At 48.1% G+C, this 71,698-nt stretch overlaps 1 long non-coding RNA gene across 6 annotated transcripts; it reads right to left on the bottom strand.

Moving 5' to 3' along the window:
* Positions 1-38,953: 38,953 nt before the first annotated feature.
* On the bottom strand, positions 38,954-64,554 carry LOC149121225 (uncharacterized). 6 transcript variants are annotated; one of them, XR_016223488.1, is made up of 3 exons: positions 64,442-64,554; positions 45,555-45,708; positions 38,954-41,140 (listed from the first exon to the last, which is right to left on the bottom strand). It is a non-coding gene; the product is annotated as an uncharacterized LOC149121225 (long non-coding RNA). The 6 variants fall into 6 exon arrangements; XR_016223486.1 differs by having other exon boundaries at positions 38,957-41,126; XR_016223485.1 differs by lacking the exon at positions 38,954-41,140 and adding an exon at positions 42,345-43,708.
* Between the last annotated feature and the right edge of the window lie 7,144 nt (positions 64,555-71,698).

The following is a 71,698-nucleotide window of genomic DNA, read 5'->3' as shown; positions in this document are numbered from 1 at the left end:
CCTCTCCAAGGCGGATTGAGTTGGGTTTATAACTCCACAAAGAGGCCTTTCTTTGGCCCTTGTGCTGGGGAGCACCGTGTGGGCAGCATCTCCAGGGCCTTCTTGCTGGAGCACAGGTCCCCGCTGTGGCCGGCAGTCAGGTGGAAGGTGAGTGCGCTTCAGGGGCCACATGTGCTTCCATGAGTGCGCCGAGGAATGGGAGCAATCCAAGCGGGGTGTTGTGGCCGAATGGAGACAAGCGGCTAACCATGAAGGCTGCAGATGAGATGCTAACTGATGCATTTTCTAGTGTTCCTCGACCCGGGGCACATGAGGAGTGAATGTGATACCCAGGGGCGGGACTCGCCTTTTCTGCTTCTGCACCTGGTATGTTTTCTGCTTTAAATGCAGGTACTTCTCTGCCTGTGTAGTGCCTGTAACAGGCAGACGCCAGCAGTCCTCCCAGGGGCCACCAGCCCTCGGAGCATCCTCTCTGTCGCAAGCCCTATAAGCTTTTTAATGCATTCTCATTCAATCCTATAAATGCATGTGTAATAGAACAAACTTTTTAGGAAGGGCAGGTTATTATCTGGAGGGGTGGAGGGATGGCTGGCGGAGTGGCTGGAGCGGTATCTATGAGTGTGGGGCATATATATAAATACATGCACACAGGCATGCATATATATATGCAGAACTGTATACATGAATGACAGCGTCTGTCTATCGGGGAGGGTGGTGTGGCACGGCAGGCAAACTACTGCTTGTGTCAGCCACACCCTATACCGGAGTGCCTCGGTTCAAGTCCCTGCTTTACTTCTAATCCAGCTTCCACTTCCTGCACACCTTGGGAAGCAGCAAGGGATGGCTCAAGTGCTTGGGTCTGTGCCATCCGCGTGGTGACCCAGACGGAGTGACAGGCTCCTGGCTTCAGCCTGGCTCACTCACAACTGTTGCAGGAATTTGAGGAGGGAACTAGCAGATGGAAGATTCTCTCTCTCTCTCCCTCTCTCCCCTTGCTTGCCTTCAAATAAATGAAAACAAATACATTAAAAAAAATTGCACAAAACCTTATATTGGCCGGTGCCATGGCTCACTAGGCTAATCCTCCACCTGTGGCTCTGGCACCCCCGGTTCTAGTCCCGGTTGGGGCGCCAGTTCTGTCCCGGTTGCTCCTCTTCCAGTCTAGCTCTCTGCTGTGGCCCAGAAAGGCAGTGGAGGATGGCCCAAGTGCTTGGGCCCTGCACCTGCATGGGAGACCAGGAGGAAGCACCTGGCTCCTGGCTTTGGATCAGCACAGCGCACCGGCCGTAGCGGCCATTTGGGGGGTGAACCAATGGAAGGAAGACCTTTCTCTCATCTCTCTCTCACTGTCTATAACTCTCTCTCTGTCTCTCTGTCTAACTTGCCTGGCAAAAAAAAAAAAAAAAAAAAAAAAGCCCTTATATTTGCTTATTAGGTTGTAACTCCTTGACCTGTTGGTTTCACATATAAAGAGCTCCATGTTGATTATAGATGCATCCACTTTTCCTTGATTTTCCACCCGTCAGTCTTACTGGCTCTGTTTCCAACCTTAGGCTATGGAAGGTGATCACTACATCTTACCCAGCTGATTCACCTTCTGTGGAAAGGAACCACCTCTTTCTACCTTTGAAGACTTTTTACATTATCAATTATACATTATCAGGAATCAACAGAAACGGCTGCTTTTTTGTTATTTTTAGCGAACATATTTCTTGACACATCTTTATTTTCCGCATTTCCAGGTCATGCTTATTCTGGATACGTCTCTTTGAAATAACGCTCAGCTGAACTTGTAAACCTAACCTGAGATTTCCGCTTGCATATTTAAGCCATTCACGAGTCACGGGCTGATGCCTGCCATTTCCTTCTGTATTCTGGATTTCTTTTTTCTTCTTGAATCTCCGCTGACGTGCACATTCCACTTCCTACCTATTTTTAGACAGACCAGGTATTTTTATCCCGTTTTCCCTCTCTAATATTTAATACTTTTCTCTCTAAAATTTATTCAGTTCTTCCAGAGATTGCCCTTACATATTTCATGTTCTGATTTGGACTTACGCGATGTGACAGTGTCTAGCAGTGATCTTTCTCCCTCTTTTCCCTGCACACAGCATCCCGAGCATCTTTCGCTTCGGTCCTCCCCCTTCCCACCGCTTCCCTGTATCTTCTCCCACATCCACATCTCTGAGATTTTAATTCCAGGTTGTTATCATTTCTAACAATTGAACGTTCTCTTTAAGGATAATGTTGCACCTGATATCCCAATGTCTCTAGTAATTTTGTCAGGTAGATTCTGAGGGGTGAGTGTCTAGATCCTTGCCTCTCTGAAAACATCTTCACTTCACCTCCAGGGCGTGCAGTTCTAGCTTTAAGTGATGCCCCTTCAAGCTTAGGACGCTGGCTCTGTGTGTCCGGGTTGGGAACGCAGGGCTCTGAGTACCCAGGGACGCCCACACCAGGTGTCTTACCATGTATTTTTTCTCTTCTGCTCTTTCTGAAAGCTTTCAGGAACTTTGCCTTTACTTCCGGTGTTCCAGGAGTTCTCTCTGATCCGTCTGTGCTAACGTGCAGGCCCCTTCGTACCTGTCAATGACAGCTCCTGTGAGTTCACTCTTAGTAGCTGACATTGAGCTTCAACCCTTAGAGGGCTGTTCTGCTTGCTTGACTCAAGCAATACTTCTCACAGTGCTGTGCTACATGCACTCATTATGCCCATTTTACAAAAGAGAAAACTAAGTCACACAAAATCCCATCTTTTTCACCCTGGAAATTTTTTATTATTACTATTGCTTTTAGAATTTCATACATTTCTTTCTCCCTGCAAATTCCTGTTTGTTGGATATTTGGAACTGGAGTCTTTTTTAAAAAGATTTTATTTATTTATTTGAGATATAGAGTTACAGGCAGAGAGAAGGAGAGACAGAGAGAAAGGTCTTCCATCCGCTCGTTCACTCCCCAAATGGCCGCAACAGCCGGAGCTGGGCCAATCCGAAGCCAGGAGCCAGGATCTTCTTCTGGGTCTCCCATGCAGGTGCAGGGGCCCAAGGTCTTGGGCCATCTTCTACTGCTTTCCCAGGGGCATTAGTAGGGATCAGAAGTGGAGCAGCCAGGACTCGAACTGGCAACAAGGATGTCTTCCTGCAGTCTCATCACTCCTCTCCGCAATCCACAGTGGGGTGAACTTTCAGATCAAGCACCACCACATCCCTGCTGCTCTCGACTCATCCACGGCTTCCCACGGCCCTCCAGACAAAGCCCAGGCTCCCGAGGACCTGGCCTGCAGCCCCCCGTGGGACGTGGCACGTCCATGCTGGCCATCTCTGCTCACGTTTTCAGGGGCCTCCACTGAGCCTTGCCGTGGGGGAGACGGTGGCTTTATTCCTTTGGAGCTATCGTTTCACACCGTGGAGAGTAGGGGGAGTGAGCCTGACACCTTGCAGACTGAAGCTGTTATTAATCAAAGCATCTCTGGAAATATCAGAAACACAATGTGACATCTCAGGACGCCTCCCCTGCTGGCTCCACAGCAGATCTCAAAGGAAGCTGACCTTTTCCATAGCCGAATTATAAATGTCAGAATTGCGAGCCGCCATCCTTCAATTACCATCACCTTGAAAGGGGAGAGCGCCAGCGGCCTCACACTTAAGGATGTTCAATCACAGATGTATCTCAAACACGCCACCTCCTCGGGAGACGAGGATGAGCCTCTGAGAGCAGGTGCAGCCCCGCTGTGGTTTCTGTACCAGGTACAATGACCCAGCAACTTAAATGATGACTTGGGGCTTGATCAGAACTACCCATGTGATCTATCCCAACAAACTCAACGATTTAATTTCTCTGCAATTGCTATTTCCGGAAGCACCACAGGACAAAGACGCCTCTGTGGCATATCTCATAAATACAGATAATTACAGATCACTCTTTCCTTTACAAAATCATGTTTTTATTGTCCAGCTTTAAATAAGAAAACACAAATGCTTTCCTTCTGGTCATGTTTCTATTCTTCGTTCAAAGTATCATTTAACAAGGAGGCGGAGAGAGGATGGGTCCAGCCCGTGGGGAAGCCGTGCAGCCTGCCAGGCTGGCCTGATGTTACAGTAGTTACAATGCACACGACAGGGCTGGGCTAGTATTGTCCTGGGCTGTAATTTCTGCATCTCCCATAACTTAATATTTCCAGTGGGAATCCCCCCGCCCCCCACACTCTATTAACCAGGTGTATTATCAGATCTTGGTTACAACAGAACATGGGCAGTCAATGCCACCTTCTGTTCCCCATTGTTAACAGAACAGCTTGGGTCTGATTGGAGCTGCAAAGTCTGGCCCCATCGCTACGAGGAGAATTAGGAGTCCAAAGGACCTCACTAGGGAGCTTTGCTTCCCTGTGTCCACTGTCTTCAGACAAATGCATTCTTTCTGCCTCCAAGCTCAAGGACACCAGACTCTGGGGTCATGAGGGTAGTGCAAGCTAATGGACAGCGTGACCCTTATGCCTCACCAGCTGGTGACTGGCCTGTGTACCCACCCATTGCACTCAAATGCATGGCAGACTGTGGCCCTGCCTTGGGAGCCCCGTGACTCCAAATCCTCACTCCCAGCCACAAAAGGCAAATCACAGGTGTAGCCGGCCGGGAGGGTGTTTTGTAGGGGAGAAGTCTCATCATCAAACCCATTCTCCAAAGGGGGCATCTTGGCCACATTTCAAAAGTTGAGGGGACGACTGTGCAGAGTGCAGTGAAAAGACCTCAGAGGAGAGAGTCAAGAGCAAGACAGCAAGCCGTGCCCAGGAGGGAAGCAGAGGTAGGCTGAGCGACTGTGCCAGGCTGGGCAGGAGCAAGGGCTTCCCTAGCCCATGGGATCCTCAGGCAGTCTCTGCCCCCGGCATGGCTGCCACACTGATGGTCGACAACGCCTTTGTGATGTGCTCCAACCTGGGCCCTCTTCCAGGACAGAAAACCTGGCCATACCTTCCCATGGGGCAGTCAGGGAATGCCTGAGATGCCCTGGGGAGAAGAGAGCAACACCTCGGCCAGGTAAGCTGTGGAGCGCCGCCCCCCCCCCCCGGCCCGGGAGGGGACCCCTGCACAAGCTTTGCTGAGAGAGCTTCCACTACAGCCCCTGCACAACCCAGCTCCAGCACCAGCCAAGGTCAGTCCTCAGCCAGCAGTAAAGCCAGGATCTGGGGGCGTGGCTGGTCCTCAGGGCTGCTGCGGGATCTGGCCCCAGCTTGGGGCCCTGACTTGGAACCAGAGGCTACTTTGAGGCCCTGTGCCACTCTGTGGGGCTCTGGGTCCCAATGCTTGCTCCCCTCCCCTCCATGACCCCTGCTCCGCTGCACTGCAGGACTCCAGTCACCCAGATGCAAACTTTGGAGTCCCCTGAGCTCCTCTTTCTCTCCCTCTTCGATGCTGCGAAAAAACCCTAGCAGTGCTGCCTTCAAAACAGACTCAGAGCCCCCCCTGCCCCGACATCTCAGCACCCCCACGGCTGCCACCGGGGCCCTTGGCAGTGGCCGTGGGATTCTCCCACCTCAGCTCTTGCCTGCCACTCTCTGTCCTCTGCAGAGCGGCTGGATTGAGGCCCCTGAACTTCTGCTCAGAAGCCCGTCAGCGATGCCCCGTCTCTCTCACGGCAGAAGCCGGGGTTCCCACAGGAGTGAGAAATCCCCTTGCATCTCCCCATTTACCTCCCCACCTTCATCTCAGCACGGGGCCTCCTGGTTGTTCCTCCAACAGCTGCACACCTGGTCTCAGAGTCAGCGCGGTGCCATGCTCGCTGCCTGGGGGCTCCCGACAATCCCGCCCTGCACACGCCTCTTGCCCCAGCCGGCCCTCAAGGCACTGATCCCCCTAATTCACTCAGTATCACCTCTCCCCCAACCAGCACGTAAGCACAGCTGGGGGCAGGGACAGCTTTAACCTGTTGTGTTAATGCCTGTTGCATGTCTGTCCACATTTCATCAGGACTTTTTCAAATGCAAAGAGGACAGACGCTGTCCAAGGAACACTCAGGGGCCTGCCCCCCAGCTCCGGTTACTGTCTGCGGCATCCGCAGTAGGCCCATGTCCATCAAGCCGCCTCTGGGTGGAGCTGGGACACACCCCAGCACAGGCTCCTCCCCGGCGCATGGCGGCGCGTGCGTCATCCACCAGAGCTCCTTTTCAGTTTGCAGGTGAGCTTCCCATCGAGGGGAAGGCGCACACGCACAGAGACCAGACAACACATTCCGACAGACGCACCCACCATGGGACCCTGGCTGCACCGGGACACGGAGAGTCCCCCGGGGCCTCTCGATGCAGGGATTCGGCCTGCTCCGGTCCCAGCGCACGGAGGGCCTCCTGCCCACTCCAGAGGCTGCGTGCAGCTCTGCGGAGGAGACGGGCAGGATCTCTGCAGGGCTGGGATTCAGGGGCGTTGAGTGCGGTGCCCCTAAGATCAGATGCGTGGGCAACAGCTGGCATCACAAGGCTGTCAAGATTCCCGAGACCTGGCCAGCCCTGAACACGCAAGCGCACAAGATGGCCTGCAGCCTGCACAGCTGCCGAGTGGGATGCAGCCCAGGGCTCGCCCTGCCTCCCATCTGCCCAGCAGTGCTCAGCTCCCTGAGGCTGGGCCCATTCCCCGGAGCCCGTGGCAGCTGGGCGGGCACAGCCTCCCGGGGAGACAGTGGAGGAGCCAAGAAGGACCTTGGGAGGGGGTTTAGCCACTCCCCACAATGGCCATCCACCCTCTGTCCACCGCAAACACACACAATCTCAGTTTGCATGGAAGTCAACAGCAGACCAGCGGGAGCCAGGGGTGGGTAGAGAGGACAGGTCAGCAGATGCCACGTTACCCATAGACAGGGGAGGGGGAGTGGGTTCCAGCGCTTCCTGATGCAGCAGGGTCACCACTGTCAATGAAGGTGCAATGGGGCTGGCGCTGTGACATAGCTGGTAAACCGCTGCCTGGGGTCCGGCTTCCCCTGTGGGCTCCAGCTCTAGTTCTGGCTGCTCCACTTTCGATCCAGCTCTCTGCTAAGATCTGGGAAAGCAGAAGATATCCCAAGTGCTTGGGTCCCTGTTTCGTGTAGGAGACCCAAAAGAAGCTCCTGGCTTCAGATTGGCCCAGCTCTGGCCATTGTGGCCATTTGGGGAGTGAACCAGTGGATGGAAGATCTCTCTCTCTCTCTCTCTCTCTCTCTCTCCCTCTCTCTCTCTGTAACTCTACCTTTCAAATGAATAAATCTTAAAACCAGAGCTAGCTTTAAAAAAGTAATAATGTATGTTTCTTTTAAAATTTCTTTCTTTTTTTTTTTATTTTCGAGAGACAGAGCTAGACCAACAGAGAGCCCTCACTTCTCAAACACCCACAAAAGCCCCCCGGGCCTGAAGCCAGGAACCGGGAGCTCAGTCCAGGTCTCCCACGGGGCTGGCAAGGACCCAGAGACTGGAGCCATCCCCTGCTGTCTCCCAGAGTGTGCATTAGCAGGAAGCTGGGATAGGGGACGAAGTCAGCACTCAGACCTCGGCACTCCAGCATGGGACGTGGGTGTCCCAAATAGCAGATTACCTGCTGGTCCCCACCCCTGCCCCTGCGATGTGTATTTCATAGTGGCCAGAAGAGGGTGTTCTGAATGGTCTCATCCCAAAGAAACGAGGAGTGTTAGAGGTCACAGACGTGCACATGGCCTTGATTCCATCACTGCACAGCACAGCCACGTGTTGAAATGCCACATCAATATGTACAATAGTTATGTCAATTAAAAATATAAATATTAATGACATTCATATTTTAGATGGATGGTTGGTATTTTTCATCTTATGCAAAGTAGGAACAAAATTACATTTGTATAATTGTTTGTATTTATCTCCATTATGTACTATGCAAAATCCTCATGTGAGCTCTCTCGGCAAATAGAGCATTAATCCGCGTCCCAGCACCACTGCCCACTGGACGGCCGCACTCAGTCCTTACTGCCCAGAGTCAGGTGCAGCTCGGATCACAGCGGGGGGAGCAAGGTTCCATCGCACACGTCACCTACACGCGTGAGCTGTCCACTGAGCGTGCTCAGTCGGGTGAGCCACCCACTGTGCATGTTCAGTTCTTTCAGGTGAGCTCCCACTCAACCCGCTCAGGGGGGTCACCTGAGGCATGAGCGCGCAAAGTCAGCAGTTGAGCTCACCTGCGTCTCAGGACACTCAGTAAGGGTCCCACCTGGGGACTGAGCATGCTCAGTGGGTAGGGAAAGTGAGGCCTGAGCATGCGCAGGTTCCCACCTGGAGACTGAGCATGCTCAGTGGGTAGGGCAATCGAGGCCTGAGCATGCGCAGGTGCACACCTGGGGACTGAGCATGCTCAGTGAGTGGCTCACCCAGGGACTGGGCACAAGCGGGCTCTAGTTGCTCCTGCTGTGTGAGGTTGTGGGTGGGTCTTAAAGTGCAGAACAGCAGAATTTAAAGTTTATCAAACCAGACCGTTCAGAGGTCTCAAAGGGGAACCTGACACACAGATAAAGTTAAGGACTCGCTCAAGTTCAGGGTCAGAATGCGGACTAAGTCTTTGTGTCTTCTCCATGGCTGGACCCGCAAACAACCCACAGTGGCGGCTTTTCCACGGGGATCAGTTAAGGGTGGTTGGTCCATGCAGACAGACGGGCCTCTGGCTTCTCCTTTCGGGGTCCTGGCCGGGCGGGCAGGCGGGAGGAGGGCAGCGGGGCACGGGCTGCCTTCCTTGTCCAGGTGGTGCTTGGTCCCGGAGTTCTCCAGGATTTGCTTTTCGTTCGGCCCAAGCACTTGGGAAGGCACGGAGGATCGGAGCATCCCTCGGGGTGGGGGCAGCGGGCAGCAGTGTACAGAAATCATCACGCTTGTTGCAGAACGTTGGCCAAGTGTCGAGTCCCGGTGGGTGAGCTCGTGTGCGCGCCTGTGTTAGTTACGGCGATTTATTCGGCCTATCTCTCAATCTGTCGGAGAGTGCTGTTGCCACGAGGACCTGGCGGTTTGTTTTTTCTGCTTAAGCAAAACGTAAATTATCTGGCCCATTAATATCTGGGCGCTCTAATCCTTTATTAGAGGAGAAAAGTAAAAACTCCGGCACCAAGATGAATGTTTGCTTTTAAGGTGATTAATAATGCGCGGCGCCTGGTGCATCCATCACTCTGCCGCCGGCCTCAGCGGGGACAGGAGGAAGGAAGCAGACTGGGGGGGCTGGAGACGGCTGCTAGGTGCTCACCACGTGACCACGGCCGGCTCTGGTTCCCTGTTGCTTTTGTCGGTGAACTGGCCCATCCTGCCTGCCTGCTGAGTATCTGCAAGGTGCCTGCCCCACCCTGGGTGGCAAGTGGGGGAGGCAGGAGGACAGTAGGTGCTTTCTGCTCTTGGAGAGCTTTCTTTGCCCTGGGTCGGGGGGAACAAGGGCAGCTCGGTGGGCAGGGCGACCGAGTGCAGGTCAGCTGTTGGACTGATGGGCAGATCGCAAGGGCTGTCAGAGCTGAGAGCACATGCATGCTGGGAGCTTTCTGTTATCACTGCTCCAGCTCACAGCCCTGCAGGGGGCTCTTGTCTTCTTCCTGTGAAAGGGAAGAAGGGCTCAGAGGGGAAGGCGACGGCCTGGTCCCACACAGCGGGTGGGGAGCTGAGCCAGGTGGCGCACTCGTACTGGGCGCAGGTGAAGACTGAAGCCAGTGCTTTCAGTTGGCTGGCTGTCTGAGCAGAGGAAGTGCTCCCGAGAGGCAGACCCTGGGGGAGCGTGGTTCAGGGGTATGTGGGGGCAGAAGCCAGCCCTGCCTGGCAACAGGAAGCCTGAAACGGTGCAGGGGCTCCAAGGGTGCAGGGGCTCCAAGGGGCCGTAGGGCCATGTCTTGGGGCGGCCTCACCGCTGGCAGAGGGTGGTTCCAGGGAGCCATGCAGCATGGGCTGGCCTCCCACTTGGGACCTGTGTCCCCTGGGCACCGCGGCTGTCTCCTTTCGTCGTCGGGGAGGAAGCATGGTATGGTGTCTTCTCCCCTGCCCAGTTCCTGGCTCAGGCCACGTCGTGTCACGGCCAGGCCCCACAGCACCCCCAGGCTCCATGGGGACACATATCCAGAAGCCACCATGATGGTCTCTGCAAACACGAGCTGGCTGGGGCTCTCAGCAGCTCCCCCTGCCACAGGAGATATCCAGGGTCCCGACTGGGGTACTTCGGCCTTGCCCAACCCTGCTGCCCTTGAACTTCCTGCTTCCTCTGTGTGAGACATGGCGCACACACAACACCCCCACCACCCGCCCCACCCTGATCTGAGAACACTTCAATTCAGGAGGTGGAGCCACTCTCCAAGCTCTCCGAGGGCTTCCTCCATCCCGGCGTCTAGAACCCCAGCCCATTCATCCAACGTCTCGGTTGTCACCCTCTCTCCTGATCCCAGGGGACCTGGACCGAGACAGGAGATGGTCTGATTGCCATGGATGACAGTGAGGCGTGGCCAGTCCTGCAGGCAGCGTCTTGTCCAAATATCCAGCGTGCATTCACTGAGCGCCTATGTGGTGCTGCGCTCCAGGCTGGGTGTCGGGGCACTGAGCTAAGCAAGGCAGACACGGGTGTGCTTACAGACCTTCAGCAAATCGTGGCTGCCCTGCTGAGCATGAAGACTGGCAGGAGCAAGCGGGGGCCTGCCCAGGTCCGTCTCGGAGGCCCCATGATGCCAAGAGTGAGAGGAGCACACCAGTGCCTGCTGCCCACTTGCTGACCCCTGAGAAGCTGTGGCCAGGCCCGTCTTGGTTGGAGGCTGCAGAGTCAGTTCCTTGTTCGTCCCGAGCAGGGTGGAGCTGTTCCTGCCGGAGTCTGCTGTGCCGCTTCTGCCAACCTCAGAAAGCTCCCCCGAGTTGCTCCCAAGAGCCCTGCACCAACCAAAGGGAAGAGGTCTTGGAGCCATTGCCTAAACAAAGGGCACGAAAGGGTTTCTGCTTCAAGAGGCATGCACTGTTTATTAAGGGTAGGCCTGCCAGTTGCATGTTTTCATAATTTCCTGGGGAGTTTGTCTTACGTTCTGCTACATTCTCAATGACCCAAATCAAATGCTCCGACTTCCTCTGCCTCGTGCAGGGAATGTGCACCTGTGTCTGAGCAGGGCTCCACTCTGGATGGCACCGCGGCAAAGCTGGGCCTCGGCCACGGACAGCCACTTCCCCCCTGCCAGGCCCCTGCCGGAACGTTGCTGCCAGCCACGCCCCCTCTCTTTAGGCATCAGCTGTGGGGGCCTTCGAGCAGCGAGACGGCTGATGAGACCTCTGATGGGACTTGTGGAAGGCTTTGGCGGGGAGGCACGACCTCACTGGAAGATCAGAACCCACCCCCGTCACCGAAGGGAGATTCCATCCAGAGTCGTGGGGGAGAGAGAGAGCTTAAGGAGTTGGCTCACATGATTGTCATGAGCGTGAGGTTTGGAAATGGCACGTGGTGCAACAGTGGGCAGGCGAGGACCAGGGGATGCTGCAGACCAGGATGCAAGCATAAGCTGGGGCTCCATCATAGATGTCTCAAATGTAGCCTCAGGGGTGTGTCACCCCCTGCCCCCCAATTATTTCAAAGGCAGAGATCTGGTGAGATCTTCCATCTCTGGTTCACTCCACAACAGCCAGAGCTGGGCCAGGCTGAAGCCAGGAGCCCAAAGCTCCAGCAGGGTCACCCATGAGGGTGGCAGGGGCCCAAGTACTTGGGCCACCACCTGCTGCCTCCCAGGGTGTGCATTAGCAGGAAGCTGGATGAGAAGCAGAGGAATTGGGATGCAAACTGTGCACTTGAATACTGCACGTGGCTGTCCAGAACGGCCGCTTAACCACTGAGCCACACACCCGTCCCATAATAGTCTTGGAATAATAAAATGAATACACATTAATCATAGACAGTTTTGAAATTTCAGAAACACGTGACAACATAAAAAACTTTTCTATCATTCAGAATCACCTTTGTTAGCATGTTGGTGTTTCTGTGGTCTTTTCCACTATACATCATTTACATTCTGGAGGTCACATTATGAAAGTTTTCATGCCTCTTGGGCCGGCGCCGCGGCTCACTAGGCTAATCCTCCGCCTAGCGGCGCCGGCACACCGGGTTCTAGTCCCGGTCGGGGCGCCGGATTCTGTCCCGGTTGCCCCTCTTCCAGGCCAGCCCTCTGCTGTGGCCCGGGAGTGCAGTGGAGGATGGCCCAGGTGCTTGGGCCCTGCACCCCATGGGAGACCAGGAAAAAGCACCTGGCTCCTGGTTCCTGCCATCGGATCAGCGCGGTGCGCCGGCCACATCGCGCTGGCCGCGGCGGCCATTGGAGGGTGAACCAATGGCAAAGGAAGACCTTTCTCTCTGTCTCTCTCTCTCTCACTGTCCACTCCGCCTGTCAAAAAAAAAAAAAAAAAAAAAAAGAAAGTTTTCATGCCTCTTAAAACACCTTCCCAAGCGGTCTGTGCTTCCTGCACATTATTGCCAGTTCAAACCCCTTGTTCATCAACCCCATGCCCTCAGGAGTTGATCCCATGCCTGATATTCCTCCATGGTGGCATCATCCCCTTGGAGGAATAGGAGACTCATTTGTGAGACTTGAAAGCTGCCTGGTGCTTAGATGTTCCCAGACTAAACCAGAAACTCAGGAGTGGGACTTTCAAGAGTCCCCAGGAGATCCTCATATGCCACGAGGCTGGGGAGCACGGGGCGGGACTGAAACCCTCTGGCCGTGTCGGCCCCGGGCATTGCTCACCTGTTGGGAGGGCAAGGTCATTATACTTCATGTGACTCCATGGTTCAGAGCATGGCCAGGGACGCCAGAAGTCTGGGAGAAGAGAGAAAGGCAAAGAAAGAGACAGATACAGGCATGGTAAGTAAGCAGCACCCCAGCCACCACTGCCACCATCCTGTAGGAGGCTCCCATATGGTGGAGGGCTGTTGTCTTTATCTGCGAAAGCCTTTGATCTCCACTGGGGAACTGCTTCTCCACCCCATGCAATTCAGATGGGCCTGCCAGCCTCCATGCTCCCGTACAACCTGGCCTCAGAGGTATCGCAACTATCCCCCCCACCAGGATTGGTCCAAAAGGTGGGTCTGTGAATCAAAGAGGAACAATTGCATTTCTCCCATACTCGGTTACCAGTCAAAATAGAGGTCACCCAGTTAACTTTGCATTTCAGATGAACCACGATATTAAGTGAAGCTATGTACGGCCTCCTTGGTAGAAGTGCCTTCTCCACGTCCAGCTGGAGGGGAGGAGGACGAGGCACAGAGATGCTGAGCTGTGACCAGGGGGAGGGTTGGGGCCTGGGAACATTGTCCGTGTCTCTGACCTTGGCAAAGCTTGAAGCCAGCTCTGGGTCTGGACCACTCAGTGCTGCAAGGCAATAAGTCTCCTTTCTTGACTAAAGTCAGAGTTAGTGCTTCTGTGACCTGCAAACAAGAGTCCTCAAAGAGGCAGAGGTGGGCCCTTTTAGTGATAGTCTCTGAAACTTGGCATTACAGAGCAAAGAGGAATGGGCCGTGGGGGCATCGTCCTGGACAGCACTTCAAGGGGCCGGGAGACAACTTGGCAGGGGTGAGAGTGTGTTGGTGCGGCTGGCGTCCTGGTGCTGTGTGGGTCAGGCTGCCACCCGTGATGCTGACATCCCACATGAGCACTGGTTCCGGTCCCAGCTGCTCCTCTGCCCATCCATTTCCCTGCTGATTCACCTGGAAGGCAGTGGAAGGTGGCCCAAATGTTTGGGCCCCTGCCACCCATGGGACACCTAGGTGGAGTTCCAGGCTCCTGGCTTCAGCCTGGCCCAATCCTGGCTGTGTGGCCTTTTGGGGAGTGAACTAGTGGATGGAGGATCTCTGTGTCTGTCTCTAGCTTTCAAATAAATAAATCACTTTTTTTTTTGACAGGCAGAGTGGATAGTGAGAGAGAGAGAGACAGAGAATAAATCACCTTTTTTAAAGAAAGTGTCTGGACTACTGCTTATTTTTCCCTTTTTACAATTTTTTTTATTAATGGAAAGAAAACAGATTGCATTCCATAGGTACAGATTCTAGAGGACAACCACACTTCCTTTCTTGCCCTGCACCCCCACCCTGTAACACTCTTCATCAGTTTTTGCAAAGATATAATTTTAATCCACTCTGTACTCACAGGCTTAATTCACCACTAATCATAATGTTCAACAAGTAAAAAGTAGGAAAACCACAGTTGCACAGGAGTGCAAACAAGGACTACAAATGACAGTCATATCCCAAAGTGACCATTTCATTCCTATATGTTTTTTTTGTATTCTGTTAGCTGCCACATGAAAACATAGGATATCTGACCTTTTGAGACTGGCGTATTTCACTAAGCATAATGATTCCCAGTTGCACCCATTTTGTTTCGAAAGACAGGGTTTCATTCCTTTTTATGGCTGAGTAGTATTCCATAGTATATGTATACCACATTTTCTTTATCCAGTCATCAGATGATGGACATCTGGGTTGATTGCATATTTTATCTATTGTGAATTGAGTTGCAATAAACATAAGGGTACTAATAACTCCTTCATATGCTGATTTCATTTCATTTAGGTAAGTTCTCAGGAGTGGGATGGCTGGGTCATAGCGTAGATCTATTTTCAATTTTCTGAGGACTCTCCATACTGTCTTCAATAATGGCTGTACTAGTTTACATTCCCTCCAATAGTGGATTAGGGCACCTTTTTCATTCTCACAAACATTACTAATTTTTTGGATGACAGACATTCTAACTGAGGTGAGGTGAAACCTCATTGTGGTTTTTATTTGCATTTCCAGGATAGCTAGTGATCCTGGGCATTTTTTCATGTGTCTGTTGGCCATTTGAATTTCATTCTTTGAAAATTGTTCATGTCCTTTGCCCATTTCTTAATGCAATTATTTTGTTATTGGATTTCTTGAGCTCTTTAGATCCTGGATATTAATCCATTATCAGTTACATAATTTGAAAATGTTTTCTCCCATTCTGTTGGTTGCCTTTTCACTTTGCTGAGTGTTTCCTTTGGAGTGCAGAGGCTTCTTAGCTTGATATAATTCCATTTGTCTACTTTTGCTTTGATTGCCTGTGCTTCTGAGGTCTTTTCCAAGAAGTCTTTGCCTATGTCAGTGTCTTGCAGAGTTTCCCCAATGTTCTCCTCCAGTAATGATAGTATCAGCTAGCAGATTAAGATCCTTGATCCTCTTAGAATTGATTTTTGTATAAGGTGTAAGGTAGGGGTCTTGTTTCATACTCCTATATGTGGAGATCAGTTTTCCCAACACCATTTGTTGAAGAGACTGTCCTTCCTCCAGGGATTGATTTCAACTCAATTTTCAAAGATTAGTTGGTTGTAGGTGTGTGAATTGATTTCTGGGGATTCTATTCTATTCCATTGATCTACGTGTCTATTTCTGTGCTAGTATAACTACCTGTAGTATGTCTTGAAGTCTGATAGTGTGATGCCTCCAGCTTTGTTTTTGTCATTTAAAATCGCTTTAGTAATTCGGGGTCTCATGTTTCCATATTAATTTTAGCATTGTTTTTATTAACTCTGAAAAAATGTTGTTGGTATTTTGATTGGGATCACATTGGATCTGTAATGGGCATTTTGATTATATTAATTATAATCCATGAACATGGAAGATTTTTTTCAATTTATTTTTGTTTCTTCTGTTTCTTCCTTTATTTTCATTGTAGTGATCTTTCACCTCCTTGATTAAATTTATTCCAATATATTTGAATTTCTTGTAGTTATTGTGATGGGACTTATCTTAAAAGTTCTTTATCGGCCATGGTGTTGTCTGTGTATACAAAGGCTATTGATTTTTGCGTGGTGATTTTATATCCTGCAACTTTACCAAACTCTTGTGAGTTTCGATAGTCTCAAAGTGGAGTCTTTTGGTTCCCCTATGTATAAGATCCTGCCATCTGCAAACAAGGATAATTTGACTTACTCCTTTCCAATTTTATCCCTTTGATATCTTTATCTTGCCTAATAGCTCTGGCAAAAACTTCCAGGACTGTATGAGTAGCAGTGGTGAAAGTGGGCATCCTTGTCTGGTTCTGGATCTTAGTGGAAATGCTTCCAGCTTTTCCCCATTCAATATGATGCTAGCTGTGAGTTTGTTGTATATTGCCTTGATTATACTAATGTTCCTTCATCTATGGCTATACCACCCTGAACATGCCCGATCTCATCTGATCTTGGAGGCTAAGCAGGGTAGGGCCTGGTTAATACTTGGATGGGAGAAATGTTTCTTCTATACCAATTTTGCCTAAGGTTTTCATCATGAAAGGATGTTGTATTTTATCAGATGCTTTCTCTGCACCTATTGAGAGAATCATGAGATTTTTATTCGTTAGTACATTGATGTGATGTATCACATTTATTGATTTGTGTGCATTGAACCATCCCTGCATACCAGCGATAAATCGCAGTTGGTCCGGGTGAATGATCTTTCTGATGTGTTGTTGGATTTGATTGGCTAGAATTTTTTGAGGATTTTTGCATCTATATTCATCAGAGAAACTGATCTGTAGTTCTCTTTCTCTGGTATCTTTTCTGGTTTTGCAATTAAGTTAATGCTGGGCTCATAGAAGGAGTTTGGGAAGGTTCCCTTTATTTCAATTGTTTTGAATAGCTTGAGAAGAATTGGAGTTAGTTCTTTAAATATCAGTAAAATTCAGCAGTGAAGCCATCTGGTCCTGGGCTTTTCTTTGTTTTGAGGGCCTTTATTACAGACTCAATCTCTATCTTGGTTATTGGTCGGTTTAGGTGTTCTATGTCTTTATGACTCAAAATTGGTAGATTGATTGTATCCAGGACTCTATCCATTTCTTCTAGATTTTCCAATTTGTTGACATTGTGGATGATTCTTTTTATTTCTGTGATATCCATTGTTAGATCTCCTTTTTCATCTCTGATTTTGCTGATTTGGGTCTTCTCCCTCTTTGGTTAGTTGGGCCAGTGGTGTATCAATTTCATTTATTTTTTCAACAAACCAGCTCTTCATTTCACTTTTATGTTTTTTATTTCAATTGTTTATTCTCTAATTATTTCTTTCCTCCTACTAATTTGGGGTTTGGTTTGTTGTTTTTCTAGATATTTAAGGTACGTTAATAGATCATTTGACACCTTTTCAATTTCTTGATTTAGGCACTAATTGCTATATACTAACTTCTTAACACTGCATTTTCTGTATCCCAGAAGTTTTAATAAGTTGTATTGTCATTTTTATTCATTTCCAGAATTTTTTTCCCTTTTGATTCCTTCTTTGACATATTGTTTATTCAGGAGCATGGTGTTCAGTCTCCATGAGTTTGCATATTCTCTAGAGTTTAAGTTGTTTGTTTCCAGCTTCATTCTACTGTGGTCAGAAAAGATATATTTCAGTTCTTTTTTTTTTAATTTGCTGAGGCTTGCTTTATGGCCTAACATATGGTCTATCTAGAGAAAGATCCATGCACTGATGAAAAGAATGTATATTCTGCAATTGTAGGATGAAAAGTTCTATACATATCAGTTAGGTCCATTCAGTCCATAGTGTAGATTAGCTTTATTGTTCTTTGCTGATTTTCTGTATAGTTGATCTGTCCATTGATGGAAGTGGGTGTTGAAGTCCCCCATTACTATTGTATTGGAGTCTGTGTCTCCCTTTAGGTGCATTAACATTTGTTTTAAATAGCCTGATGCCCTGGCATTGGGTGCATATACATTTACTATTGCCACATCTTTCTTATTGAATGGATCCCTTAATGATTACATAATGCTCTTCTTTGTCTCTTTTAACAGTTTTTGTGATAAAATCTATTTTGTCTGATAATAGAATGGCTATATCTGCTTGTTTTTGCTTTACATTAGCATGGAATATCTTTTTCCATCCTTTCACTTTCAGTCTGCATATATCTTTGTTGATGAGGTAGATGGTTCTTTGTTTTTAATCCATTCAGCCAGTCTGTATATTTTAATTGAAGTATTTAAGCCATTTACACTCAAGGTTATTATTGATAAGTAATGACTTGGCCCTGCCATTTTTCCAAGAAGTATTCCTATTAATTGCTTTGGATTTCCTTTGTACCTTTACTAGGATAGTTTCTGCCTTCACCATCTTTCATCATGTTGACTGTGTGTGTGTGTATGTAGCATATCCTTAAGCACACATCCTTAAGTACAATTTGTGTGGCTGAATGAGTAGTGACAAATTCTTTCCATTTTTATTTGTTTTGGAAGGTCTTATTTCACCTTCATTTATAAATGAGAGCTTTACAGGGTATAGTGTTCCGAGTTGACAGTTTATCTCTTTTAGGACTTGAACTATGGGTTTCCATTCTCTCATAGCCGGTAGGGTGTCTGATGAGAAGTCAACTGTGAGTCCAATTGGGAATCCTCTATAGGTAATCTGGCGTTTCTCTCATGCACATTTTAGAATCTTTAATTTATGTTTTACTCTTGGAAGTTTGACTATAATGTGTCATGGTGAAGATCTTCTCCAGTCATGTCAATTAGGAGTTCTATGTACTTCCTGTACTTGAACATCCCTTTATTTATCCAAATTGGGAAAATTTTCTGCTGTTATTTCACTGAATAGGCCTTCTAATCCATTCTCTTTCCACACCTCAGGAACTCCTACAACATGTATGTTTGGTTGTTTGATAATATCCCATAAATTTCGAACACTATTTTCGGTTTTTCTAATTTTTTTCTTTTTCTGTCTATGTTTAAGGATTTGTCTCCTAGCTTAGAAATTCTTTCTTTTATATTATATAAAGCTTTTATTTAGTAAATATAAATTTCATAAGTACAACTTTTGGATTATAGCAGTTCTTCCCCCCCTTTACCCGCCCTCCCACCCCCAAACCATCTCACCTCCTACTCTCTCTCCCATCCCATTCGTCATTAAGATTCATTTTTAATTATCTTTATATACAAAAGATCAGCTCTATACTAAGTAAAGATTTCAACAGTTTGCACCCACACAGACACACAAAGTATAAAGTACTGTTTGAAGACTAGTTTTACCATTAATCCTTTTTTTAAAAAAGAATTATTTTATTTATTTGAAGGAGTTACAGAGAGAGGTAGAGCCAGAGAGAGTGAGGTCTTCCATTCCACTGGTTCATGCCCCAAATGACCACAATGACCAGAGCTGAGCTGATCCAAAGCCAGGAGCCAGGAGCTTCTTCCAAGTCTCCCACGTAGGTGCTGGGGCCCAAGGACTTGGGCCAACTTCTACTGATTTCCCAGGCCATAACATAGAGCTGGATTGGAAGTGGAGCATCCATGACTCAAACCAGCACCCATGTGGGTTGCCAGCACTGCAGGCTGGGGCTTTAACCCACTGTGCCACAGTGCAGGCCCACCATTAATTCTCATAGTACAACACATGAAGGACAGAAGTCCTACATGGGGAGGAAGTGCACAGTGATTCCCGTTGTTGGTTTAATAATTGACACTCTTATTTATGACTTCAGTGATCACCCGAGGCCCTTGTCATGAGCTGCCAAGGCTATGGAAGCCTCTTGAATCTACAAACTCCGAAATTATTTAGACAAGGCTATAATCATAGTGGAAGTTCTCTCCTCCCTTCAGAAAAAGGTACCTCCTTCTTTGATGGCCCTTTCTCTCCACTGGGATCTCACTCACAGAGATCTTTCATGTAGGTCATTTTTTGCCACAGTGTCTTGGCTTTCCATGCCTGAAATATTCTCATGGGCTTTTTAGCCAGATCCAAATGCCTTAAGGACTGGTTCTGAGGCCAGAGTGCTGTTTAGGGCACTTGTCATTCTATGAGTCTGCTATGTGTCCTGCTTCCCATGTTGGATCATTCTCTCTTTTTTAATTCTATCTATTGTTATTAGCAGACACTTGGTCTTATTTATGTGATCCCTTTGATACTTAATCCTATCTTTATGATCAGTTATGAACTTAAACTGATCACTTTAACTAGTAAGATGGCATTGGTACCTGCCAACTTAATAGGATTTGGAGTCCCATGGCAAGTTTTTAGGTTTACCCTTAGGAGTAAGTCCGAGGGAATGTGTGCCGGAACTGTACATCTCCTCCCTCTCTTATTCCCACTCTTATTTTTAACAGGGATCAATTTTCAATTGGATTTAAACATCTAAGAATAATTCTGTGTTAAGTAAAGAGTTCAACAAATGGTATTAAGTAGAAAAATAAAATACTAAAAAGAATAAGATAGTAAGCTGTTCCTCAACAATCAGAACAAGGGCTGGTCAACTCATTGCTTCTCATAGTGTCAGTTTCACTTCTACAGGTTTCCTTAGGTGCTCAGTTAGTTGTCACAGATCAGGGAGAACATATGATATTTGCCCCTTTGGGACTGGCTTATTTCACTCAGCATGTTTTCCAGATTCCTCCATTTTGTTGCAATGACCGGATTTCATTTTTTTTAACCACTATGTAGTAGTCCATAGAGTACATTCCATAATTTCTCTATCCAGTCTTCCGTTGATGGGCACTGAGGTTGATTCCACATCTTAGCTATTGTGAATTGAGCTGCAATAAACATTGATAGCTCTTTATTTTGCCAATTTAATTTCCCTCAGGTAAATTTTTTTAACTTTTATTAAATGAATATTGATTTCCAAAGTACAGTTTATGGACTACATTGGCTTCCCCCAACCCCCCATGACTTCCCTCCCACCCGCAACCCTCCCCTTTCCCGCTCTCTCTCCCCTTCCATTCATATCAAGATTCATTTTCAATTTTCTATATATACAGAAGATCAGTTTAGTATACATTAAGTAAAGAATTCAACAGTTTGAACCCATATAGAAACACAAAGTGAAATATACTGTTTGAGTACTCGTTATAGCATTAAATCTCAATGTACAGCACATTAAGGACAGAGATCCTACATGAGGAGTAAGTACACAGTGACTCCTGTTGTTGACTTTACAAATTGACACACCTGTTTATGGCATCAGTAATCTCCCTATGCTCCAGTCATGAGTTTCCAAGGCTATGGAAGCCCCTTGAGTTCTCCGACTCTTATCTTATTTAGACAAGGTCATAGTCAAAGTGGAGGTTCTCTCCTCCCTTCAGAGAAAGGTACCTCCTTCTTTGAAGACCTGTTCTTTCCACTGGGATCTCACTCACAGAGATCTTTCATTTAGGTGTTTTGTTTTGTTTTGTTTTGTTTTGTTTTGCCAGAGTGTCTTGGCTTTCCATGCCTGAAATACTCTCATGGGCTTTTCAGCCGGATCTGAGTGCCTTTAGGGCTGATTCTCCCCTCAGGTAAATTTTGAGAAGTGGGATGGCTGGGTCATATGGTAGGGCTATATTCAGATTTCTGAGATATCTCCAAACTATCTTCCATAGTGGCTTTAACAGTTTGCATTCCCACCAGCAGTGGATTAGTGTTCCTTTTTCCCCGCATCCTTGCCAGCATCTGTTGTTTGTTGATTTCTGTATGTGAGCCATTCTAACTGAGGTGAGGTGAAACCTCATTGTGGTTTTGATTTGCACTTCCCTGATGGCTAGCAATCCTGAATATTTTTTCATGTGTTGGTTGGCCGTTTGGATTTCCTCTTTTGAAAAATGTTTGTTTAGGTCCTTGGCCCATCTCTCTCTCTCTCTTTTTTTTTATAAGATTTATTTATTTGGGCCGGCGCCGTGGCTCAACAGGCTAATCCTCCGCCTAGCAGCGCTGGCACACCAGGTTCTAGTCCCGGTCAGGGCGCCGGATTCTGTCCCGGTCGCCCCTCTTCCAGGCCAGCTCTCTGATATGGCCTGGGAGGGCAGTGGAGGATGGCCCAAGTGCTTGGGCCCTGCACCCCATGGGAGACCAGGATAAGTACCTGGCTCCTGCCATTGGATCAGCGTGGTGCGCCGGCCGCGGCGGCCATTGGAGGGTGAACCAACAGCAAAGGAAGACCTGTCTCTCTGTCTCTCTCTCTCTCTCTCTCTCTCACTGTCCACTCTGCCTGTCAAAAAAAAAAAAAGATTTATTTATTTGGGGCTGGCGCTGTGGCACAGCGGGTTAACACCCTGGCCTAAAGCACCAGCATCCCATATGAGCGCTGGTTTTAGACCTGGCTGCTCGACTTCTGATCCAGCTCTCTGCTCTGACCTGGGAAAGCAGTAGAAGATGGCCCAAGTCCTTGGGCCCCTGCACCCGCGTGGGAGACCCAGAAGAGGCTCCTGGCTTCAGATGGGTGCAGCTCCAGCCGTTGCAGCCAATTGGGGAGTGAACCATCAGATGGAAGACCTCTCTCTCTCTCTCTCTCTCTCTCTCCTCTCTCTCTCTCTCCTCTCTCTTCTCTCTCCTCTCTCTCTTTTCTCTCTCCTCTCTGTCCTCTCTCTCCTATGTATAACTGACTTTCAAATAAAAAATCTTTAAAAAAAATATTTGTTTATTTACTTGAAAGAGTTATACAGAGAGAGCAGGAGAGGCAGAGAGAGAGAGAGAAAGGTCTTCCATCCACTGGTTCACTCCCCAGTTGATGCAATGGATAGAACTGTGCCAATCTGAAACCAAGGGCCCAAGGACTTGAGCCATCTTCTACTGCTTTCCCAGGCCATAGTAGAAGCTGGATTGAAAGTGGAGCAGCCAGGACTCAAATTGGTGCCCATATGGGATGCCGGCACTGTGGTGGAAGATTTACTTGCTGTGCCACAATGCTGGCCCCATTGTCCCATTCTGAAGGTTGCCTCTTCACCTTTCTAACTGTTCTGTTTCTTTTGCAGTACAGAAACTTCTCAATTTGATGTAAAACCAGCTGTTAATTTTAGCTTTGGGTGCCTGTGCCTCTGCGTCTTTTCCAAGAAGTCCTTGCCTGTGCCAATTCTAAGTAGGGTTTCTCCAGTTTTCTCTAATAATTTGATGGTGTCAGGTAGTAGATTTAGATCTTTAATCCATGTTGAGTGGATTTTTGTGTAAGGTGTAAGGTAAGGGTCTTGCTTCATACTTATGCATGTGGAAATCCAGTTTTCCCAGCACCATTTGTTGGATAGACTCCTTGCTCCAGGATTGATTTCAGCTCCTTGAACAAAGATAAGTTGGCTGTAGATGGTTGGATTGATTTCTAGTGTTCCTATTCTGTTCCATTGGTCTATCCCTCTGTTTCTGTACCAGTACCATGCTGTTTTGATTATAACTGCCCTGTAGTATGCCCTGAAATCTGGTATTATGATGCCTCCAGCTTGTTTTGTTTTACAAGATTGCTTTAGCTATTTGAGGTCTCCTGTGCCTCCATATGAATTTCAGCATCATTTTTTCCAGATCTGAGAAGAATATCTTTGGTATTTTGATTGGTATCGCATTGAATCTGTAAATTGCTTTTGGGAGAATGGACATTTTGATGATACTGATTCTTCCAGTCCGTGAACATGGAATATTGTTCCATTTTTTTCATCATCTTCTATCTTTCTTTAATGTTTTGTAATTCTCATTGTAGAGATCTTTGACATCCTTGGTTAAGTTTATTCCAGGGTATTTGATTTTTTTGTAGCTATTGTGAATAGGATTGATCTTAGAAGCTATTTCTAAGCTGTGGCATTGTCTGTGTATATAAAGGCTGTTGATTTTTGTGTATTGATTTTATATCCTTCTACTTTGCCAAACTCTTCTATGAGTTCCAATAATCTCTTAGTGGAGTTCTTTGGGTCCCCTAAATAAAGAATCATATCATCTGCAAATAGGGATAGTTTGACTTCCTCCTTCCCAATTTGTATCCCTTTGATTTCTTTTTCTTGCCTAATGGCTCTGGCTAAAACTTCCAGAACTATGTTAAATAGCAGTGGTGAGAGTGGGGATCCCTGTCTGATACCAGATCTCAGTGGGAATGCTTCCAACTTTTCCCCATTTGATATGATACTGGCTGTGGGTTTGTCATGAATTGCCTTGATTTTGTTGAGAAATATTCCTTCTATACTAAATTTGCTTAGAGTTTTCATCATGAAAGGGTATTGTATTTTATAAAATGCTTTCTCTGCATCTATTGAGATAATAATATGGTTTTTCTTCTGCAGTTTGTTAATGTGGTCTATCAGATAGATTTGCAAATGTTGAACCATCCCTGCATACCAGGGATAAATCCCACTTTGGATGGTTGGATGATCTTTCTGATGTGTTGTTGGATTCTGTTGGCTAGAACTTTATTGAGGATTTTTGTGTCTGTGTTCATCAGGGAAATTGGTCTGTAATTCTCTTTCTCTGCTGCATCTTTTTCAGGTTTAGGAATTATGGTGATGCTAGCTTTGTAGAAAGAATTTGGGAGAATTCCCTCTCTTTCAGTTGTTTTGAATAGCTTGAAATGGAGTTAGTTCTTTAAATGTCTGGTAGAATTCAGCAGTGAATCCATCTGGTCCTGGGCTTTTCTTTGTTGGGAGGGCCTTTATTATTGATTTAGTTTCTGTCTTGATTATGGGTCTGTTTAGGTTTTCTATGTCTTCATGCTTCAATTTAGGTAGGTTGTATGTGTCCAGGAATTTATCCATCTCTGCTACATTTCCCAGTTTGTTGGCATACAACTCTTTGTAGTAATTTCTGATGACTCTTTATTTCTGTGGTGTCTGTTGTTAGATTCCCTTTTTCATCTCTAATTTTATTGATTTGGGTCTTCTCTCTCATTTTTTAGTTAGTTGCACCAATGGTGTGTCAATTTTATTTTTTCAAAAAATCAGCTCTTCATTTTACTGATCTTTTGTAATTTTTTTATTCAGTTTTGTTGACTTTTTCCTCTAATTTAATTATTTCTTTGCTGCTGCTAGTTTTGGGTTTGGTTTGCTGTAGTTTTTCTAGATCCTTGAGATGCATTGATAGCTCATTTATTTGGTGCCTTTCCAATTTCTTGATGTAGGCCCCTATTGGTATAAACTTTCCTGTTAACACTGCTTTTGCTGTATCCTGTAAGTTTTAATGTGTTGCTATCTTCATTTGCTTCCCAAAAGTTTCTGATTTCTCTTTTGATTTCTTCTATGACCCACTGTTCGTGCAGGAGCATGTTGTTCAGTGTCCATGTGTTTGCATGTGTTCTAGAGAGTCCTGAGTTGATTTCCAGCTTCATTCCATTGTGGTCCAAGAAGTTGCATGATATGATTTTGATTTATTTGAATTTGCTGAGACTTGCTTTATGGCCTAGTATGAGGTGAGGTCAATCCTAGAGAAAGTTCCATGCACTGCTGAGAAGAATGTGTATTCTGCAACTGTAGGATGAAAAGTTCTGTAGATATCTGCTAGGTCCACTTGGTCTGTAGTGTCAATTAAATATGCTGTTTCCTTGTTGATTTTCTGTCTGGTTGATCTGTTCATTGCTGAAAGTAGAGTATTGAAGTCCCCCAATACTATTGTATTGGAGTCTAAGTCTCCCTTTAAATCCCTTATCATATCTTTTAAATAGCCAGCTGCCCAGTAATTAGGTACTTGTACGTTTATGATAGTTATATCTTCCTGTTGAATTGATCCCTTAATCATTATATAGTGCTCTTCTTTGTCTTTTAACAGTTTTTGTGTTAAAGTGTATTTTGTCTGATATTAAGATAGCTACACTAGCTCTTTTTTGGTTTCTGTTGGCATGGAATATCTTTTTCCAACCTTTCACTTTCAGTCTGCACGCACCTTTGTTGGAAAGATGTGTTTCTTGTAAGCAACAAATGGATGGGTTTTGTTTTTTAATCCATTCAGCCAGTCTGTGCCTTTTAACTGGAGAGTTGAAGCCATTTACATTCAATGTGACTATTGATAAGTAGTGACTGCCCTACCATTTTTCCAAAGATATTTCTAATTTATACTTTGAACTTCCTTTGATCTTTTACTGAGAGATTTCCTTGCTTTACCTTCTTTCATACTGATGACCATGTTTCTGTGTTTCTGTGTGTAACACATCTTTAAGCATCTTTGCAGGACTGGATGAGTGGTGACAAATTCTTTAAATTTCTGTTTGTTATGAAAGTTCTTTATTTCACCTTCATTCACAAATGAGAGCTTTGCAGGGTATAATATTCTGGGATGACAGTTTTTTTTTTCCTCTGAGAACTTGGGCTATATCTCGCCATTCTCTCCTAGTCGTCAGGGTTTCTGATGAGAAGTCTGCTATTACTCTAATTGGAGATCCTCTGAAAGTAATCTGGCTTTCTCTCTTGCACATTTTAGAATCTTCTCTTTATGTTTCACTGTGGTGAGTTTGATTACAATGTGTCATGAGGATCTTTACTGGTCATGTCTGTTGAGAGTTCCATGTGCTTCCTGTACTTGGGTGTCTGTCTCTTTCTCCAAACCCGGGAAGTTTTCTGCTAGTATTTCACTAAAAAGGCCTTCTAATCCTTTATCTTTCTCCATGCCTACAGGAACTCCTAGAACTCGAATGTTGGGGCTTTTTATAGTATCCTGTAGATTCCCAATGGTGTTTTTTAGATTTCTAGTTTCCTCCTCTTGTCTTTGGTTTGCATACTTTCTTCTTCTTTTTTTTTTTTTTTTTTTTTTTTTTTTTTGGACAGGCAGAGTGGACAGTGAGAGGAGAGACAGAGAGAGAAAGGTCTTCCTTTGCCGTTGGTTCACCCTCCAATGGCCGCCGTGGCTGGCACACTGCAGCCAGCGCACCGCACTGATCTGAAGGCAGGAGCCAGGTGCTTCTCCTGGTCTCCCATGGGGTGCAGGGCCCAAGCACTTGGGCCATCCTCCACTGCACTCCCAGGCCACAGCAGAGAGCTGGCCTGGAAGAGGGGCAACCGGGACAGAATCCGGCGCCCCGACTGGGACTAGAACCTGGTGTGCCGGCGCTACAGGCAGAGGATTAGCCTGTTGAGCTGTGGCACCAGCCTGGTTTGTATACTTTCCTGTGCTCTAAGTCCGATATTCTCTCTTCTGCCTCACTGATTCTGTTTTTAAGGCTCTCCACTGCATTTTTTAAATTTGTTCTATTGAATTCTTCATTTCATTTTGATTCCTCCTTAAGATTTCAATTTCTTGAGAGAGATTTTCTTTCATGTCCTGCATGGATTTCAGTAGTTTGTGTATTTGCTTTTGATTACTTCTATATAATCTTATCAATTTCTTGAGTTCCATTTCTTGTATTTCTTCTATCTCATCATCTTCATAATCTAGTATTGAAGTGCTGTGTTCTTTTGGGAGCGTCATGTTGTCTTCCTTATTCTTGTTTCTTAGATTGTTGGATTTGTTGTTCAGCATTTGTAGAGATACCCGTTGGTTTCTTCTACTTCCCCACCCCCAATCCTGCTGTGGCGGTTTTTATTGTTGTACTATGACTGTAGATAAGTGGATTGTCTGCTTTCAGTGAATCTCTAGAGGGTTGTAGTGGGTGTGGCCAGAGAGCTTTGTTCAGTTCTCCAGGGTTAAGGGCATGCCTAAGGTGACACTCCCAGGTTTGGCATGGTAAATCTCTTTTTTGTCATCAGAAGGGAGGTATATTCTGCTCAGCTGAGCTCTTTTCCTCAATGGAGACAAGTGCCTGATTGCTAGCCCCAATGGGTATAATACTCGTCTGCTCTGTCCCAAGGACCGCACAAACGATCTGTGCAGTCCTCAGTGTAAGTTCAGATTCCCAGCAATGTCTCTCACCAGGTAACCAGGAACACCCGAGCTTGTGGCGTCTCCCACTGAGACTGCTCAAAGTCCCAGCCACACTGTGAGTTCTCCCACACACCCTCAGTGGTTTTTTTTTTTTTTTCACAGTCCCGGTTCAGAAACTTCACTCAGTCACAAGCTCCTAGCCCCGTTATTTCTCCCCGTCAGAGTCGGGAGTCTCTGCTTGGCTGATTGCCGAGTGCAGACACGAGCTGGTGCAGCTGTTACGTATGTCCAAAATGGCGCCTGCTCTGTCAGGTTGTACACCTTTGTAAGGTGATCAGAGAGAGAGAAATGTGTCTATACCGTCCTTTTTGTTTTTCTCTCTCCTCTAGTTTGGCTGGTACACTTTCCCCCATGGCTCTTTAAGCCTCGTTCCCTCTAGGCTCTTCCTGCTGCTTTTTCGCTGTTTGCTCAGGCTACTGAGGTCTCATCTTGCCTCACTTTCCTGTGCTGATGCGTAGGCTCTTGGCTGTTGGAGTCCTGAGCTGTGGGCACCTATGCCCTCCATGTAGGTTCACCGTGTCCCTCTAATTTTGGTAGAGTTTCCTCTGCCATTTTTTCCCTAACTGTTCCCTGAGACTACACTATCTCTGCTTTTTTTTTAACCTATCTTCTTCTGGGCTAGAGCAATAAGCTCCCTTCCTACTCTGCCATCTTGGAACCAGATATTCTTTCTTCTGCCTCACCAAGACTGTGGTTGAGGCTTTCCACTGCATTTTCTATTTGATGTATTAAATTCTTCATTCCTAATATTTCAGTTTGATTTCAATATCTGTATCTTGTCAAAATTTTTATCCATATTGTGTATTGATTTCTTTATCTCATGAGTTTATTTCTCAGTATTTTTTTTTTTTTGGAAAAACAAATTATTTATTTTATTTGCAAGGCAGACTTAGAGACAGAGATCTTTGCTGGTTTTTCCCCAAATGGCCACAATTTCCAGAGCTGGGCCAGACCGAAGCCAGGAGCTTCCTCTGGGTCTCCCATATGGGTGCAGGAGCCCGAGCACTTGGGCCGTCTTCCGCTGCTTTCCCAGGCACATCAGCCTGGAGATGATGGACAAAACGTAGCAAAGAAGTAATCCTGCAGTGGGGAGGAGCCGGTGGATCAGAGGGAACTGATATCCCAGGTTCCTCTAACGCAGCCCTGCAAGCGTTCTCCTGTATTTTGGATGAAATGATACCTGTCCTCATTGCTGTTCTGTTGCTATGGCAACAGACTCACGGCTGGGTGATTTATAGGGAAGAGTTCTTCTCATTAAGTTCAGGATCTTCAGGAACATGGTGCTAGCACCTGGTCAGCTCTGGCCAGAGCCTTCTGGCTACATGGCCATGTGGCGGTGACAGCATAGTAGGTGTGGTGGTGGGAGGGAAAGACCACATGGCAAGCCAGGGAGCCAGAGGAAGCTGTTGGCAGTGTGCTTGTGGGGATTCTGGGGGCCTCACTTGGATCAAGTCTCTCCAGAGATGGTTTCTCTCTGCCTCTGCAGTGCCCAGAACATGCCCAAAGTTCTTCTAGACTTAACAATGATGGACATTTTGGATCTCAAGTTGTGTGATCTGACCTCAGAATTGGCCCTTGAGACATTCTGGTCTGGCTGAAAAGCCCACGGGAGCGTTTCAGGCATGGAAAGCCAAGACACTGTGGCAAAACTTGTCCATTGCAAAGCATCTCTGTGGGTGAGACCCCACTGGAAAGAAGTGGTCATCAAAGAAGGAGGTACTTTTCTCTGAAAGGAGGAGAGAACTTCCACTTTGCTTATGGCCCTGTCTAAATACTGATGGAGTTTTTTGATTCAAAAGGCTTCCATAGTCTAGGCAGCTGATGTCAGGAGCTTTGGGTGATCACTGACGTCATATGTAAGTGTGTTAATTGATAAACTAACTACAGGAGTTGCTGTGTACTTACTCCCCATTCAGGACCTCTGTCCTCAATGAGTTGCATTATGAGAGTTAACTGTAAAACTTGTTCTTAAACAGTTTTGTGTGTATGTGTACAAGTTGTTGAAATCTTTACTTGGTCTTCTGTGTATAAAGTTAATTGAAAATTAATCTTAATGGTGCATGGGACTGGGTGGGGTAGGAGTGGTGGTGGGATGGCTGGTATGGTGGGAGGAATCACTATATTCCTAAAATTGTACTCATGAAATTTGTACTCATTATATAAAAGGTTTCTTTTGGAAAAAAAGTTGTATGAGAGGTGGCTGTGTTCACAGCAGCCATTCCCCTTCAACACAGACAAGTGCTTGCTGTAAGGTTTTGTGGGGGCAGGGCAAGCTGGGTTTGCTCTGTACCCACTTTCAGCCCACGTGGCTGGTTGAGCTCTGCCTTTGTGCCAGGATTTCACAGTAGCTCTCCAGCCGTGGGCTGGGACAGAATTCCAGCTCTGTCATCCCCACAACTCAGGCGCTCCTCACAGGAGAACCTTCCAGTCTTTAGGGTTCATAGAGAAAGCAGACTTTAGCACCCATTTCTCTCCAGACTTCTTATTTCACTCTTAGGGCTTTGAAGATTTCCTTTTCTCGTGCCAGCTCAGTAACACATTTAAACAGGTGAAGCAGTACTTTATCCAGCTGTGCAGTGGTTTCACTCAGGAGGGAGGATCCTTCAGGGCACTCGGATCCACCCTGCTGTCCTTTCTAAACCCAGTTGATTCCTTATGAAAACCACCAGCAGCAACTTTGCCCACTCAGGCTTCCTCGCCAGCCCCACCCTGGGGTGGTGGGAGAGGGATGGGTGTGGGCGCAGCGTGCCCTGGCCCCAGTCATTTCCCCACATGGACAGGTGGGCATCTGTGAATGACCCCTAGGCTGTCCTCAGGCCAGTAGATGTGTTCAGGTCTCCAACAGCCCTGTGCCACTCTTGAGGGCTGCATCAAACCCTCCCCAGGGTCTATGAATTACAGAGAAGGGCCCATTGCCACGGGGCAGGGCCGGCAGCAGGAGCAGCACTGGGGGACACCTCCTGCAGGGACCCTGATGCAGGGCCAGCCCTGATCAGCTGGACTTGGGTGTTTGGGGCACTGGCAGCTCTTGGAGCGCAGCTGTGTTGAGGCAGGTCTGGAGGGGCTGAAGGGCTTGGCTTGTGGGTACAGCATCTGAGGAGGACAGAGCCCCACCCCTGGAGCCTGGGCGTGGGGAGAAGAGCTGTGCAGAAGAATCGGTGCTGCTGGCTCGGGAGAGTAGCACAGTTGCAGTCCCGGAGTGTGTTCAGGCCTCCAACAGTGGAGCCAGTGGCTCCTCCTGCCCGTCTCTGGGCCTCTTGGGAAATGGACCCTGGATTCAAACTCAGGGTGGCCTCATCCTCCCCTCTGACCGTTCCTTCCCACCTTCCTTTTCTTTGATCTGTTTGAGATAGACAGACGGACACTCTCATTCGCTGGTTCACTCCCTAAATGCTGCAGCAGCCAGAGCTGTTGGACTGGACTGAAATTCAATCCTGGCCTCCCACGTGGGTGGCGGGACCCTGAGCCGTCAGTGTTGCCTCGCACGATGCACATTAGCAGGACGGATGGTGGACCGGGGTCTGGAACCCAGGCGCTCCCGGTGGGCTGTGGTGTCTCGGCCACAACAGCAGGGGTCCGCCCTGCCACTTTCCTTTTTCTAAAGACATCCATTTATTTGTATTTATTTTCTCAAAAATTCATGTTTCTTTTGTTTATGAAAGTTAGATATGTTTGTGATAGAAAATTTAGAAATTATAGAAAAGTGCAAAGAGGTAATTAATGTTTACCGTAATCCGATCTACAAGCATTTATAGCCATTAATTGTATTTTTGCTGTATCTATATATTTGCCATATATAAAACAGGACATATATAACTCAATTACTTGTACTATAAAATTTCAATGGTTTCCTGTGGCATTATTTTTAGACTGCTTTTTTCTACTTAATGATCGATTATGACAAATTTTATTGTAAGTCCTCTTTGAAAGGACTATTTTTAATGGCTCATAGATTTCATTGTTTGTGTACAACGTTAGATATTCAATCAAGTATTGCACATTTGGATGCTTTCTGATTTTTCAATTTTATAAATAATAACTGAAGAACACATTTTTGCCTAAGTTTTTGTGTGTATCTAATTTTTTCACATGTACATATTGCTGGCTAATTTTTAGGCATCTGATCATACAGAGGTGTCCTACAGTAATGTGATATATGTGTGTATATTTTATATCAAAGGATAAAAAAATACTGTTTTGCAAAACTGTGCACCACAGGAACATGGCTTACAGGAAAAAATATGCCTGAGGCAGATCACTCAAAATTTATGTTACATTGTGACCACAAGGCTAATAAAAGGTAACACTCATAATAAAAATGCTACTTAAAATTAATTATGTTTTTCAATAAATAGAGTAATAATTCCATTAAATATCCGACATGTGCTTTTGAAAGCAGCTTGCAGGAAAGAGGTGTAACCAAGGATTGATGATAGGATTGAGTTCTGGAGACGAGCATAAGACCACATAAAGCTGCTGGGTTGCAGTGGGAGTTTTGCCTGCTGGTTGGACTGTGTCCCGCATCAGAGTGCCTGGGTTCAATCCCCGGCTCTGGCTCCTAATTCCTAACTTCCTGTTAATGCAGACCCTGGGAGGCAGCAGGTGACGGCTCAGGTAGCTTTGGCCCTGGTGCAGCTTTGGTCCTGGCTGTTGTAGACATTTGGAGAATGAACTAGTGGATGGGAGATTTCTCTCTCTCTGCCTCTCCAAAAAATAGTAATAACAATAATTTTTTGAAACAAGATGGCCGATAACCTTATAATACATGCTTTCCGTGTAGAGCGCGTGCATAGATCTGGCTGAGAGGAAACACATGGGCGAGGAGGCCGCACAACCCATGCCCGCCGTGGCTGCCTGTGCTCAGCTGCTGGTGTCGGGTGGCTCAGAGCACAGGCTCCGGGGGAGAACTGTGTGTGAACCAACAAGGCCATCCCTCCATTTCTGCCGATGGAGGGCGAGCTGGCTCTCACTGCAGCGGGCCCTCCTGCAGCACGGGCTGCCCGGCGAGGCTGCTGTCCTGGGAGCCATCCCCCAGGCTCCACCTCTGGGGAGAACAAAGCCTCCGCTGCACTTGGCTGGGCACAGAGGATCTAGGCCTTCTACAGTTTGGCCAGTCTGGTTAATGCTGTGTCGGATACTTGAAATAGCTAGAAGAGAGGACTGAGAGATCCGAGAGGTGGGCTCACGTTTTGGAGTGTGCGTTTTCCATTACCAGGGGAGTTGCCCGTCGCTAGCGTAGTCTTCGTCCAGTTCTGTACTCACCAGGCATTGCTGGCGCCTGCTTTTCTCTTAGAGTGTTAGCGTTGTTCTTATTGATCTTTTGTTAGAGATGGAGGTTATTAATCCTCTCTCCGTCACAATTTTGTCAAATAACTTTCTCTGCTTGTCATTCGCTTTTCGGTTTTATGGTTCTTTGGAGGTGTGGCAGTGTAGATGCTTTCATCAGAGGGGGACTTCTTTTCCCAGACTGTTTCATCCATTGCTTTATGTTTGGAAAGTCCTTATTCAGTAAATATTTACAGAATCTCTTCCAGACTTTGTAGTTGTTTTTTTTTTTTTTTGACTTTAAAAAAAATTAGTTTGAAATTTGATGTATGGTATGATATAATGATCTCACAGTTTATTTCCCCCCATATTTCAGTTTTCAATTTACTTATTTGAAAGGCAGAACGGGGCAGGGTAGGTGGAGAGAGAGAGCAAGCAGGCATATACATGCATGCTAGCTTTTCCGTCTGCTGGTTCACTCCTCAGTTGCCAACATAGCTGCGCTGGGCCAGGCCAAGGCCAGAGCCAGAAACTTGGCCTGGGTCTCCCGTGCAAACGGCAGGGACCTGACTTGAGCCGCCACCTGCTGCCTGCCAGGGTGCGCGTTAGCAGGAAGCTGGAATGGAGAGCGGAGCTGGGACCCAAACCCAGGCACTCAGATGCAGGATGCAAGCGCCTCAAGCGGCGGCCGAACGGCTCTGCCAAACGCCTGGCCCCCGTATTTCAGTTCTCCCAGTATTTAAAACGTGTATGTATCCCTGTAAGCTTGTGATCCTTCCGAGTAGCATACGCTAATCGCCTATCACAGGCCAGCTGCCTGTCGCACTGGTCTCTCTGCCAGCACCATCTGAGGTCCCCTCCTGTCTCATCGTAGATTTATGCCTGAGTATCTCAGAGTGCCATCTTGCCTTTGTATATACTCAGCTTTCTTAGCTGACAATCGTACCTGTTTCTTCCTCTGGATCAGTTTAAAGTCATAAAATGGGACATTGTGTCAGCCTGGTATTAGGTGAGGGTCAGAAAAGTTTGGTTTTGGTAATCCTCCAAAAAGTAAGATTTTCTATTTTTGTGGACTACGTAGTCACTGTCTCCTTTCCATGCTCTCTTCTCTCCTCCTCGGCCTTCTGTTTTGGGCTCACAAATGTAAAATTCAAAAAGCCCTTCTCAGTTCCCAGCTGTAGGGAAACACCACGGGCTGGACTGGGGCCGGGAGGCACAGCTCCCCGGCTCTGCGGTAGCAAGGTTGCAGGACCCGCCTGGCTTCAAACCACAGGAAGGTACCACCCTCAGACTCTGGAGGCAGGAACTCTGAAGTCGAGGTGCAGCGGGCCACGCTCCCTGCAGGCCCTGGTGGCACCTTTCCATGCCTTTTTCTGACGGTTGCCCATGATCGTCGGCTTTGCTCGGCTGGCAGGTGCATGGTGCCATCGTCTGCCACCCCCATCACATGGCTGTCTCCCTGAGTGCCTGTATCTTCCCAAAGCCATCTTAGGAGGCTACCAGTCATTTCAGATGAGTGGCCCCATTACTCCAGTCTGGCTCCCTCTTCTGGAGTAGTCACATCTGCAACATCCCAATTTCCAAATAAGGCTGCATTCTGAGGTACTGGGGGTTGAACCTTAGCATAGCCTGCTTTTTTTTTGTTTGTTTGTTTGGTTTTTTTTTTTGTTTTGTTTTGTTGTTGTTGTTGTTGTTTTTGTTTTTTTTTTTTGTTTTTTTTTTTTTTTTTTGGCAGGCAGAGTTAGACAGTGAGAGAGAGAGAGACAAAGGTCTTGATCTGAAGCCAGGAGCCAGGTGCTTCTCCTAGTCTCCCATGCAGGGGCAGGGCCCAAGCACTTGGGCCATCCTCCACTGCCCTCCCGGGCCACAGCAGAGAGCTGGACTGGAAGAGGGGAAACCAGGACAGAATCCGGTGCCCTCACCAGGACTAGAACCTGGGGTGCTGGTGCTGTAGGTGGAGGATTAGCCTAGTGAGTTGCTGTGAAGGCCAGCATAGCTTTTGCTGACAGGATACAATTCAACCCATTAGTCTATAAATTGATTGGAGAATGGACTGGAGAGGCAGCTGTCGCCGTGCAGTGAGTTGGGCTACTGCTTGGGATGCCCGCGTCCCATATCGGAGGGCCTGGAACTGAGTCCGTCTGTTTCTGATCCAGCTTCCAGCTAATGCAGACCCTGGGAGGCCGCAGTGATGGCTTAGGTGACTGGCCCCTGGCCCCCATAGGGAAAACCTGAATGCAGTTGCTGGCTCCTGACTTTGTCCTTCCTCAGCTCTGACTGCTGCAGGCATTTGGGGAGTGAACCAGTAGACAGGTCGATCTCTCTCTTGCTCTGCCTTCCAAATAAAAATTAAATAAAACACAATACAGTTCTTCTCACCTTTAAATATTTCTAACAGTATTATTTATGTACCCTGTATTAATTAATCTTCTAATGTTAACCCATCGCTACAAATCTGGAATAACCCCTATTTCTTCAACAATCATTTTAAATTTGCCTTGTCACTATTTATGTCTGTGTTCCCCAGTGACCTTGGCTTTTCTTTTCCTGTTGTATTGAGTGTTCTGAAGAGCAGGTTCCTCCCTAGGACGGCTAAGCGTTCATGTTGCCTGCACATCCACATCGTAGGAGTTGGCATAGCATAGACGTGAGTGCTTCCTGGAAAGTGCAGAAGTCACCAGTAACACCACTGGGCCCTCTGGCCTAAATATTTTTTTTAGATTTTTTTTATAACTGTTCATTTTCTCTCTGAATACTGCTCCCTGTCATTAAGTGGACAGAGTCAGCCTGAATCATCAGAACACCTGACTCAGAGCCCTTGGAATGATCTCCTATGCCTGGTTGCTTGAAAGCTGGGCAGTGCCCCCACGCTGAACTCAAGATCAAGGTGATGGCTCTGACGGTGGACAGCCCCCGCAGCAGAACAAGTTCATGAGACAAGGTTTCAGGAGTTTGCCTGCAGGAGCCCCGGGCCGACTGGCCCACCTGGCCCATCTGTGTGCAGTGGAGTGAGTGTTCCGGGGTCAGCGAGCGCGTGTGTGGCAAGTGAGTGAGTCTGCTCTGCCAATGCACAACGCACGGTGCCAAGAGCAGTTCCTGGGGGCCGGCGGTGCTGGCCACCCGCCGCGTCCTCACAAGAATCTCAGGTGGGCAGCCGTCTCTCCATCCCAGCTCACACACTAAAGGCTCACCTGTCTCAAGCCTGCTTCGTGGTCCCCTCATGGCAAGGTGCGTCCCTGCTCCCTTTGGGTGCCTTCGGGCAGCACTGTGTGGAGCAGCCGGGTAGAGGACTGGGTTTCTGGCTGTGCTTTGGAGCTGCCAGAGCCAATATGTCTCCCCATATGCTTCAACCCTTTTGCAATTCTTCCATCTGTTTCTGGAAAATGTGAAGGAATTTAATGATCTTTTCTGGGGTTATTAAGCCGACAGCTGTTGCCATTAATAGAGGACATTCTTTACTGCGGCGAACAAACGCAGTCATAACTCCCGCCTGTCATAGGAGCTCTCGTTAACGGCTAGAATGTGTGTCTCAAGACCGGGGTTATGAACGTGGGGGGCTCTGATGCCAGCTTTGCACATGATTCATCTCCAAAGTGTGGATGCCCTCGCTCTGGGCAGCTGCCGAGGCAAGACGCATAATTGACAAAAAACAAAGTCCGATCCAGCAGCCGCTGGCTTTCTTTGAAAATGAAGTTCCTTGAGTGCCAAAAAGGATAGATTACATTTTATTGTGTATTTCAAATTATGGCTCACTTTCTAGTGGAATGTTAGGAGCAGAGAGAAACCAACTTTTATGGTTAGAATGGGAGGGTTTCTACACTGACGTGCACTGGAAATGAGACAGGGCTGTGCTCACAGGGCAAGCACAACAGGGCCTCTGCCTGCCCCCATGGGGATGTGGGCGCTACTGGCCACAACCCTAAGGTGACTGATTGGGGTCCAGAAGCCTGGGAAAGCCCGAATCAGAAGGGTCAAGCCATTTCCTATATTTCCTGGGAGTGATGCCAAGGTGCATGGAGGGAGGAGATGATGGAGGGTGTGGAGGGAGGAGGTGATGGAGGGTGTGGAGGGAGGAGGTGACAGAGGAGGTGATGGAGAGTGCAATGAGGAGGTGATGGAGGGTGTGGAGGGAGGAGGTTATGGAGGGTGTGGAGTAGGAGGTGATGAGGGTGTGGAGAGAGGAGGTGATGTGGAGGATGTGGAATGGGAGCTGATGGGCATGGAGGGAGGAGGTGATGGAGCGTGTGGAGTAGAGAGGTGATGAGGGTGTGGAGAGAGGAGGTGATGAAGTATGTGGAGTGGGAGCTGAGGAGAGTGTAGAGTGAGGAGGTGATGAGGCTGTGGAGGGAGGAGGTGATAGAGGGTGTGGAATGGGAGCTGATGGGCATGGAGTGAGGAGGTGACGGAGGTTGTAGAGGGAGGAGGTAATGAAGGTGTGGAGGGAGGAGATGATGAGGGTGTGGAGAGAGGAGGTGATGGAGGATATACAGACAGCAAAACTGCACAGTCCCAGGAGCCACCTAACGCCTGCCCTGGGCATTGGTGTCTCCCTGGTGGGTCTGTTAGAAGCAGAACTGGCAAAGCAATGCTCAGTTCCTGTTGTCACAAGAAGCTGGGGTACTGATGGCCCATTAACAAGGAAAGAACCAAGAAGGCACGTGTGCAAGGTCAGCATCGCTTGGCAATGGACCTGGGCCCCTGGGACTCCCTTCCCTGTCATGGGCTTCCCCACCCAACGGGGACCCTTGTGGACATGAGGGCTTAGTGGTTGCCCTGGATCCTGGACTAGGCCATGAGTGGAACTGGGTTTGTGCGGGGTTGGGGCACTCAGATCTGTGCCTGCTTTAGTGCCTCCTGCTCAGGGCAGTTGTGCAGAGTACCCCACAGTTGGGGATCCTGGAGATGAGGCAGGAGAGGGCGAGGACTCTGACCCCAGAGGGTCACTCATTCTCGCTCCAGCGGGAGGAGTGTCCCTTGGAAGCGTCTTCTCTCCCCTGACCTGAAGTCCCCAGCAGGTACCTGTGAGTGCCAAGGTCAGCCCTGGCACGAGGTCTTGCCCCTGTGGAGTTTATAGTCCCAGGGGGAGATGGACATCGCCAGGGCCCCACTGTGTAGCACTGCCAAGCAGGGCTGAGGCCACACAGGCGCAGCACTGATCCCGTCTTGGTATGAGTCGCGGAAGGCTCTCTGGAGGAGGTGGCGTCTCAGCTCGGAGCTGCGGGATAAGCAGGTTTCGCCCAGCGTGTGGAGCGTGGAGATAGGGCCCCAGAGCGAGCGGGAGGCTGCAGCTGGGATGTGCGTGTGAGTTGGGAGAAGCAGGAGATGAGGCTGAGGAGGGAGAGGCGCGCTTTATGGCTGATTAAACACCGCCGGATTCCCAGGCGTGCAGGTCGTAGCCACGTTTATAATTGCCTCGCCGATGCCTTCGCTGTGATTTTCCTATTGGTTTGTGCTCTGCCCCACACAAATTAGAATATAAAATCCAGTGGAATGAAAAATAAATGGGTTGTGTGGCGTTTGCTTATGAACTGGCTGCTGTGCCGAGAGCTTTAATAACTTCGCACTGCGTCTCCGTGTCTTCTTCTCGCGCGGGAAAAGGCATGAAGGCCGCAAGGTGCCAGCATGGTCGTCTGTGCCGCTGGGCGGAGCCGGGAAAGCCAGGCGTCCCTGGGGCTGCGTGCAGAGGGGCAGAGCCGCTGCGTGGCGGCGTGTTTGGCTGTGTGGTCCCTCAGGATGCCAGGCTCCCGAGCATGGCCTCAGATGGCCTGGCCCCACCGAGCCTCCAGTCAGCATGGTTTTGTCCCATTCGTGTGTAACTAGCAGGGGCTGGGTCCCAAATGCTTCAAGTTAGCAAGGCCCCTGCCCCTCTCCGCAGCGCCCGCAGGCAGCCTGGCAGGGAGACGTCCCTCTGGGGGGTGTCAGATGGGGCAGGGAGGAGCCTACACTCAGACCAGTGTTCCTGCAACCCGGGACGCTCGGACCCCCTTCTGAAGTAGAGATCTTTTGAAAGAACACGCCCCTCTCTGCTGACGAGAGTGATTTCTATTGCGCTGTGACTTCAGTATGTACCGACACGAAAGCTGGAGTAAAATTGTCTGCTGATGGCTCTCATATGACCATAAAAGCTAAACAAATGGACAAATTATGGAACAGCAAACTACAAAATCAATAAAATTCAAATTAACAACATTAATTTAATGAGATGCCGTTTTACCAAACCTAAATCACGGCTCTCCCCACACGCACGGGGCTGGCTGTGGAGCGTGGTCTCAGGGTGCTCGGTGGGCCCCTGGGGAAGCCTCTCCCGCTCTCCTCTGCCTGACCCCCTCTGCAGTGGCATCCAGCCAGAGTGCGCGCCCCTCTGCTCCCTGCTTCACCTGGCACGGTTACAGAAGATGGCAGAAGCAAGTGTGACCATGTTTCTTTGTTGTTCTGTTGTTAGAGATCCGTTGATGTGAAAAGCAGAGTTAGAAACAGCGATCTTCCATCCACTGGTTGGCTCATTCCCCAAATGGCCGCAACAGCCAGAGCTGGGCCCATCCAAAGCCAGGAGCCAGGAGCCTCCACCCAGGCTCATGCAGGTGCAAGCACTTGGGCCATCTTCTGCTTTCCCAGGCCATGGCAGAGAGCTGGATGGGAAATGGAGCAGCCGGGACACGAACTGGCTCCCATATGGGATGCTGGCACTCAGGCGGTGGCTTTACCCGCTATGCCACAGTGCTGGCCCCAGTGAGCCATGTCTCTTAAGCCCTGCCCCAGTACATACACATATGCATGTACATACACACATACAATCACACACACGCCCCAAGTACTCGGGAGGAGACAAAGGCCAGCAAGAGAGAGGCAGGTCCTGGCTTAGCAGAGCTGTGCATGGAAGGACCAGGCCCTCAGGGCAGCAGAATCGCATGCGCAGTGGTCCTGGCTGCTCCCAGCCCATGTGTGGGAGGGAGAGGTCGGAGAGACAGTGGTGGTCAAGGAGCCAGTGGAAGGGCCGGTTTTGGAAGAGAGGGTGTAGAGCAGAGGAGGGGCCGGCGCCGTGGCTCAATAGGCTAATCCTCTGCCTTGCAGCCCGGCACACCAGGTTCTAGTCCCGGTCGGGGCGCCGGATTCTGTCCCGGTTGCCCCTCTTCCAGGCCAGCTCTCTACTGTGGCCAGGGAATGCAGTGGAGGATGGCCCAAGTGCTTGGGCCCTGCACCCCATGGGAGACCAGGAGAAGTACCTGGCTCTTGCCATAGGATCAGCGCGGTGCGCAGGCCGCAACACGCCAGCCACGGCGGCCATTGGAGGGTGAACCAACGGCAAAGGAAGACCTTTCTCTCTGTCTCTCTCTCTCACTGTCCACTCTGCCTGTCAAAAAATAAAAAAATAAATAAATAAAAAATAAATAGAGCAGAGGAGGGCAGGCGGCTGGTGAGGGTGGACAGCCTTGGTCAAAGCAGCCTGACTGAGAACTCTGGCTTTCTCCAGGCCTCACTGGATCCAACACAGCCGGCCGAGGCTTGCGCTCTGACCCCTGGGAGTGCTGGCAAGAGCAGGCTGCCATGGCTGACTCCTGCTCTGATGGCCTCACTCGCCTCTGCTTGCACCTGCTGTTCACGGGGGTGATTTTTGGATGAGGCCGGTCCTCGGGCCCTAGTGGCATCACAGCCCAGAGAAAGGGTATTCCAGCACGAGGATTTGCCTGAGTCCCAGCCTAAGGGACTGAGTGTGGAGCGGCGCCGAGAAGCTAAGGAGGGGGCTGTCGCGAGTACAGATCACTGAATCACGACAGGTGCTCTGGAGGGAGGGTGGAGGAGGCTTCCAGCAGGGGGTTAGGAGGTGACAGAGACAGAGCAGACGAGGCTGGGGACCAAGGGGCGGCAGTGGGGTGGAGAGAAGGGGTGCAGGGTGGTTGTTCCGGTGCGCTTTCCAGGAAGCAGACACAAGAACCTCTACTCTGCCAGCCCCCTCGCTGGAGCAGCCCACCCCAGAAGCGGGGATTGGAGGAGGGAGGGTAGGAGGACACCTGTGACAGTCACCATTGTCACCACCGACTCACCCCCTCTGCCCCTGGACACGCTGATACACTCTGTCCAGCCCAGCACTGCTGCCGTGTGATGGGCCCCACACTGGCCTGGAGGTTGCTTGGTCAAAGGATTGACTGGGACTTATCAAAGCTGGAGCTGGCCCTGCGGAACAGCCAGCCCTCCAGTTAGCATTCCCATCCATGAATTCCACTGCAGGTAACCCCAGTCCGCCATCAAGAAGGGCGCGGAGGCAGCACTTCCTGGAGGCGGGGCTTCTTTTGGGTCTCTCCCAGGGATCTCAAGGTTGCAGTGTGTACTTGCTTTGTCTGGTTTCTGTTCCTGTAACAAAATATCTGAGGTCGGATGACTCATAAGGGAAAGAGGTTGACTTAGCCACAGTTGTGGCTCCAAAAGGCAAGAGGGCGTGGTGCTGGCTCTTGTGCAGTTCCCCTGGTGGCGTGCCAATCGGCGCATGGCGCCATGCCAGGGAGGTGTGCAAGAGGGAGCGACCACAGGGCCAGACAGAAGCCCGGGTGTGTGGAGGGGCCGGGCTTGAGTCTTGTCACAGCCCTTTCTTGGGAACTAACAGGGTCCCACAAGTGGACAGTTCCCTTTGTGGTCAGTGCCCTTGGTGGCACAGTCACGCCCCATCAGGCCCTTAATGGGTCTATCGGCTTTTAACATCACCGTACTGGGGACCAAACTTCCAGCATGCGAACCCTCGGGGGACAAACTGGCGTCTCTGGGGCTGGCAGTAGGCACCAGAAGAGCGCATACTCCGTGGGCCCCAGAGCCCGGCCATGTGGTGCTGCAGTCTTGGGCTCCGTCTCCCACCTCACCAGCAGCTGTCAGAGGCTGGGCCAGGCACACCTTGGCCCAGAGTGAATGCAGGGCAAGTGCTGGCTGAGCTGAATTGGACTGAAATGCTTAGTACTTCTTGGTGTCGGGGATGCCTCGTGTTCCATGTCTGTATCTTGCTTCTGCATGGGGCAGCCCCAAGTGGGTTCTTCTGCCTCCCAAGCCCTCCATTCTGAAAGCCCCCCCCACCCCGCTGTCTCACCCAGGAGCAGCCTCTCTGGACGTTCCTGGTGCGGTAGTGGTCCCTGTGAGTTGGCACACGCAGTCTTCTGCATTTCTCTGAGCTGGATTTCAGCAGTGAATAAGGGGATCGATTCCTGCTCTAGCTTTCTCTGCTGCACTTCCTGTGTAGCAAGGGGTGTGTGTGTGTGTGTAGGGGCACATGTGGATGTAGCCATGTTCCACTGCTGTGATCAGTGCTGTGCCTGACTCTCTGGGCAGGAAGGACCGAGTGGGGCCGTCCACAGAGCAGTGGTGCTGGGGCTTGGATTAACATGTTACTTACAGAGTGAGTGAATCTGGTTTTTTTTTGTTTTTTTGTTTTGTTTTGTTTTTTGCTTTGTATTTATCTCCATTATGTACTAACAATTACGAATGGTTACAAAATGACATGTAATTTTATTCCTACTTTGCTTAAGATGAAAAATTACCAACTGTCCATTTTTAATTAACATATAACTATTGTACATATTGATGTGGCACTTCCATACATGGCCGTGCTATGCAGTGACGGAATCAAGGCCAGATGCGCGACTCTGACCTCTAACACTCCTCGTTTCTTTGGGATGAGACCATTCAGAACACCCTCTTCTGGCCGCTATGAAATACACATCGCAGGGGCAGGGGTGGGGACCAGCAAGTAATCTGCTATTTGGGACACCCACGTCCCATGCTGGAGTGCCGAGGTCTGAGTGCTGACTTCGTCCCCTATCCCAGCTTCCTGCTAATGCACACTCTGGGAGACAGCAGGGGATGGCTCCAGTCGCTGGGTCCTTGCCAGCCCCGTGGGAGACCAGGACTGAGCTCCCGGTTGTGGGTGTTTGAGAAGTGAACCAGTGCCTGGGGGCTCTGATGGTCTATCAAAAATTTAAAATAATAAAATGCAATGCAGGGTTCTTTTTAAATTTCATTAACATTTATTTATTTGAAGGCACAGTTGGAGGGAGGGATGAATGGGCCAGAACTGGGCCCATCTAAAACCAGGAACCAGGAGCTTCTTCCAGGTCTCACACACAGGTGCAGGGGCCCAAACACTTGAACCATCTTCTACTGCCTTCTCAGGCCTTAGTAGAGCTGGATCCAAAGTGGAGCAGCCAGGACTAGAGCTAGAACCCATATGGGAAGCCGGTGCCCCAGGCAGTGGTTTACTGGCTGTGTCACAGCGCCAACCCCATTGCGTCGTCATTGACAGTGGTGACCCTGCTGTGTCACAGAGCACTGGAACCCTCCCCCCACCTGTAACATGGTGTCTGCTGACCTGTCCCCACCCGCTAGTGACCTTGCAGACTGTGATCGAGTGCACTCACAGTGGACAGAGGGCGATGGCCATTGTGGGGAGTGACTAAACCCCCTCCCAAGGTGCCTTCTTGGCTCTGCCACTGTCTGCCCGCCCAACGGCCATGGGCTCCGAGGAATGGGCCCAGCCTCAGGAAGCTGAGCACTGCTGGGCAGAGGGAAGGCAGGGCGAGCCCGCTATGCAGGCTGCAGGCCATCTTGTGCGCTTACGTGTTCAGGGCTGACCAGGTCTCAGGAATCTTGACAGCCACATGACGCCAGCTGTTGCCCACGCATCTGATCTTAATCCCCACACTCAACGCCTCTGAATCCCAGCCCTGCAGAGATCCTGCCCGTCTCCCCCGCAGAGCTGCACGCAGCCTCTGGAGTGGGCAGGAGGCCCTCCGTGCGCTGGGACCGGAGCAGGCCGAATCCCTGCATCGAGAGGCCCCGGGGGACTCTCCGTGTCCCAGTGCAGCCAGGGTCCCACGGTGGGTGCATTTGTCAGAATGTGTTGCCTGGTCTCTGTGCGTGTGTGCCTTCCCCTCGATGGGAAGCTCACCTGCAAACTGAGAAGGAGCTCCGGTGGATGAGGCTCAGAAGTCAAGTTCAGGGTATGGTCAAGGTCTTGGTAAGCCATCAGGGCACAGACCAAAAGAGATGGATTCTTGAGGATCTCTCTGGGAGCTGAGCCTGCCTTAGTTAAGGAGACTCTTTTAAGTTTCAAATTCCCAGGAAGGGACCGAAGATTCTGATGAGCCTGGTGGCCAAGTGGGGAGTTCTCAAGGTCAAAGGCATCCTTCTACCATGCTCGGGGCGATTCCAGAGGAAGGCAGCAGGGGTGAGCCTCAGACCACCCACTGGTGTGCATTTCAGAAGCATGGGATGTCCTGCTGGTATTTCTTCTGTCTCTTGTTTTTCAAGTAAATGAAAATACACATTTAAAAGGGACAGAATATTTCCCCAAATGCCTACGACAGACAGGGCTGGGCCAGGCCAACGCCAGGAATCAGAAACTCCATCTGGTTTTCCCATGGCGGTGGCAGGGGCTCAAGCACTCGGGCCATCATCTGTCTTTCCAGGGAGCATGAGCGGGACACCAGAGTGGAACCCACACTCCAGTCTGAGAGGCAGGTGTCTCCATGTCTGCCATCCCTGACCCCAACCTTCCCTGTATCATCTGAATCCTTGCTGGGGGCATCACTGATTCAATGGTGTATGGACGGGGCATTTCCAGGAAAGCACGTCCTGTATATGCAAATGAGCAGGCTCCTGTGATTCCTGGGGCTGAGAAGTTCCATGGTCTGCTCTGTTAGGCTGGGAGCCCCGGTGGAAGGCCAGCTCAGGAAGTCAAGGTTAGATTTCCCTCTTCCTGCACCTTTTTGTTCCGTTTAGGCCATCGGTGGACTGGATGCTGATCAACCACTGGGGAAGGCCCCTACTGTGCAGAGTCCATGCATTCAAATGTTCATCTCACCCAGAAACCCCCTTGAAGACACACCCAGAAGTGAGAAATGTGGGCCCCTCACGGTACCGGAAGTTGGCACACGTAGGAATCGGGGACATGTCTTCAGAGGGGTGGATGGCGTTTACTACGCATGCTCAGTGGGCAGCTCACCTGGAAACGGAATACTCCGTGGAAAGCTCTCCCGAGGACTTCATCAAGGCATAGAGCATTCTGAGTTGGCCGCTCACATGGAGACTAAGTTCTAGGAGGTCCTGACCACGCTTAGAGGTAGCTCACCTGGGCTGTGAGCATGCTCAGTGGGTTAAGCACCCGGGGACTGTGCATGCTCCTGGTGTAGCTCGCTCAGTGTACCTAACCACCTTGCCATAGTTTACAACTAAGAATGCTCAGTCCCCAGGAGCCACCCACTTAGAATCCTCCGTGCCCAGATGATCTACCCAGTGCCCAGCTTAGGTAGTCTCGGAGAACATTGTGTCCTCAGGTTGGGCACACTGAGCATGCTCAGGTTTACCTGGGGAGAGGAGAGGATTTTAAAATGGAATAGAAGGGGCCAGGACTGTGGCGCAGCAGGTTAAAGCCCTGGCCTGAAACGCTGGCATCCCATATGGGCGCCGGTTCTAGTTCTGGCTGTTCCTCTTCTGTTCCAGCTCTCTGCTGTGGCCTGGGAAAGCAGAAGATGGCCCAAGTGTTTGGGCCCCTGCGGCCATCTGGGGAGTGAACTAGCAGATGGAAGACCTCTCTCTGTAACTCTTTCAAATAAATAAATCTTTTTAAAAAATGAAATAGAATGCAATGCAGCAGAACAGAAACCATTAGAGTACATCGTAGGGGTCTCTCTCTTCAGATACATACGTATCTGTGATCAAGTTCTTGATAGCAACTGTACCATTTTGAAATTGGTTTTCTAAGACCGTGGGTAGGTCCCATCTGCTCCCTATTCCAGGTACCTGCTAATGCGCAGCCCAGGAGACAGCCGGGGATGGTTCAAGTGCTTGGAGATCTAGATTTAGTTCCTGATTCCCGGCTTCAGCTTGACACAGCCCCGCAGTTGCAGGCATTCGTGGAGTGAGCCAATGCATGACGATCTCTCTCCATCTGTCTCTGAAACACATATAAGACTTTGGGATGGAATCCTGTGTTCCAGTCCCAGCACTATCCCTAAATGCTCCACACACTGTTTGTCTTCTTTTAGATTGACCTCATAGTCATCTTCTGCACTGTCATGTTTTAAGTTTAAAACAGTGCCTCCAGGATACCATTTTAATAAGAAAAAGGCTCTCTTAAATAATGCAAAAATTCCCACAAAACCCTGTTACAACATTTAAAAATTCAATTATTAAAACTTTCAGGGGGTTGGTGCTGTGGTGTAGCAGATAAAGCCACCGTGTGCAGTGCCAATATCCTATATGGGCACTGGTTCAAGTCCTGGCTGCTCCATTTCCAATCCAACTCCCTGCTAACCTGCCTGGGAAAGCAGCCAAAGACGGCCCGAGTGCTTGGGCTCTTGCCACTCATGCGGGAGACTCAGAGGAATCTCCCAGCTCCACATCTGGCCACTGCAGCCATTTAGGGAATGAATCAGTGGGTGGAGGGTCTCCCCTCCCTGTAACTCTGCCTTTCAAATAAATCTTTAAAAAGAAATCTTTGGAAGTACATACCATTTCTATTATATGAATAGTCTGTTCAGACCATATTCTGACTTGTACCGCTTCTGTAGCTCTCAGATCCCATGTTTCTCAGTTGTCCCCAGGTGTACTCCCCACTGAGCCTGCTCAGCCCCCAGTCCTCTTACATAGTGTGAATGCTGAGTCTTCAGGTTAGCATCTGAGCACATTCAGTTTTAAAGGAAGGTGGCAGTAGGCATGCCTGATTCCAGGGCACATCCTGTTTCCTGACCAATGCTTAGCCTCTGTCCTGAACTCTCCAGGAAGAGGATCGATGTACGACAGCCCCGTTGTGGCCAGTTGAACTACACAAGTCCAACTATCTTAGTCACATCCATCCACCTGGTTGAGCTAGAGGGTGACATACATGGGACTTGATTCAACATTTAGCCCCTTGCAAATAAATCCCCACCAGCCAGCCTCCACCCCCAAACAGAGCAGATCTTCCAAATCCATCCCTAGACTCATCATACTTGTAAGAACAGAGAAGATTTGAATACTACCGACCAACTCAGCCTGACAGTTCTAGATCACTCCATCTAACAGCAGAACTCGCAGCTCTTCAGGCACGCAAGATAGATTCACCAAGACATAGACTTGGCCATAAAGCTTGTCTGAAAACGTTTTAAAGGACTGGCATCACGCAAGGTATAGTCTCTGATCACATGGAATTGAATTAAAAATAACAGTAAGCCATCTAGAAAGTCACCAAATACAAAAAAGAAAACACTTTTTAATAATCCATAGATCAATGAAGATATCACAAAGGAAATTGGAAAATGTTTCAAAGTGAATGATAATGAAAGCAACACACATCAGAATTTACAGTATACAGCTAACGCAAAGATTAGAAGGGAAATTAGAGCCCTAAATACACAGATTAATAAAGGGGAAAAAAGCACAAAATCAATGATCTAAGCATCCCACCTACAGGTGCAAAGAGGAAGAACAAATGCAACTCAGTAAAGGAGAAGATCAATGAGATAAAAAACAGGGCAGACAATAGTCAATCAGCAGAATTAAAGTTGTCTCTGAGAAGATTAATAAAATGTATAGGCACCCTCCTCCCCAAAGAGGACTAATCAACAAAGAAAGGAGACCGGCTGGGCAGGCATGGAGCCTAGAGCACCTGGGTTCCATACCCAGCTCTGGCTGCAGACTCCAGCTTCCTACGAATGCAGAGCCTGGGAGGCAGCAGGGGTCCCTGCCACACATCCAGGGGCCCAGGTGGAGATACCATACTGGCTGCTGTCTGGCCCAGCCCTGGCTGTTTTAGCCATTTGGAGAGTGAACGAGTACATGGGAGCTTTCTTGGTTCCCCTCTCCCTCTCCCCCCCACCCCGCCCCCGAGAAGACCGTTTATGAACCAGGAAATGGGCCATCACCACACACTGACCCTGATGCTGTCTTGATCATGGGCTTCCCAGCATCTAGAGTAACAGAACTAAGTTTCTGTTGTCAACAAACCCAAAGAGAAAACAGAAAACTCATGTGACCAACATGGGGAAATGTTTTAAAGATACCACGCAGATTTTATATTTAAATAGAAAGCATTATGAATAACTTAGACCAGTGAATTGGCTACTTAGATGAACTGGATCAGCTCCTTGGAAAAGAACTCTCTAAAACCAACATGACAAATCACAGAGCTGAATAAGCCTATGGCTACTGAGTGAATCTGAATTCCAAACTACAAAGTCCAAACAGAAAACTCCATGTGCAGCAGGAGTTTTCTTACCCAATGAATTATAAACATTTAAGGAAGAAACTGTACCAAAATTCAACAAGCTGTTTCAGAAAATCAAGAAAGGAGTATTTCCCATGTCATTTGATGAAATCAGAGTTACCCTAACCCCAGGAACTGGCAGTTATTATGAGAAAAGATCATTACACACCAGAATTACTTGGGATTTGGTTAAAGATTCAAAACTCTTACTGAAAATATTGGCAAATTAAATATAGTGGTATGCAGAAGCACAACATATCCTGACCAAGTGGTGTTTATCACAAGAATACAAGGCTGATTTGACATTTGGAAAGTGCTTGGGGAAAAAATCAAGTTCAAATTTTTTTTAATCTGAGAAATTCAACAAAATCAAGGAGAAAAATTCAATATGATTCATAAATGCTAATTAAGGAAAAATAATATGATTTGGACAAAATTCAACACTCGTTATAGTAAAAGATAAGGAAACTATCTAAAGACATTTTTAAATGCCTAAAGCTGTTAGCTTCCTTAACAGTGAGACACTGAAGGCTTTTCTTATAAGATCAATAACAAGGACCAGCATTGTGGCATAGTATGTAAAGCCACTGCTCGCAACACTGACATCCCATATGGGTGCCGGTTCAAATCTTGGCTTCCCCACTTCCACTCTAGCTCCCTGGTGATGGCCTGGGAAGGCAACAAAGAATAGCCCTACCACCCGCATGGGAGATCCAGAAGCTCCTGGCTTCAGCCTGGCCCAGCCCTGGCCATTGCAGCTATTTGGAGAGTAAAGCAGAAGACTGAAGATTGATCTCTCTTTCAAATAAATCTTTTTTAAAAACCAGTAACAAAATTACTAGATAATTATCTTGATTATAATAGACACTTTAGACAGTATAATAGGACAGAAAAATAAATCAGGTGTTAAAAATTAAAAAGCAAATCTCAATTCACAAATGATATACATATATACATGTAAGTATATTGCAGAGAATATACAAAAATATGCTAGGATAATTGAATTTGTCAATTTTGCATGTTTACATTATACAAAAATCAATTAGTTTCTATACACTAGGAACAAAAAATTAGAAAGTAAAAACTTTTAAAGTACCATTTTTAATAGAGTTAGTAGAAACAAATACCTAGGTATGAATTTAATGGGATACTGAACATTTTTCAGAACACTTGGAGGAAACCTTCCAAATTCCTTCTGTGAGGCCAGCATCACTTTAATTCCAAATCTGGAAAAAGATGCAACAGAGAAAACTATGGACCATTTTCTCTGATGAACATAGATGTAGAAATCCTCAACAAAATACTACATAATCAAACCCAACAACACACCAGAAAGATCATTCACCCCGACCAAGTGGGATTTATCCCTGGTAAGCAGGGATGGTTCAGTGTACATAAATAGGTGTGATACACACATGAACAAACTGGACAATAAAAATCATGATTCTCCCATTAAATGCAAAGAAAGCACTTGATAAAATATAACATCTTTTCATGATAAAAACTTTGAGCAAATTGGGCATAGAAGGAACATTCCTCAACACAATCAAGGCAGTATATGACAAACCTCACAGCCAGCATCATGTTTAATGGGGAAATTGGAAACACTCACACTGAGATCCAGAACCAGACAAGGATGCCCACTTTCACCATTGTTCTTAAATATAACTCTGGAAGTTTTAGCTAGAATGGTTAAGTAAGAAAAAAAAATATCAAAGGGATACAAATTAGAAATGAGGAAGTCAAATTATCCCTGTTTGTAGATGATATGATTCTGTATATAGAGGAACCAAAATACTCCACTTAGAGACTATTGGTAAAATTGCAGGTTATAAAATCACCACACAAAAATTGATAGCCTTTGTATATACAGACAATGCCATAGCTGAGAAATAACTTGTCAGATAAGTCACATTCACAATAGCTACAAAAAAAGGAAATACCTTGGAATAAATTCAACAAAGGAGGTTCAAGGTCTCTACAATGAAAATTAAAAAACATTAAAGCTGGGGCTGGCACTGCGGCATAGCAGGTAAAGCCACCACCTGCAGTGCCCACGTACCATATGGTCGCTTGTTCAAGTCCTGGCTTCTCCACTTGAGATCCGGCTCTCTGCTATGGCCTGGGAAAACAGAAGATGGCCCAAGTCCTTGGGACCCTGCACCCACGTGGGAGACCCAGAAGAAGCCCCTGGCTCCTGACTGGCCCAACACCAGCCGTTGGGGCTATCTGGGGAGTGAACCAGTGGATGGAAGATTAATTCTCTCTCCCTCTCCCTCTTCCTCCCTCTCTCTCTTCTTCTTTCTCTCGGTGGGTGGGTGGGTGTGCCTTTGACTCTCTGTAACTCTAACCTTTTAAAAAAGATTTACTTACTTGAAAGGCAAAGAAACTGAAGACACAAAAATGGAAAAATGTTCCATGTTCATGAATTGGAAAAATTAATATCAAATTGTCCATACTATTGAAAGCAATTTGCAGATTCAATGCGATACCAATCAAAAAACCAGTGACATTTTTCTCAGATCTGGTAAAAATGCTGAAATTCATATGGAAACACAAGAAATCCTGAATTGCTAAAGCAATCTTAAACAACAAAAACAAACCCCTAGGCATAACAATACCAGATTTCAAGACATATTACAGGGCAGTTATAATCAAAACAGCCTGTACTGGCACAAAAATAGCTATGTAGACCAACGGAACAGAACAGAAACCACACTAATCAACCCACACATCTACAACCAACTAATCTTTGACAGAGGAGCTAAAAAATCAATCCCTACAGTAAGGACAGTCTTTTCAACAAATGATGCTGGGAAAACCGAATCTATAAGCGCAGAAGTATAAAACAAGATCCCTACCTTACACCTTGTACGAAAATCTACTCAAAATGGATCAAAGATCTAAATCTTTGACCTGATACTTTCATTCAAGTTGCTAAAGGAAAATATTGGAGAAACTCCCTAAGATACTGGCGTAGGCAAAAACTTCTTGGGAAAGACCCCAGAGACACAGGCAATCAAAAAATAGACAAATGGTCTTATATCAAGCTGAGAAACTCCTACACTGCAAAGGAAACACTTAACAAAGTGAAGAGGTGACCAACAGAATGGGACAAAAGATTTGCAAACTATTCACCTGATAAAGGATTAATATCCAGAATCTATCAAGAGCTCTAGAAACTCAACAACAAAACAATCCAGTTAAGAAATGGGCAAAGGACTTAAACACACACTTTTCAAAACAAAAAATTCAGATGGCCAGCAGACCTTGAAAAAAATGCTCAGGATCACCAGCCACCAGGAAAATGAAAATAAAAGCACAGAGGTTTCACCTCACCCAGTTAGAATGGCTGTCATACAGAAATCAACAAACAATAAATTCTGGCAAGTATGTGGGGGAAAAGGTTCCCTAATCCACCTGTTGGTGGGAATGCAAACTAGTACAGCCATTATAGAAGACAGTATGGAGATTCCTCAGAAAGCTAAAAACGGATCTACCATATGACCCAGCTATCCCACTACTGGGAATTTACCCAAGGGAAATGAAATCAGCATATGAAAGAGTTACCTGTACCCTCATGTTTATTGCCGTTCAATTCAGATTAGCTAAGATATGGAATCAACCCAATTGTCCATCAGCTGAAGACTGAATAAAGAAATTATGGGATATGTACGCCATGGAATACTACACAGTGGTAAAAAATGAAATCTTGTCATTTGCAACAAAATGGATGAAACTGGAAAATGTCATACTTAGTGAAATAAGCCAGTCCCCAAAGGACAAGTATCATATGTTCTCCCTGATCTGTGAAAACTAATAGAGCACCTAAAATGTCATCTATAGAAGTGAAATTGACACTTTGAGATGTGATGACTTTGAATAGCCCTAAAATCTTGACTGTTGAGGAGGAGGGTTTTTTCCACACTATTTGTTGAACTCTACTTAGTATAGAGTTAATTGTATGTGTACAAAGTTAATTGAAAATAAATCTTAGTAAAAAATAAGAATGGGAATAGGAGAGGGAGGAGGAATAGTGGTGGGTGTGTGGGAGGACTGGTACAGTGGGAAGTTGTTCCTATAGTTGTATTTATGAAATGTATGGTTTGTATTCCTGAAATAAAAGGTTTCGGTGGGAAAGAATTCTCTGTACTCCCATGTTTATTGCAGCTCAATTCACAATAGCTAAGATATGGAATCAACCCAGATGCCCATCAGCCGATGACTGGATAAAGAATATGTGGTATTTGTACACTGTGGAATATTACTCAGCCACAAACAAGAATGAAATCCTGTCTTACAACAAAATGGATGCAAATGGAAACCATTTTACTTAGTGAAATAAGCCAGTCCCAAAAAGACAAATAGCATGTTTTCCCTGATCTGTGGTAACAGAGTACAAAAAAATGTATAACTATTTGCATTACTATCTGCATAAAATTATTGCTGTGCATAAACTGTTGAGAGGAAATGGCTCAAAGTCTAAATGAACTTAATTATTATCTTATAACCACACAGGACACATTTAGATGTTACATTGTCATTGGTTCTACATCATTGAAAAATCATGAATGACTAGAGGTGGCAGAATGGTAACAGGAAAGCCTGACTCACACGGGGCAAAATTAATATTTAAAAAGGGGAGAAAGTACACTCCTAGGACAGAGCTGGGAGAGAGCCCCAGCAGAAGACCCAACGAAAACACTAGAAACAGTCCAACTCCGTGCTGAAAGAGCAAATACGCAACAAAAGCTTGGACCCAGGGAGGAAGATACCTGGCCTGGCAAACCAGGTGAGAGAGGGAATCCACAGGACCATGGTGCCGCTGATACAGTGAGAGGAAGAGCTTGGTGAACTGCTTTTAAAGTTCATTGTGAGTCCCCTAAGACAGCAGAGGCTGAAAGAAAAAGTGTTTTGCATCCCCACCTCGCTACAGCAGAGACTTGCAGCCAGCCGGGGAGAAAGCCCATGCCACCTTTTTTTTTTTTTTTTTTTTGACACAGGCAGGTAGCTTCTGCCCCTACCTCCTGTGCGCAAGCCCAGCAATAACATGGATTGCCCCCTAGCCAAATGGCAAGGGGCACAACAGTTCAGAGGAAATCCTTCCCCTCCATGCCAGCGCACCATACCAGTTGCCCAGCAACAGGAGGGGATGGGGAGCTACTCCTACAGAGGGGAAGCCTGGCCTATGGGAATCTTCTGCCTGCCCAGCACCATTGAGAAGTGAGCAGGGCTGAAGTGGGCAGGTACTCAGCACACCTGTGATCCACCAACCTAACCAGAGAGAAAAAAAACACCCAAGGTATACCGAGGACTAACACCTGGGTGTCCTACAGCTGTGAGAAGAAGGGCAGGCCATACCAACTGAGGTGACCATTCTTCTCCATCCAGTTAACCAGAGGAGAGCTACCAAGCCCAGCAGGGTTTGTTTGTTTGTTTGTTTGTTTTTAACAGGCAGAGTGGAGAGTGAGAGAGAGAGACAGAGAGAAAGGTCTTCCTTTGCCGTTGGTTCACCCTCCAATGGCCACCATGGCCAGTGCGCTGCAGCCAGCGCACCGCGCTGATCTGATGGCAGGAGCCAGGTACTTCTCCTGGTCTCCCATGGGGTGCAGGGCCCAAGCACTTGGGCCATCCTCCACTGCACTCCTGGGCCACAGCAGAGAGCTGGCCTGGAAGAGGGGCAACCGGGACAGAATCCAGCGCCCTGACCGGGACTAGAACCTGGTGTGCCGGCGTCGCAAGGCGGAGGATTAGCCTAGTGAGCTGTGGCACCGGCCCCAGCAGGGTTCTTACTCTGGATACTTGCCCCACCTTGGCCACGGCCAGCACACTCTTCTTGATATTCACTGAAAGTACAGGCATCCCACTAAGCCACAGAGACACAAACCAAAGATAAAAACCACCAACTATAAAACAAAACAAAAAACTACACAAATGCCGAAAAACAAAGGGAAAAAAATTTAAGTAACAATAAGGAAGACATTATGAGCCCCCCAAAGGAACACTACATTTCAGTATTAGAAGATGAAGATGAAGAGATTGAAGAAATTCCAGAAATGGAATTCAGAAAACTAATCAATTACTTAGAAGTAATCATAAGCAAATTCACATACCAAAAAACCTATGACATGAAAATTTTTCCCATGAAATTGAGATATTAAAGAGAAATCAAAATGAAATAGATCAAATAGATCAAATAAAAATGCAGTAGAAAGTAACAACAGGATAGGTGAGGCAGAAGAAAGAATATCTAAGCTAAAAGACAAATCTCTGGAAAATTTATAGTCGGACCAATAGTGAAGAAATTAAGAAAACTAAAACACACTATTGGAGATCTACAAGATACTATCAAATGACCCAATATATGGGTGTTAGGAGTCCCTGAAGGCATGGAAAGAGAAAAGGATTAGAAAGCCTTTTCAGTGAAATAACAACAGAAAACTTCCCTAATTTGGAGAAAGAAAGGGACATACAAGTGCAGGAAGCACACAGAACACCTAATAGACATGACCAGAAAATATCCTCACCATGACACATTGTAGTCAAACTCTCCACAGTAGAAAATGAAGAAAAGGTTCTAAACTGAGCACAAGATAAACATCAGATTACATTAAGAGGACCCCAGTTAGACTCACAGCAGACTGCTCATCAGAAACCCTACAGGGTAGGAGAGAATGGCAAGACATATTCCATGATATATTCCAACAAAAATCACATATTTATCTTAATAGATGCAGGGAAAGCTTTTGACAAAATACAATGCTGTTTCATGAGGAAACTCTAAGCAAATTGGGTATAGAAGAAACAATCCTCAACACAATCAAGGCAATTTATGACAAACCCACAGCCAGCATCCTACTGAAGGGGGAAAAGTTGGAAGCATTCCCACTGAGATCCAGAACTAGTCAAGGATGCCTACTTACTATTGCTTTTCAATATAATACTGGAAATTCTAGCGAAAGCCATTAGACAAGTAAAAGAAATCAAAGGGATACAAATTGGGAAGAGGAAGTCAAACTATCCCTGTTTGCAGATGACATGATCCTAGATATAGGAGGTCCAAAAGATTCCACTAAGAAACTATTGGAACTCATAAGAGTTTGGAAAAGTAGCAGTATATAAAATCAACACACAAAAGCCAACTACCTTTGTAAAAACTGACAATGCCACGACTGAGCAAGAGCTTCTAATATCAATCCCATTCACAATAGCTACCAAAAAAAAAATCAAATGCCTTGGAATAAATTTAACCAAGGATGTCAAAGATCTCTACAATGAGAATTACAAAACATTAAAGAAAAAAATAGAAGATGAAAAACTGGAAAAAATTTTCTGTGTTCATGATAAGGAAGAATCAGTATCATCAAAATGTCCCTTCTTCCAAAAGCAATTTATAGATTCAATGCAATACCAATCAAAATACCAAAGACATTCTTTTCAGATACAGAAAAAAATGATGCTGAAATTCATATGGAAACACAGGGTACCCCAAATAGCTAAAGCAATCTTATACAACAAAAACAAAGGCAGAAGCATCACAATACCAGATTTCAAGACATACAACAAGGCAGTTATAATCAAGTCAGTCTGGTACTGATACAAAACCAGATGGATAGACTAATGGAACAGAATAGAAATATCAGAAATCAATCCAAGCATCTACAACCAACTTATCTTTGACAAAGGAGCCAAAATCAATCCCTGGAGCAAGGACAGTCTCTTCAACAAATGGCGCTGGGAAAACTGGATCTCCAGATGCAGAAGCATGAAGCAAGACACCTTACCTGACACCTTTCACTAAAATCCACTCAACATGGATTAGGAACCTAAAGCTATGACCCAACGCCATCAAATTACTATAGAACATTAGGGAAACCCTACAAGACATCAGCATAGACAAAGAGCTCTTAGAAAAGACCCCAATGGCACAGGCAATCAAAGCCAAAATTGACAAATGGGATTACATCAAATTGAGAAGCTTCTATACTGCAGAAGAAACAATGAGCAAAGTTAAGAGGCAGCTAACAGAATGGGAGAAAATATTTGCAAACTCCACAAACAAAAAAAAGATTAATAACTAGAATATATAAAGAAATCAAGAAACACAAAAACAACAAAACAATCTGGTTAAGAAATGGGCAAAGGACTTAGACATTTTTCAAAAGAGGAAATCCAAATGGCCAATAGACACACAAAAAATGCTCAGGATCACTAGCTGTCAGAGAAATGCAAATCAAAACCACAATGAGGTTTCACTTTACTCCTGTTAGAATGGCTTTCATACAGAAATCAAAAAAACAACAAATGCTGGTGAGGATGTGGGGGAAAAAGGTACACTAGCCCACTGTTGGTGGGAATGTAAACTGGTAAAGCCACTACAGAAGACACTATGGAGATACCTCAGAAATATGAATATAGACCTACTGTATGACCCAGCCATCCCACTCCTGGGAATTTATCCAAGGGAGATGAAAACAGCATATGAAAAAGTGATCTGTACCTCCATGTTTATCACAGCTCAATTTACAATAGCAAAGACATAGAATCAACCCAAATGCCCATCAACTAAAGACTGGATAAAGAAATTATGGGATATATATACCATGGAATACTACACAGTGGTTAAAACAATCCCATCGTTTGCAAAAAAAATGAATGGATGAAACTGGAAAACATCATGCTGAGTCAAATAAGCCAGTCTCAAAGGAACAACCTCTTATATTCTCCTTGATGTGAAAACTAATAGAGCACCTAAAAGGCAACCTGCAGAGGCAAAACTGATACTTTGAAAAATGACTTCAAACAGCCCTTGTCTTGACTGTTGAGGAACAGGGGTTTTTTGTCCTTTTTTATCTTATTTTACTTATCTATTATTCTTTAATACTAATCCTAGAACTCTACTTAGCATAGTTAATCACATGTGTATAAAGTTAATTGAAAATAGATCTTAGTAAAAAATAAGAGAATAAGAAAGGGAAGAAGAAGTGAGGGTGGGAATGTGGGTGGGAGGGCAGGCATGGTGAGAAGAATTATCATGATCCTAAAGTTGTAATTGTGAAATGTATGAAGTTCATAACTGCAAAGCAGTATAATTCTGCATGCATTCCTATGGACTTACTTCTAAGGGTACAGTTTAAAAACTAGTCATGGAATGCCAAATCCCCTTAAGCTGGGAGGTAGAGATAGCATTTTCAGTGTTAAAGGGATCCTATGGATAGAATTAAGTGTTAAAGTGATCACAAGATAGGATCAACGGTTAAAATGATCATATAAGTAGGATCAAGTGTATGGTAATAATAATAGAATTAAAAAGGAATGAAGGCTCCAACATGGGAAGCAGTCCATACATCAAACTCACAGAATGACAATCACTTTAAGTAGCACTCTGACCTCAGAATCAGCCCTTAAGGCATTCTGGACTGGCTGAAAAGCCCAGGGGAGAATTCAGGCATGGGAAGCCAGGACACTGTGGCAAAAAATGTTCTACATGAAGGACCTCTGTGGGTGAGAGCCCAGTGGAAAGCAGCAGCCACCAAAGAAGGATGTACTTTTCTCTGAAGAGAGGAGAGAATTTCCACTTTGCTTATGGCCTTGCCCAGCTGTGGATCCAGAAGGCTTCCATAACCTAGGCAGCTCCTGTCAAGAGCCTTGGTGATCATTGACATCATACGTAAGAGTGTTAATTGTTAACAACAGGAGGCATTGTGCACTAATTTCCCATGCAGGACCTCTGTCCTCAAAGAGTTGTACTATAAGACTTACTAGTAAAACTTGTTCCCAAATAATCATTTCCTTTTAGTGTATTAATTGGAGGATATTATTAATGTCTCTAAGTTATAGTTATGTCTAAGAGCTCACAAAAGATGTATCATTCTTGGATTCTTCTTTAAATATAATTAAGTTTGTAAAAGGAAAGAGGGGGGAGGAGAGGAAGAAAAGAAAAAAAAAGCAAAATTATCTTCGAGATGCAATAACTTTGAACAGCCCTTCTCTGGACTGTTGAGGAAGAGTGGATTTTTTTCTTCTTTCTCTTTCTCTTTCTTTTTCTTTCTCATACAAAGCACTAAACTCTTTAGCTAGAATAGAATTAATCCTAGCGGGCGCCGCGGCTCACTAGGCTAATCCTTTGCCTTGCGGCGCAGGCACACCGGGTTCTAGTCCTGGTCTGGGCACCGGATTCTGTCCCAGTTGTCCCTCTTCAAGGCCAGCTCTCTGCTGTGGCTAGCCGCAGCGCGCCGGCCGTGGCGGCCATTGGAGGGTGAACCAACGGCAAAAGGAAGACCTTTCTCTCTGTCTCTTTCTCACTGTCCACTCTGCCTGTCAAAAAATAAAAAAAGAATTAATCCTATGTATATAAAGTTAAATGAAAATAGATCTTGGAACAAAACAAGACAGGGAACAGGAGAGGAAAGAGGAGGAGGGGTGGGGGTATGGGAGAGTGGGTGGGAGGGCAATTACGGTGGGGAAAATTACTATGTGTCTAACATTGTATTTATGAAATCCATGCAAATAAATTTTAAAATATTATGAATAATTGACAAAAAATTGTATTTGGGTGAAACGGTCATTTTCCCTTTCAATTATAGTTTATAGCTGTTGTCTGTATTACCACTAAACTTGGGACTTTTTGCTTTTTACTTGTTAAACTTATTCAATGAAGTAGTAAGTCTTTTTAATATAATTTAAATTTAAAATATTTTATCTCAAAAACTAAGAAAAAGAGGTAGAGGGAGGAGGGTAGGAGGCAGAGAGGGATGGAAGGAGGAAGGGAATATCACTATGTTCTTAGACTTGTATCTACTAATCATACTGAATCTGTTAATTCAAATGAAAATGGGGGGCCGATGCTGTGGCACAGTAGGCTAAGCCTCTGCCTGTAGCACCAGCATCTCATATGGGCACTGGTTCATGTCCCAGCTGCTCCTCTTTAGGTCTAGCTCTCTGCGTATGGCCTGGGAAAGCAGTAGAAGATGGCCTAAGTGCTTGGGCCCCTGCACCCATGTGGGAGAGCCAGAAGAAGCTCCTGGCTCCTGGCTTTGGATTAGCCCAACTCCGGCAGCAGGCGATGAACCAGTAGATGGAAAAACTTTCTGTCTCTGCCTCTCAAATAAAATACATAAAAATCTTTACAATTAAAATTTTAAAAATGTAAAAGTTTGCAAGTAAAACTCATCAAAATGTCAACTTTTGTTCATCAAACAGGTCACAAACAGAAAAACATCACGATGAGGTAGCTGTCTGGCCCAGCATCTGTGTAGGATCCTCCTTATCTCAGGATGGAGTGCCTGGCTGCAAGTCCCAGCTCTCCTTCCCGCCCCAGCTTCCTGCTGGCCCACACTCTGGGAGGCAGCAGTTAATGGCCCCGGTGGATGTGTCCCTACCACTTATGTGGGATACTCAGACAGTTCTAGGCTCCTGGCTGTTGCAAGCATTTGGGGAGTGAATCTGTAGTTAGGAGATTCTCTCAGTCTTATGCCTTTCAAATAAATAAATATTTTAGAAGGAAAATTAACACCATATATATATACGCATATCTAGAATACACAAGGAACTACAAATCAATAACCAAAAGATAAGTGACATAACCATAAAAATGGACAGATGACTGAGACATTTCACAAAATATGTGTGAATGACCACAAAGACATAATACTCATCAATATTCAAAAGGTAATGCAAATTAAGACCACAATGCGATACAATTTTATAATCACTAGAATGTCATTTTTTAAATGATAGAAAATGAGCACAAGAGATCTTTTTGAGGAGATAGCAATATTCTCAAATTAGACTGTGGATTGGCTGCAAAGCTATCGATCTAAAATTCATTGAACTGTGCCATAACACGACGCCATCACAATGGGTGGGTTGTATGCTACATAAATTATTCATTGTTCCGCTCGGTTCTGCTGAAAGCATAAAGCATATATTACAACTGTGAGACACAAGCATGCAGTGAGATTTAAAGCAAATCCAGAGCAAATGGGCGACTAAGGGAGGGTCATCATTGCCTGGGCGAGGGGAAGGGGCGAGGGAGAGCTAAGGGCAGAGAGGCAATGTCAAAGGTCTTGGCAGCTGCAAACATTGCATTTTATACCTTGCATATAGTTTACAAGTATTTTGTGTCTATAGCTCATAAAACCAATAAGGAATAAGGATGAGACTGCAATGTAGTAACAAAGCTGCCGGTGAGGAGTCGGTGGAGGAAGACCCAGCGGTGCCTAGGAAACATGGAGAGCATATCAGAGACAGAGAAGACGATCCTTGGACCTGAACGTCTGTCGTGGTCCCCCAGGGCCTCCTGAGCACGACCGATGAGAATGAGGAAGGGCGGGAGGTCGGGGGGGGGGGGGAGGGGCTGAACGCCTGGGCCTGCCCACTCGGGTGACCCAGGGAGCTGGGACCACAGCCCCAGTGGCTGGCAGAGCCTCTGAGACGCCACGCCTCCACAGTCCAGGAGAGAGGCCCGTGGGGCTCATGGTCTCCCCTTGCAGGGAAGACGGAGAATCCTTAGGAAGGAGGAGGAGTGTTCAACGGTGGTGGCCCTCTGCAGACACCCCTGGGCAGAGCACGCTGTTCGCACGCCTGGAGACAGCCAAGCTCCTGGGCAGGCTCCCACAGCACGCTCAAACATCAAGCATCCATGCCCCCCTCAAGGAGGTCCCTGAGTGCCTGCTCTTTGGGAAGGCACTTAGGTTATGACTTCTCAGTCCCCTGGCATCCTGTCCTGAGCTTCCCATCAGGGAGGAGGAAGAGGGAAACATAGGAAAAGCTTTTTCTTTTTCTTTTTTTTTTTTTTTTTTAAGTTTTGGCCCAGTGACCTTAGAGTAAAGATTCCTTTCAACAACAAGAACCAACAAAGAAAAAACTGACAAGACCATTAATTGGAGTGTATCAAGATGAAAAAATTTCTCCTTTTCCGAAAATATCATTAACTATAAAAAGTCACAAGGAAACACTCTGGGGGTGGGGACGGCATTGTGGCACAGGTTAAGCTGTTGCCTGTAACACCAGCATCCCATATTGGAGCACTGAATCAAGTTCTGGCTGCTCCCCTTCTGATCCAGCTCCCCGCAATGCACCTGAGAAAGCAGCAGACAATAGTACTTGGGCCCCTGACACTCAGAGAGGAGATCTGGGTGGAGTTCCGAGAAGTACATCGAAAGATGATCAATGTCATTAGTCGTCAAGGAAATTGGAACCCCAGTGATACACACCACAAGGAAGACAGCAGATGCTTGGAGAAACGGGGGGTAGTTCTGCACGGCTGGAGCAGAGGCCGGGGGAGGGTGTGGGTGATGGAGATGGAGGGCGCAGGAGCAGGGCTACACCTGTAAACCCTGAGCGCTCCGCAGGTGTTGAAGGTGAGCTCTGGTTCTGCCTCCCCCGGAGCTGTTCCCAGCCTCCAGTCTGGAGCTGGGGCACCCGCAGCACCGGGCGGCTCACCCAGCTCCTTGCCTGCCGAGCAGTCGCAGCCCCTGGGAGAGAGATCTGAGTCACTGCCTGGGTGAACACCCAAGCACAGGGCTGGAGGCAGCCCTCTCTCCCCTGGAAGAGGGTGGGAGGAACCCTAGCTGTGACTCAGGCTGCCCGCCAGGAAACAGGAGGATGGAGGAGCCAAGTCACAGGCAGGAAGTCTATGTGTGTAGCTGCAGCCCACGCACAAACCCCACTCCCTGCTGAGTCACACACAGAAAAGGCACCTGCTGCTTAGTAATGAGGAAGCAGCAGGCTTGGAGTCAGTCCTGGTTAACCCCTTCCCCCACAAACCCAGGGCCCCTGACTGCCGGTTCTCCCCTGTCGAGGTCTACACTCATCAGTCGCCCCATCAGTGGCCTTTTCCTTACCTTAACTGAAATACCTGAGAGCAACCTCGAGGGAAGGAGGCGGCTTATTTTGGCTGACATTTTGGGCCATGGTGGACCAGGTGAAGAGGAAAGATCCCCTTGGGGCCAGCACTGTGGTGCAGCAGCTTAACACCCTGCCCAAAGCGCTGGCATCCCATATAGGCGCCGGTTCAAGACCCAGCTGCTCCACTTCTGATCCAACTCTCTGCTATGGCCCGGGAAAGCAGTAGAGGATGGCCCAAGTCCTTGGACCCCTGCACCCACGTGGGAGACTGGGAGGAAGCTCCTGGCTCCCGGCTAAAGATCGGCGCAGCTCCGGCCCTTGAGGCCAATTGGGGAGTGAACCATCAGATGGAAGCTAGCTCTCGCGTGTGCTCTCTCTCTCGCTCTCTCGCTCGCTCTCTCTCTGCTGCTCTTCTCTCTGTGTAACTGACTTTCTGAATTCAATAGAAATAACCAACAGGCTGGCCACAACTACCTCTGAGCACAACCCCAAAAACTTCTCACTGACCCCTCCTCCAGGCCACCATCATTAGATCAAGTCTCCAGTGTGATCCATCAACCATTAGCACTGAACAGAGACTTTGCGGCTTACAACTCTACGGGAGTTGAGAGCACCAAGTTCTGTTCCACCCTCTACACCTTAACAAGGGATGCCTCAGAGCAGAGGATGCAAAGCCCCTTGCATTCTGTCCCTCAGCCTCCTAGTGAGGAAGCCAGGGCCAGGGCAGAACCAGCTAACAAGTGGCAGAACGGCCGACTCCTTTCCTTTATGTGCCGGATCATCTCATCCATGAGGCATGATGGGGAAATGCCCAGGTCCCATGAAATATTTAAGACTGGAAAAGAACGCTGGATTCCCAAATACAAAACTGCAAAAATCAAATTTAATAAAATATTTAAAGTTTATACAACAGAGCATTGCATTGGCTTCGTGCGTGGCGAGATTTAGAATGTTCAGGAGGAGTCATGGTTTCAAAGCTGCCCTCCAGCCCTGAAAGTTTGCTTCAGCTTCTCTCTGCACCCAGCTGGCTCCTGCCCAGAGCCCTGACCTTGGAAGACATCCCCTTCCAACTGCAAAGAGTAGCTAGGTTAGCTCCTGTCACTTTGCAAGAACCGCCTGAGTATTCCTGAGGTTGTCTGGGGCTTGCTAACAACGTCAAGTGAATTCCTTGCAACCACATAATGTCGAAAACATAACCAGAGAAGGACTTTGACAAACAAGCCCATCTATCCTGCGAGGTGGGTGATCTGTACGTGATGAGAGAAGTTTCTAGAGTGGGGTGTGAACACCCAGTGGAGCCTCCACATGGCTCTGACTCTGCCAGCTCCCCTAGTCAGGGCATTGAGGCTGCAGCCTCCACCCAAGGCTGCAGGTGATGGACAGAAAGCCTGGGCAGGGAGCAGGCAGGGAAATGCCTGCAGTGGAGTGAAACGGCCCTGTAGGATTTTCCCCTTCTGAATACAACAGCTTCTCTTTCACTGACAGGGCAGGCTGGGGTCCCAGGGGCAGTGTCTCTCTGGCCGTGCAGTGGCTACACAATGGCTGCAATGACCCATCCGCTGGGTGATACGGTGCGGGGACAAGCCCGCCTGCCTGTCCTGAGCAGGGGGCATGATGCAAATGAGATGAAGGCTTGGTGCTGGGTTCTCAGCAGTACCGGAGTCCCAGGGACTGCCGTCCTCCAGTAAATGGTGACAGTTCTCCGCTGTCTGGGGACAAGAGAGGAACAATCCTGCAGTGTCTCTCTTGAGGCTCCTGAAGTGCTGGGGAGCCTTCGTTCCCCTAGTGCCCCTGGAGAGGAGCTAGGGAAGGAGGTGTGGGGAGACAGCGTGAGCCCACACAGGGTCCCTGAGTAGCAGGGACATGATTGACAGTTTCTCCCCTGTGATGTGTGAAGGGGACAGATTCCTCAGTGTTCCAGCTTCTGCGTACCCATCTGGCTCCTGCCCTGAGCTCTCTGACTCTTCCTAACCCCAAAAGCCTACTCACCGGCGCCGCGGCTCAATAGGCTAATCCTCTACCTGCAGCGCCGGCACACCGGGTTCTAGTCCCGGTCGGGGCTCCGGATTCTGTCCCGGTTGCCCCTCTTCCAGGCCAGCTCTCTGCTGTGGCCCAGGAGTGCAGTGGAGGATGGCCCAAGTGCTTGGGCCCTGCACCCCATGGGAGACCAGGAGAAGCACCTGGCTCCTGCCATCGGATCAGCGTGGTGTGCTGGCCGCAGCACGCCGGCCGTGGCGGCCATTGGAGGGTGAACCAACGGCAAAAAGGAAGACCTTTCTCTCTGTCTCTCTCACTGTCCACTCTGCCTGTCAAAAAAAAAAAAAAAAGGCAGTTAGGTTGGAAAATGAAGAAAGGGGAGTCCCCCAAGAGGGTGCAAAATGCTTGCTTTCCCCAAAGGTTATCTTTAAAAAAAAAAAAAGCCTACTCAAGTCCAAGGACCACAGGCCCAAGCACAGCACCTGCAGTGGGGGCTGCCTGTCCCCCTGCTGATCCCCTTCACTCAGACCAAGTGTACCTGGGACACCGGCAGAGCTGGAGTCACCAAAATATTTTTTTTAACATGAAACCCTTACAACAGTTTATTTCCACTTACCCTTCTGTGAGAAGCAGACTCACTCGTCCACTCACAGGACCAAATGAAGACTCAGGAATTGCAGGAAAGCGAAGCTTTATCAATGATTTGGCAAGAACAGGTGCCTGGTCGACCAGAACACCTGGGGCCATTTACAGCAGGCTACGTATTTCCTTGCACACAGGTCCCTCATTGGCTGAGTAACTATGGGGTTACAGTCTTCACGGCATTTGCTTCAGCTATTTTGGCCACTAACCTCCTGTCTGCCTAAGGACTCCCCACTGCACGTGACCTGGCAGTCTCACTTTGGAAATGAACAAATGTTTTGTTCTCACACTTGAGGCTGTCCGGGCATTTATTTCCCATGTGCCTACAATATAAACCTTAGAATTCACTGCTACACAGGTTTTTTTGTGAAGCAATCACTTGTCTTTCAAAGAAATTAAAAGAAGAAAAACATTTGAACGTGTACCCTCATTTCAGTGCTCTTCCCTCTTTTATAACTGAGTTTCCATCTGGTGCCATTTCCCTTTCTCTTGAAGAACTTCTGCATTTTGTGCAGTGGATGAGAGCTCAGCTTTTGTTTATCTGAAAATGTCTTGATAGTGCCTTCATTTTTACATGAAAGGGATTTTTTTCCACTGGATACAGAGCTCCAAGTTGACTCATTGTTTTCTTTCTTGCTCCACGTTAGAGATGCCATTCCATTGTCCTACGACCGCCATTGTCTTTGATGAGAAGTCAGTTATCATTTGTATCATTGTTCCCTGTAGGGAGAGTAATTTTGTCTCTGCTTTTTTGTCTTTGCTTTTCAGTGGTTTGATGGTGATGTGCCAGGGTGCAGTTTTCTTCATTTTTCTGCAGCCATGGGCTCTGCTGAGTTTCTTGGATCTGTAAGTTAATTTTTTTCACAAAATTTGGGAAAATCTAGGATTTTCCCCCCAGTTCTCTCTGCTCTTGTGAAAATGATTACACATAGGAGAGACCATTCAATATTGTCTCACAAGTCACTGAGACTGTGTTCAATTTTATTTCAGTTAACCTGCTTTTCTCTCATTGACAGCAGCCTGCACATTTTTTACCATGTTGCTTGATTACATCATTTTCTCTTTCCTTAAAAAAAGACTGTTTACTTAATTACTTAAGGCAGAGTGGCAGAGGCAGAGAGGGAGGGGAAGAGTGGAGGGGGGAGAGAGGGAGGAGGAGGAGGGGAGAGAGAAAGAGAGAGAGAAGGAGAAAGGGAGAGGGAGAGGGAGAGAGAGAAAGAGAAATTGAGATTCCAATTGCTGATTCACTTCCCCAAATGACTGTAACAGCCAAGTCTGGGTCAGATCAAAGCCAGAAGCTGGGAACTCCATCCAGGTCTCCCATGTGGGTAGTAGGGGCCCAAGTACTTGAGTTTTCTTCTGCTGCCATGCCACGTACAATAGCATGAAGCTAGATCAGAAGTGGAGCAGCTGGGACTTGAACCTGCAAATCTAATATGGGATGCCAGCATCACAAGTGGTGGCTTAACCCGCCAGGCCACAGTGGAGGCCCCTGCGTCATTCTCTCTTGTGCCTGACTTGACCTCATGCTGCTTTGTTGGCTGTGGTCCTCTGAAGCAGTATTCTCTATCATGTCCGTGTCTCATGGTCTATGTGTGCAGTGGGCTGTGCCATCTGCATCCTTGTAAGTCCAGAACTGGGCACAGTTCTTAGAACAAACCTGAGTCACTCCGTGACCCATGGCACAGTGTGTGTGTCAGTCTGCCTCACTACCACATGGTCACACCACAAAGCATGGTCACACCACAAAGAGACATGCACGGTGTGAAGACAGCCTCGGTGGCCATTCAGCAACCCACCATAGCAGCCTTTCCTCTCCTTAACCTGAGAGCACAGACCATGGAGCCGGCCTGAATGCCAATGCCTAAAACATCCACATAATTCGCTAACCAGAGTGTAAGGGAGATCTGAGAGGGAAACGGCTTACAGCAAAGCCATATATATTTCAATATGCAAATACTTGGGTCTAATTGCACCAGAAGACAGCACGAAGTCATCAGCCCCTTGTGTCCACATCAGAGCAAAGCCGGCAGAGAGACAGACACGGGAGTGAGACTCTGGTGACTCAGATGTCAGCAGCATCACCAACAGCAAAGATCTCCAAAACAGTCAACAGCCGTGGTCATGCTCTGAGTGAAGGAAAATACAGGATTCCTTGGTTTCGCGCCACAGTTGTAGTCCTACGCTCTTCAGTCTAGACCAAAAACTGAGCCAACGGGGGCTTACTCTCGAGACCCAGCTAAGTGAGAATCTTCGCACCTGTGGGATGTCTGGCTGGATGCCAGGTGTCCTGCAGGACACCAGGCAGTTTGTTGGGAATATTGCAAGACAAGTAGGGTCACCCTCATCACCACCCCCACCATCTTCAGGTGGAGATGAGCCACACTGTAAAGCTGGAGGTGGCCCCTAGGGGGCGATACTGCCCGCTGAGAACCATCAGGTTAGTGACTTTGTAAACGGGGCTGTGGAGCCCACATGCAGTGGGTGGAAAGCCGCTGGTGCAGCATCAGAGAGACACCACCACCCACGAGCGCCACCATGAGGTTCTGGAGAGTAAAGGAGGGGCAGCAGAGGAGGTGCCCAGGAGGGGTGCTGAAAGGGCTCCCAGCAGATACACGAAGTGAGTAGCTCTCTGTTTCCCGCCCACATCAGAACAGGAAGAGACTCTGACACAGCCCCTTAGGGGGAGAGCTGGCCAGGCAGCCCAGCCTGCCCAAGCGGCTCAGAGACCCCATCCTTGAGGATGAAGCTGGCAGGTGGCAGCCCAACTCCACGGCTCACAGACGACCCTGGGGAGCCTGAAATTTTACCGGGGGAACAGAGAAGGGCCCAGGGGGAACTGATGGCTGTGGCCGACGTGACTGGTTCCCTGGCAGCCACGGGAGCCGGCCGAGAGCCTGCAGGCATCTGACGTGGCGCACACACCTAGATGTTGGAGTGGCTTCTATTCCTTAAACTTCCTCTTATGATTTCAAGGTAAGAGTGCTCAGCCTATGTCTCCACGGTCCCAGGAGGACTGGGAAGGTGGGGGAATGTGCACCTGGCAAAGCACTGTGAAGCTTCGCCACCAGGGGGCGCCCACAGAACCTTGTGCGGATGGAGGAAGGCGAGACAGAGGGACAAGCCGCCGCGAGAGTCCGCCCAGTGGAGCATGAGCAAGGCTGAGCACAGGCGTCCATCTCCTGTCCTGGCCAGGCTCCAGCGGTGCTGAATCCCCGGGAAGCCTCGGGGCACGCCCCCTGCAGCCTCTCATCCAGGCGACGGCAGCTCTCCCCGCTGGGGCGTGACACCTCCGAGCAAGGCTCCTCTGACTTCCCCCAGATAGCAGCCTTGTACTCCTCAGCTTGGGTTTGTGCAGGGCCACAGAAGTGCCGCCCTCACTCAGGGCTGTGCATCTTTGGAAGGAAATCAATGCATAATGATGAGTTCTGCCTGTGCCACGGGGCCCAGAGCCAGGAAACCCGGCGAGTGGTCAAGGCTGGCCCTGCAGACACACCCCGGGCAGGTGCACAGATCCGGGGCCCACGACCAAACCCACCAGGCCTTGCTGTGGCCGTCTCTCGGGTCTCACAGCTTTACCCATGGAAATGTTCACATCCTGGAACAAGCTGGGACAGGGAGGGCCAAGAGCAGTCACAGGGTCAAGTTCAGGCAGGGTTGGGGGTACAGGCACCTTGCAGAGGATTCACGGCTGTGCTGACACAGGAATGGGCTCCGCTACAGCCTCTTCACTTGCCTCCCATCCCCTCCCCCTGGGATCTACCCTGTGTGAGAACCAGCAACCCAAATGAGCCGCCCCAAGCACAGGTGTGACCCCACCCTCTTCTGCTCGCACACACCCTAGGCCAAGTCAGAAAGGCATGGGTTTGAGTCCCGCCTGGACTCCTATCAGGCCTTGGTCACAGTCACCGGAGCCTTCTACAGAACCGAGAAAAGAAGGCCGACCTTGCACAGAGGGTGGGGGTTCTATGAAGTCATGAGCAAAACGTGTGTCACTGGCCCGGCTTAGGCACCGTAGGGAGCCAGCCACCGTCATCACCGTGGGGTTTTGTGGGCTTCTTCCTAAGGATGTCACCTTCCTCCCCAGGGTCCTTCCACTCCTGGGAACTGCACTTATGGCACAGGGTGCCTCATCCACCTCTCCCCCGCCCACAGCGGCTCTGGGCTGCAGGACCCCTACCCCCACCCCATAGAGCCACGGCCAGAACTCAGCCCCTGAATCCAGAACTCACACCGGGACCCCCGCTGGGATGCAGCCTGAAGACAAGCAACACAGCTTCTGGATGCCAAGTTAAAAGTTTCCAGGAGCCTAACCGTGACCAAAGCTTTGTGGGCAGCTGGCTATAGTCAGTCAGGCTGTGCCGGAGGCACATCACTGCCCTGCGTGGTTTTAACTTAGTTCCCAGCTCCCATGCAGTGCAAATGCAGGGGCTTTTAGAAACAAGAGGACTGGGGCCGGCGCTGGGGTGCAGCAGGGTAAAGCCACCACCTTTAACAAGGGCATCCCATTTGGGTGCCATTTCGTGTCCCAGCTGTTCCACTTCCCAGCCAGCTCCCTGCTGATGTGCCTGGAAAAGCAGCAGAGGGTGGCCCAGGTGCTTGGGCTCCTGCACCCACTTAGGAGACCCACATAGTGTACTAGGCTCTTGGATTTGGCCCAGTCCCTGTTATTGCTGGCACTTGGGGAGTGAACCAGTGGATGAAGATCTGTCTCTGTCTCTCCCCTCTCTGTAACTCTGCCTTTCAAATAAATAAAATAGACCTTTAAAAAAGAAGGCTGATGGATGTCATTTATCTTCTGCAAACAGCAAGTCTGGCAGAACCTGATGCCAAAGACGACCCCTCAGGAGCCACCTCTGTCCCTCGCTCTTAGTTCTGTTACTACAGCAGAGTAACTGGAACGCGGGCACTTTGTAAAGACGAGGTCTGTTTTGCTCACGGCGCAGTGCTGCACAGGCGTGGCTCTGCGCAGGTGACGCCACGAGGTGGCGCTATTGTGTGAGGTCACACGGCAAGGCAGGAAGCCAGAGAGAAACCAGACTGATTGGGGTCCCAGGAGAACGCCACTAATCCCCTCCCAAAGGACCTAAGGGACTCCCACCAGGCCCACAGCCCTGCACACGCTCCCCCACTGAAGATCCCGCTTCCGGCACGTGGACCCTGGGGGGCACACTCGTGACACCACCCACACAGGTTTCCTAAGCTCCAGGCGTGGGCTCTCTGTCTGGTGCCCCTTCCCAGCAAGGACAGGGAGCGGGGTGGGAGGGTTCACAGCCAGGAAGCCCAGCCGCAAGAGGAGAGCGCGCTGAACGTGAGCCACACAGCGGAGCAAAGATCTGCGGGCCAGAGCGGAGCTGGAGGGGCAGCTGCTGGATGGGACTCGGGAGGGAGGGCCAGGGCACCCTGCTGTTTGCAGGGGCAGAAAGGACCACGCACAGAAGGAAGCGTGTGTCAGCGCCTGCCCTGGATAGAAGCAGCCGTGCACGGAGCTCCTGCAGGGAAGCTGTCCCCTCTTCTCAGGGCACGAAGGCACGGGTGCTGCCCCAGCTCGCCCCACCCGGGACCCCGAATGCCACCCCTCTCTGCATGTCCTGCGTCCTCCTGTCCATGGGCTGGGCAGATCAGCTGCAGCAAGCCTTCCGTTCCTCTCTCCCTCCTAAGCCTCCAGACCCCCAGCACTCTGCAGACTGCACTCTATTTCAACGCCCGATTCGTTTACTGAGATGGTTCCAGGAGGCGAATTCCTCCATGGCATTAAAAAAATAATTTATAGGAATAATGTCCCTTTAATAAAAACCACATGGAATTATACAATTTTTATAGTGCATAACAGAATAAGAAAGACCCAAGCTTTGGGAGAAAAATCAATCTCTCCCACTCCAGCCTGCTCCGAAAGATCCCACCTCCTCAGGCTAACAGAATGCACTTGACTCTGAAAGTTCAACTTGTAATGCTGTTGCCAAGCTGGCCACTCCCCTGCTCCCGAGGACTCATCCAAAGACAGCCCCTGCCGTGTTGGCCAGGACAGGAAGAATGCACTCACTTCTGCAGCTTCTTTGTTATATATATAATTAAATAGTTAGTGCCTAAATTGCATTGTAATTGATTGCAAAATTGCTTTTTTAATGAGATTTAGATACTAGGAAATAGCTTTTTTGTTTTCCTTCAATATGCCCAAAGTGAACTTGGTCATTTTGACAACCATACGTGACGATCCTCGGCACGTGTGACACTGAGAGCTGAGAGGAGCAGACCCTGCCACTGTGCAGGGGTGGTTGCAGCCAGCAGTCCCTGCCACTCCCTGCAGGGGTGAGGCCCTGTGACACCTTCTCTCTAGGACTCTAAGCGCAGCTTCCAGCCCTTGCCTGTCCCACGTGAGGGTGCCTGGCTGGTCCAGAGCCGGCGGGGGCGGGGGGGGGGGGAGGGACAGGTTAGCATTTCTGTGCCCTGCCCACCTCTCAGCCTATCCTGTCACATCCTCCCCTGCACAGTGACAACCCCAGCTGGCAAGACCTGGCCCAGACCCCAACCACAGCCTACCTACCAAGGGGAGTTCTCATCTTGCTCTCTGCGCCCTCCTCATCCTCTCTAAAGCCTGCCCAGTGAATGCCGGCTGCCCAGGGCTCATGGCGCCATGCTCCCCAGTGCAACCTGCTTCTGTCAATGAAGGTGTATGGACTCACAGCCACACCCACTCCCTCACATCTTGCCTGTGAGTCTGCAGCGCCAGAGCAGAGTTGGGCCATGGCAGCAGAGAACACACAGCCCAAGAAGCATGACAGATGGACACGGGGTGCTTCACAAAGCTCGTGGACAGCATGCATGATGAAAACACTTTGCACACATTTCTTAAATACTCCCACCAAAATAAACGTGTCTCTTTTTTTATTATTATTATTATTTTGACAGGCAGAGTGGACAGTGAGAGAGAGACAGAGAGAAAGGTCTTCCTTTGCCATTGGTTCACCCTCCAATGGCCGCCGCAGCCGGTGCACCACGCTGATCCGAAGGCAGGAGCCAGGTGCTTCTCCTGGTCTCCCATGGGGTGCAGGGCCCAAGCACCTGGGCCATCCTCCACTGCACTCCCTGGCCACAGCAGAGAGCTGGCCTGGAAGAGGAGCAACCGGGACAGAATCTGGCGCCCCAACCGGGACTAGAACCCGGTGTGCCGGCGTCGCAAGGCGGAGGATTAACCTAGTGAGCCGCAGCACCAGCCTAAACGTGTCTCTTA

Source organism: Oryctolagus cuniculus, chromosome 17 (assembly GCF_051225735.1).
Source record: "Oryctolagus cuniculus isolate XC-2025 breed Fujian yellow rabbit chromosome 17, ASM5122573v1, whole genome shotgun sequence".
NCBI classification, from domain to species: Eukaryota; Metazoa; Chordata; class Mammalia; order Lagomorpha; family Leporidae; genus Oryctolagus; species Oryctolagus cuniculus.
Note: the sequence above shows the minus strand (reverse complement) of the source record. Positions and strands in the feature narration are given on the sequence as shown.